The sequence below is a fragment of the Mus musculus genome, chromosome 3 (genome assembly GCF_000001635.26).
Source record: "Mus musculus strain C57BL/6J chromosome 3, GRCm38.p6 C57BL/6J".
Classification (NCBI taxonomy): Eukaryota; Metazoa; Chordata; class Mammalia; order Rodentia; family Muridae; genus Mus; species Mus musculus.
In genome coordinates, this window is record NC_000069.6 from 108,101,941 (window position 1) to 108,166,503 (window position 64,563).

At 44.0% G+C, this 64,563-nt stretch overlaps 2 protein-coding genes across 3 annotated transcripts; both read right to left on the reverse strand.

Moving 5' to 3' along the window:
* Nucleotides 1-5,334: 5,334 nt before the first annotated feature.
* On the reverse strand, nt 5,335-44,212 carry Gnai3 (guanine nucleotide binding protein (G protein), alpha inhibiting 3). Its single transcript, NM_010306.3, has 9 exons — nt 43,948-44,212; nt 21,855-21,897; nt 21,602-21,743; nt 16,361-16,518; nt 13,823-13,951; nt 10,533-10,662; nt 9,995-10,148; nt 7,463-7,672; nt 5,335-7,376 (listed from the first exon to the last, which is right to left on the reverse strand). The coding sequence occupies exons 1-8, from the start codon at nt 44,063-44,065 to the stop codon at nt 7,482-7,484; spliced, it is 1,065 nt and encodes a 354-aa protein (NP_034436.1). The 5' UTR covers nt 44,066-44,212; the 3' UTR covers nt 5,335-7,376; nt 7,463-7,481.
* A 2,168-nt stretch (nt 44,213-46,380) lies between these two features.
* On the reverse strand, nt 46,381-52,992 carry Gpr61 (G protein-coupled receptor 61). Of its 2 annotated transcripts, NM_001305461.1 has the most exons (3): nt 52,880-52,992; nt 47,812-50,003; nt 46,381-47,232 (listed from the first exon to the last, which is right to left on the reverse strand). In NM_001305461.1, exon 2 carries the CDS (start codon nt 49,401-49,403, stop codon nt 48,054-48,056), a length of 1,350 nt encoding a protein of 449 aa, NP_001292390.1. In that variant the 5' UTR covers nt 49,404-50,003; nt 52,880-52,992; the 3' UTR covers nt 46,381-47,232; nt 47,812-48,053. The 2 variants fall into 2 exon arrangements, with proteins under 2 accessions (NP_001292390.1, XP_017175048.1); XM_017319559.1 differs by having other exon boundaries at nt 47,155-50,003; nt 52,880-52,969.
* Between the last annotated feature and the right edge of the window lie 11,571 nt (nt 52,993-64,563).

The window sequence follows — 64,563 nt, forward strand, 5'->3', positions numbered from 1 at the left end:
CCAGCCAACCTCATGAGCTTGAAATGCACTGAAGAACCTGAGACCACTGAAATGGAATTCACTTACGTCTGAACACACACACACACACACACACACACACACACACACACACACACACGTACACACATGTGAGTGAGCAAGAGTGCCCACACCCACGTGCACACCAACTCGCCAGAATCACCACAGAATTGCTCTAGATATGGCCACTAACAACTTCAAAACAAAACAAAAACACAAAACCAAATAAATAAACCCCACCTGGACAAAGCATCTTTCAAAAGGGGGACTACAAAGACGTTGAATGGCGTGTCCCGGCCACCACCAATCTGCCCACTCTCACACCACGGCACATTGTGATTTGGAGTCTGTTGTAAATCATGAGCCCCTCCAGCAGGGTGAAGGCCATGGATCTCTTTTCAGATTAATATTGTTTGTTTTTTTCTGTTTTTATGAGATGAGGTCTCATTGTATTGTGAAAACTGTTCTTGAATTTGTGAGTTCATGAGTTCCATCTGCCCCAGTCTGATGAAGAGCCAGGACTACAGACATGTACCAACAACCATCTCAGAATGTGCTTTTTAAAAATGATTTTTATAGGTGTTTTGCCTGCGCGTCTGTCTGTGCATCACGTGTATGCCAGGTGCCCGCTGTGGTCAGAAGAGGGTATCAGACGCCTGGAGTTAGAGTTACACATAGTTGTGAGCCACCATGTGGGTGCTGGGAATAGAACCCAGGTCCTCTGGAAGAGCAGCCTGTGTTTCTAAACCACTGAGCCTGCACTCTGCTCCTTCAGAATGCTTTAAAATGTATCAAATAAAATTCAGAGTCACAAAGGAAACAAGCAAATGAAACAATTTTTATCTGTAGACTCTGGAGCTTAAGACACTGAGAAATAGCCAGCAGCACTGTCACCTGGCCTTAATTCCAGAACTGTGCTCAGGAGGCAGAGGCCAGCTCTAGGCCAGCCTGGGCAACAGAATGAGACCTCAAAAACCAGAAACCTGGGTATGATCATCTACTCAGGCCCCAAGTTTACCCCACTTGCTCGGCACAGGAGAACCCCCCTCCCGCGCTGTACTGGATCGCTTGCTTTTTTTTTTTTCCTCCCCCTTTAGCCACTAGCATTCACACAAAACTTGTCCTTCAGTGTAAGAGCCAAAGCAACTTGACTTCTGGCAGAACCATAAAATTCTCACCAAAATCAGAGCTGCATTTCAGTTCTCTCCTGCTTTCTGACCGACATTTCAATGTTTGACTGGTTTGCAAACTCACATATTCTACCTTGCATGCACATCTCACAAAATTATTTTCTTGGAAAACAGAGAACAGCAACTCCTTAAGGACCGTATCTCCAGCTGTTTTCCAATTGATGTTTGGATGTAGTTACACACATAAAATGTTTTCAAGTTAAAGAGCCCTTTTACAGAGCCTAACACCTTGGGCCCTGGTTACCCACACATCTGTATCTTAGAACAAAGTCAAAATGACTAAAACTCAGTCTGGGCTCACCTCGAAGGAAAGGGGGGAACATAGTTACTGTTGCCTTCCTACCCCAGCTTAATCTGCTATGCTGAGAATGGCCCTCCACACTCCACTGTCAGAGCTACAAAGTCAATTTGTACGTCTGCATAGGCAGCCTGTTTTGGCTTTTTGCTTGCTGTTTTGTTTTGGTTCAGTTTTGGTTTTTGGAGACAGGGTTTCTCTGTATAGCACTGGCTGTCCTGGAACTCACTCTGTAGACCAGGCTGGCCTCGAACTCAGAAATTCGCCTGCCTCTGCCTCCCAAGTGCTGGGATTAAAAGCGTGCACCACCACGCCCGGCTTTGCTTGCTTTTTTTTGAAACACTGTCTCATTGTGTAGACCATGCTGGCCTCAATATCACAGAAACACACAAGTCTCTGCCTCCCTATTAAAGGCTTAAAGGCATGCACAACCATACCAGGCTAAATGGCCTATTTTTATCTCAGCCATTTTGATTATATACATGGAAAGCTTTTTGTGTAGAAAACAAAAAGGCTTAAAACCAAATCTAAACCATAAATTCTGCTATCTTTTGCTTCTCCTGCATTATTAGAAATTTACATTAGTCATTACTACTAAAGGGAATATTCCTTATAAGCTGACAAAGTATTTTCACTAATAAGAATACCCAAGCTTATTTTCTTCTACTATGACCTTACTTCTTAGTATTCTAAATTCAAAAGGAATCCAACTAAGATAAGTAGGTTGCCTAACAAAATTTAGCAGTTGTAAAAGTATCAAAAAATTTGGTTGTTTGGTGGCATAACCTTGGGCTTGTCATAGACGGCAGTGAGGGACTGGCATGTATTTCCCTTCCACAGCATGGTTAAAGACTGCTGAATTACACATAAACCTGATGGGTAGTTTTTAAACACTATAATGGCATATCCAAACTATTTAAAACCATAAAAACATTACCATCCCAAACATCCAATCCCTGGAGCCCTGACACCCTCTGTGGACATCAGGTAAAAGTGGTGCATGTGCATATATGCAGGCAGAACACTCATACATAGAAAATAAAAAATGTCCTTTGTTAAAGGGTGATTGTACACATGTCTGCCAAGTGCCTTTTGCACAAACAATGGATGTGAGGACTGCTGGGTCAAAATACATTTCTACATCTTAGGTGCAGAGTATTTCATTCTTTTCAAGAGAGATTTGGACACTCAAACATTTATATCTACCTTGTTTGTTTATAGCGTTTATATATGTGGTGACAGGTTTAAATGTCTTATGACAAGCGACTTTATGTAATAATGGATGAGTATGCACTTGCAGGTCACAGGGTAGCAGAAGTGATAAATAGTTCCTGACACACTATTGCAGTGTATTGGCATTGGTTAAATTGACTTTTGTGATCTGGCTTGGGTGACTTACCTGTCCCCAGGCCCAACTCTGTTACCAGGCCCCAGAAGGAAGAGGGAATTGGAAGTTTCTGTTTAGGAGGTAGAGCTTCCAATTAAGAGAGGAAATCAATTTTGGGGATGGATGGGGTGACGGATGTACAACAGTAGGAATGTACTTGATGCTAGACAACTGGATACTTATTATAAAACCTGGTACTTCTTGCTATGTGTTCTGAGGGTAAAGGAATGATGCACAAAGCATCATTAGCCGTCCAGTTTAAGTGCAATATGAGCCAGGCAGTGGTGGCGCACGCCTTTAATCCCAGCACTTGGGAGGCAGAGGCAGTCGGATTTCTAAGTTTGAGGCCAGCCTGGTCTACAGAGTGAGTTCCAGGACAACCAGGACTACACAGAGAAACCCTGTCTCGAAAAACAAAACCAAAAACAAACAAACAAAAAGTAATATGAAAGACACACATACTTAACAGTTCCTACTTTGATCATAACACTGTCAGAATCAGCATTCCCTGCCACTCTCAAGGTATGACAATAGCATTCGAGCCTCACTCTCTACTTGGAGATAGGCCTCTGACCAGAGCGTGCTGGCAATGCTAGGAGGAGAAGGGGTCTGCCCAGCACATCCCCCAGCACAGATGCTAGCAGGGACTGTAAGCGCCAGGGCCTCTGGTGGTGACAACATGAAGTTTCTGTGAGATAAGATAGGCATACTGAGCTAGAGGAAGGGAGCAAGCATACCAGTGTGAATGGAAAATAAAGATGGCTGAAATATAAATCTAAGACCTTTACCCTGCTTCACAGGATAAACAAATTCAGGACCCACTCCAATTTAAGTCCTCAGGATGGGTATAGGGGTATAGGATGGGTATAGGAATGCACTTCTCCAGGATGTCTTTGTGAGTTTTAATTTAGTTCAGTTTAGCCGGAAGATCTACGTAAGTTAGCCATGTACCTGGGGTGTCATCTCGTATTTCTGAGATCTTAGCTGTGTCAGGCCCGGACATGGTATTTAAGGAAAAAAAAATGTGCTACCCTGACTTATTCTAAAGTATGTGGTCTTCCACCGCAAAAATAACTCAAAAACAATGTGAGTGAGTGAGTGAGTGAGTGAGAGAGAGAGAGAGAGAATGAATGTAAATGAATGAAGACCTTGACCACTCTGGAAATCAGTTTCTTAGCATCTAAAAAAAAAAAATCTTTATTTTCATTTCCTAATAGTTCATATAAAATCCAAGTTTCCACAGCAAGCCTGTAGATGTCCTGTCTTTTGTGCATACTGGGAACAATACAATAATGCATGATGGTCGTAGAGTCACATAAAGAGCTGTCTGATCGGGCTCAGGTCTCTGGTTTGGACTATGGAGTTGGAGGAAGAATACAACAGTTACCAGACAGCAGAGCTAATCTAAAATCACAGTTTCCTTACAGTCAGCAGAATATACGAACTCTAAGGTTCCCAGGTGCCGACACTCACCAACCAGAGTACTAGTTTAGACTAGTTTAGACTAGAGGACGCGGATCAACGTCCTTACCATCTGGAAGAGGGAAAGGAAGGTTTTTAACCAGAATGAGACTTTCTGTTTGCCTTCAATCCACCGAGGAACCTGCAACAAGTGCTAAACGAATGGCTAGAGATCTGAACACAAGAAGTCAGGCCAAAGAAGCGCTGCCTAACACCAAACAGCAGCAGGGGCCAGGGAAGGGGCAGGCGTTGAGGGAATTGATCAGAAAAGCCAGTAGCTATTTTTGGTTAAAGAGCCTAAAATATATGTATAGTGATCTATATGAGAACTTAAGACTTTTTAAAATTGGTCCACTGATTGTATGATTTCAGCGCCTTAAATTATCCAAGATGAAAATATTGTGACAAGATCCACTGACAAACACCTGTAATAGTTTCTGGAACTTCATGGCAGAAGGCTTGTAGTACAAGCTGATAAGGAAAGGGGAGTCCATTAGAAGAACTCCTATCTGTCCATACTTTCACTCAGAACAAAATGGAGCTGTCACCAACAAAGACTACTGTTGCCATTCTCCCAACTAAGGTCTAGTTATTGTTTTTTATTAACTAAACGTTAATTTTCTTAGCTGACTTCTGGGTGGTCCAAAGATCTGGCATCTCAATATGAATAATATCCATCATGAAACATCAGCATTTTCCAGAGAAAACACCTAACTTTTGGCTTCTTTAAGTATCAATCTTTTTGTCCCCCTCCAGGCTAATACGATGTTTAATCCCCCCACATTTTGATTTTGCCTAAGAAATGTTCTTCAAAATAAACATTAGTGATGTGAAAGTCTACCTAAAGAAAACCGTTTTAGACCTTACAGGTTAAAGGCCCACCAGGAAAGAAACATCGTCTTCAGACTTTGGGGGACTTCTAAAGGAAGGAACCTGGATGGTAAGGTAAGAATGATTTCATGTAAAAACAAGACAAATAAAAGTGGTGTGCAGAGACAAAGAAGTGAAGAACTTCTATTTTTAATTAACAGAAAGGTTTAAAAAATAGACAGATTCAAATGAAAATACAAAATGCATTCTGAAGTAAAATTAAATTTGGATTATCTAATATTTTAGATTATCAACACCATTTTATTAAACCCAAAGTATAGAAAAATTATGAAAACAATATTTCACCAGATGTTCTTATATTACAGAATACAACAAAGGAAAGATAAATTCAGAGTAAGACTTATTAGCCCCTACATTGTGGGAATTGAGTCAATCGCCGATTGAAATCAATACTTTTCTTTCTTTCAAGTGACATTTTCCTAGCCCTAACGAAATATTTGTAAGATAACAGTTATACTGTCTGCATAATAATGATTTTGCAAAACACGTAAGAATTAAAAATTGTAAAAGCTGCCAACAAAGGCACTGATCACCGTGGCTTGCTTCTGAAGCAGTTCTGACCATCAACCTTCTTTCAAACGAGTAGGAGGTAACATAGAGATGAATGGATCCGAGCCACAGCGACTGGACCTCAAAAGGCACTGATCAAACTACTGATCTGAAATGCTCCAAATGCATTGTTTGCTGTCCCTCAGTGTCCACTCAGTGTTTAATGACATTTGATATATACTGTACAAAAGGACTGTAGCTCTCAGCACAAGCAAACTGTACACATCCGAAAGCCGGATTGTGACTTTCCTCTTGTACACGGACTGCACATAAAGCCCTCAGTCCTGACTTGGTAATACTATTACATCAAGGAGCTAGACTTTCAAAGACACTTTTCTACCTAATAAATCCACTCTCAGACAGAGGTCAGGGGAAAAAAGAGACAGACAGGATCCCCAGAAAGAACTAGTTATGCACGGAGCAACCGTAGGCTCTTCACTCACCGTTTGTTTTAATACTGCTGCCAACTGTAACAGATTCAAATCTGTACACGACAAGGTGGAAAAAGTCCCCAAATGCAAGTTTTAGAAAAAGAATATAGTAAGGACTACTACTACAGTTAACATTGCTACAGTAAAAACGATGGCAAACAGGGATTTGGCACCACATTTACAAAGGAAAAGCATGCACTGTTAATACACTTTTAGATGTCTCCTAACAAAAAAGGCCACGAAGATGGAAAACAAGGGGCATCTTATTCAAAACCTCCCCATGACCGAGACAAACAGGCAAGATTCCATGTGGTCAACTTAGTAGACCTGTAGCAGCAAGCCACTGGTTCTCAATTTAGCATCTGCATCTCATTGACGGCTATCCTGCGTGTGTCCAAGAAGCAGTTTAACACACTACATCAGTATTCATCTAGTAATTTGGTAATCAGCACAAACAAGGTTAACCCCGACAAATACAACTTCCAACCGTAAGCGTAAAGCAATGAGAGCAGGAATCGTACTGTAGAACTCTCCAAGGTGAATGCTGTTTAGAAACCATTGTGGTACTTTAAACATGACAGTAACATAAATTTCATTCCGAAAAGCTCTATTAATATAGTCCCAATAACCAGGAAGAATTTTAATTATTGAAATATTACTCCCGACCATTCCAAGAGTTAAAAACAAACAGTTCCTACTAAGAGGAATAGTTTCAAGATGTCTGGTGACATTGTGTGCATAGTTAAGACTCAGTCCTCAGAAGTTTCTTTTGCAAACAAGGAAGAGTTTTTAAGTATTCTTCTCTTGATAAGAAAAACCTTAGAAATTAACTACTGGTCATTTGTCAAAAAGATGGGGGAAAGTGAGCTACATGTTTAAGTTCTGGAAGGCAGCACCTCAACTTCAATATGCCCTAAACATTAGATTACAGAGTCCAAGCGACGCCCTGACGATCCAGTCATACTTTACAGTTGTCCAATCCCAGGTCTGATTTGAACATCTCATGCCAATTAGACATTCCCTAATAGAGAAGACTGCTGGAGAGCGCTAGCTAAGATTCTGCGTGTTGCTGCCATTCCTTGGTCCTGTCATGCGTGCTGCTGACCCAAGAGACAGTAGATGACATCTGGTCTCAACACTCCTCCCTGTAATAGCTAAAAAAGAGAAGACATTGTTAATCAGAAAAACATTTACAAAGCTACCCCGCCCCCAGTGGTAACTAAACTGTCTCAAGTTTTACCTTTTACTATGCCATCCTCTCAATAAAGCCCACATTCCTTTAAGTTGTTTTTAATGATGACATCCGTAACAGCATCAAAAACAAACTGCACATTTTTGGTGTCTGTGGCACAGGTGAAGTGAGTGTAGACCTCCTTGGTATCTTTTCTTCGGTTCAGATCTTCAAACTGGCACTGAATGTAAGCAGCTGCCTCTTCGTATGTATTGGAACCTGAGGCAGACGACCAACATTGTCAAGTGTAACAGCTGCCTGCACCCAGCTAAGTTAGGCCATCAGCATTTACTTACGGAAAGCAACACCACACAACTGACTACAAACAGAATTCTGCCTCTATTTCTATTACCCTTAGGATTTTCTGCAGTCATTGGATTTTTCATAAGAAAGACTCACACGGACACTAAAACCAAACCATCATGCTCAAGGGATGAGGAAAACAAGTTTCACTTCCTCTGAGACCCTGACCTTGGAGTGACCCTGGACGAAGGGCTCCCAACAGGTAAAGCATTTATTTAAACATCATTCCAATCCTAGAGAGGCACCAGCAAAGGCAAACTAACAGATGGGGAACAAGTGGGACCCCAGTTATAGACTCTGACACCTCTCCTCACCCGGCACCGCCTTCAAACTCATGGCTTCCTACCTCGCCCTCCCAAGTGCTGGGATGCAGGCACGGTGCCCATCCACAGCCAGTAACACACTTTAAAGGATAAGTCTGTCTCAACAAGCAGCTGCTTTCTAAGGAGTAGGGGCACGAGGAGACCAACAGAAAGCCTTCTTTTTAATATATATAATTAACACTCAGTCGTCCACTTTCCACACGGTCTTAGAAACCGCCTGTAGCGTCAAGGACACTGTCAAAACAATGTACACTGTTTTCATAAACCAGAGCCTATTTTGGGTGAGATCAAGCATGGCAAGAAATATCAAGTAAGTACATAAAGAAGCCTGGGAGAAAGAAAGAACACATGAAATACAGAACTAAAGGAAGACTACTTTGTTAGGTGCCTAGAGCTCGCAACCCCCCTCCCATCTTGGTTTTTCAAGACAGGGTTTCTCTGTGTAGTCTTCACTCTCCACAAGGCTGGCATCTTATGGGAGTCAGTTCCCTCCTGTAATCCAAGTCCAGGAGCTGAACTCAGGTCATCAGGTTTGGAGGCACGCACCTTATCCGATGGGCCACCTCACTGTCCACTCCCCTTACTTTCTAAGAGATTCTGGTTCTTTTCTTTTGTATCCTTTATAAACCTTTATTTCTCTCCTGTTGGTAGCTAGTATTTGTCTCATTTTATCGTTTCTCGCCTCATTTTATAGTCATCTCTCTGGTAACTTCATTTATCTCCAATAAGTTAATTACTGCTGTTCTCAGGTTTATACATCTAAGCTAACCTTTCCCTAAGTCCCTAGTATAAGGATCACTACCAAACAGACACTTCTATCTGGTTATTCTACAGATACTTCTAAAACAACATTCCAAAATATAAATTCAGATCATAGCAAAGTATCCAACTGAGAGACTTGAGTGAAGACACCTTTGACTTTCTAATGTTTGCTGAACCTTTCACTGTATTCTCAAAAGAAAGCAGAGTCTCAGATAGTGAGAGCCCCCATCCACGGAAACAGCTCAGAGAGTCCCCTTCTCACTCTGGCCATCTGGTCACAGCTTTCATAATGGCACAGTTCTGCCATTGTTGTCTGTGATCCCTAATTTCAAATAGCCGACTGGCCCACAGCGTTTTACCTTCTTTAGCTATAACCAGAATCTTTCCCAGAGAAACTTGAATTGGAAGTCAAGCAAACCCAGTATGACCTCATTGTTTTAATGGAAGAGACACAGAAATGGTGGCAATGCCATCCTTCATCTTATAAACTGAATAGTAAAGGACATTAGTGGGGACAGAGAAGAATAGACATGGAGCCAAGGAAAGAGACAGAGATGAAGTGACCTCCTTTAGAGGTGCCTCCCTCGCACTGGCACTGACTTCACAGTCTGACTTTCACTCCTAGCCCCACCCATATCCTTGTCCTTGGCTTTTAAGATGCCATCCTGGCTCTCACTGAAAGGTTGTATCTGCATCCGAAGGCAGTCCTTACTGCCGTCCTCACTACACTGCTGCTAGACTGCTGTTCATACACCATGTGCCCAAGGCCACTTGTCACTAGCTCGACACAGGGCCAGCCTCTCCCTGCTAGTACGTTAAATTCCACAGCTGCCACATGCCCCTTCTCCATTTCTTACATGCAACTGTCTTCTCTAAATGCCTCTATTCTGCCTAATGACTTTCATTAAAAAGTTTGTTTTTATATCTCTTTGGACATATGCCAAAATTTCATGTTTGTATTTCATTTTCCTCCAAAGTGAGGACACTGATCTCTGAAGTCACACTCGAAACTTAATGGCGTTTCTTCAGATGCTTACTGCTGCGCCCACTGTGAGTGAGTGCATGAGTCCTGCATGAGTCCTGGGGCAGCTGATGGCAGCTGGGAAGCACTGACCTACGATGCACACCTCCAACAGCACCTCACGCCCTTTACCTGTGTATTCTGGATAACAGATTGTTAATGGACTCCTCTTTATTTTTTCCTCAAAAAGGTCTTTCTTATTAAGAAAGAGAATGATTGAAGTGTCTGTAAACCATTTGTTGTTACAAATGCTGTCAAACAATTTCATGCTTTCATGCATTCGGTTCTGAAAAACAAACATGGTTATGACAGATTAGCAGCAAGAATAAAAAGCAGATTAGTTCACATACCAAGAAGTTTTAAAACAACAAACTGAATTCATGGAAATAGAGTAGGTCCTAATGTGACTTGAAGCCTAGTCAGTCCTGATTTGCATAATTCTTGGGGTAAGGGGTTAAGAAGATGACAAGATGCAATCCTGTGCACACAATGTGGCTACCAAGAGCAAATGTGCAATGGAACAAGGATTTGGGAACTCTAGCCCCACTGACAAGAAAATACAGGGCATTAAGTTTTGGTTCCGTGAGCCAGCAGTGGCACCCGTCTTCCTTGAGTCACGCTCACTTCCTAGCTGTATCAGATGGACTTTCTACCCCAATCGTCAACATACCATTTCCTCATCCTCAGCCAGAACAAGGTCGTAATCACTGAGAGCCACACAAAAGATAATTGCTGTCACTCCCTCAAAACAGTGAATCCACTTTTTTCGTTCGGATCTTTGGCCACCTACATCAAACATTCTGAGTAAGGGGAAAAAAAAAAAAGCACAGATTTAGTAATGTCACACTTATAGTTATTTCTCTCGAGACTGTCGTGGTTAGAACCTCTCCATTATCACACACTCAAACCCCATTTGTAACAAAGACAAGAAGCAAATCAATGTGTCTAAACCATTGTCAGTGGTTAAAAGTATAGGCCACAGCTGAACCTCCCCCTTTCAACACAGGTGCCAAAGTCAGCAGAGTTAAGAACTAAAAAGGACTAAAGGAAGAAGAGCTCAACAGTAAGGCTTAAGATAACGGTAGCCATGACAACTGCTATTTGTTCCGTGTTTACCATGGTGCCAGGCATTACCCTAGACCATCTGGCACTCTAAGTCCTGTCTCTATATACTTTCCATAGTCCCACTCTGACTTTTAAACTGGTTTGTTCTGAATACCCACCTTGCATCTGAGCTCAAAGTTTATTTGCCTGTGTTAATGAAAAACATATGAAGAGAATTATGGGAAAAAATTAAATTTGATATCAGGCTTTAAGAATTTGAGATCTTGTGCTAGGTTTAGGAAGAATGACTATAATCTCAGCATTTAGGAGGCTGAGCTCGAAGAACAGCAAGTTCAAGACCAGCCTGCACTACACAGCAACTGTCTTAAAAGTAACTAAGTAACCAAGTATTCCCCAACACCACCAAAGCTTGCCTGGGCCTAATCATCATCATCATCATCATCAGCAGCAGCAGCAGCAGCAGCAGCAGCAGCACGGGGGTGGGGGTGGGGGTGGGGGTGGGGGTGCGGGGAGGGAAGCTGCTCACACCCTATGTTCTAATCTGGATTTGTTTTAGTCTCCTAATTGCTAAGTTTGTACCAACAGTGTCCATCCTTACTTCCTACATTGACAGGAACAGCTGTCCTACTTTGTCTTTTAGTCAATACCTGAGTCTAGATGGGGTCAGTACTCAAATGCTCACACTCTCTCAAGATCTATATCTGATAGCAATGATAAAGCTTTTTGCTACATTGCTCTAGTGAGTGAAATCTTCAGTAGCCTGGGGTCTAAATTTGCTGAGATTTTTTTCACCCCTACAGATGAGGAGAAGGAAAGTCCACGTGATTTCCCTGTAGACCAAGAGAAGGAAAGTCCACGTGACCTCCCGAATGACGTGAGCATGCATCCTCTTTCTTCCTGACCCAACCCTTCCTTTCGGGGATCTTGCTGTTCTTTGCAACCTTTGGTCTTGCATGACAGCTAAACAGATTGGCCTTAATCCAGGGTCATGTTGTAGGCTATAGAACGGCTAACATTTCACCATAAAAATCTTACAAAGACAGGCACATTAGTACACTAATAATTCCAGTTTACATCCCCATTTTCTATAACGTCCATAAGACAAAGAGATGCTATGAAGTCCCAAAGCTGGCTTTTAGTACCTAGTAACACAGTATTATTCACTAACATCAATATTGTATAAACATTTCCTCATAACTCAAAGCAATTACACAATGCCTTGCAATACTTCAGTAAATGTTTGAATAAATGGATAGTGGTTTTGCCTAGAGAAGGAAGAGAATGAAGAGGTGACAGTACTTCATACTAAGACATCTACATGCCAAAACAAAGTACTTGTGGCACTTTAATCTTGGCTACTGATCCTGGCATGGAAAGATAGTTACCTAGCTAAAGATCAACCTATGACATCAATGAAAAATGGTTTTGGTATTTAATTAGAACTGAATTACTAATTTTTTTTTTTTTTTTTTTTTTTTGGTGTTTTTGAGACAGGGTTTCTCTGTGTAGTCCTGGCTGTCCTGGAACTCACTTTGTAGACCAGGCTGGCCTCGAACTCAGAAATCCTCCTGCCTCTGCCTCCCGAGTGCTGGGATTAAAGGCGTGCGCCACCACGCCCGGCTGAATTACTAATTTTACAGTATACAGAGACACTTCCTTCCTATGGCTTCACAGGGTAATTCGTATAGCTTCTGCGGACTTTGTTAAGTAACTTCATCAGTATTTAAGATAAGCAGCCCATTTACCCGAAACCATTCATCAGGTTTCAAATCCACTTCTTTTTGTTGGTTTGTTTGTTTTGTTTTTTCGAAACAGGGTTTCTCTGTGTAGCCCTGGCTGTCCTGGAACTCACTCTGTAGACCAGGCTGGCCTCGAACTCAGAAATCTGCCTGCCTCTGCCTCCCAAGTGCTGGGATTAAAGGCATGCCCGGCACCAGGTACTTCTTAAACACTGAACACACACTAAAGGAGAAAAGGTTACTGCTAACCTCAAAGGTTACAAACACAGAAAAAAGGAACCAAAAACAGTTTTAGTAATTTTTAAAAGACTATTAACAAAAAGAAGTGCAGAGGCTTTTTCTTGGAATTGCTGGTGCTATGAGAAAATTCTCTGCAAACACTAGAATGTCCTTTACTGTCTACGTCATCATCACCTCTCTAAAACACCTCAATCCCAGGCCTATTTTGCCCTGCACTACAAACTTAATTGAGCATGATGCTGTGCATGTACAAACCCAAGGCCCCCAAGCTTAGCTCTGGCCCATTAACCTTAACGGGAAGGGGAGCCGTCTGAGAGGAGTGGTGCTGCTAAGAAATAGTCCTGTTTTACTGTCAGCACGTCAGCACGTCAGGATGAAGCCATCTATACGTTATTTTCTACCTATTTAGTACGCTCTGATCCTTCTAGCAATAGTCAATACCTATTTGGCAACTAACAAAAGCGTGCTGAAAATGTAAACAAACACAAAATGATAATTGTATAATGAATTCTAATGGTAGGTAAACTATTATTTAATTTTACATTTAATTTTCTCTAAATACTGATGCTATCTGGAGGAGAAAAATAAATAAATGTGTGGGGTGTAATCAGATAAAACATTGAGCTAATGGCTCTTAAATATTAAGTTTCTAAACCAAGGAACACTGCTTACAAAGATCTTACCCCCAGACAGAGAGGCTAACTAAGGGGAGTCAGTAAGCCAGGCATGTGGTATACACCTGCAACCCTAGCACTCAGCAGGCAGAGGTGGAAGATGCAAACTTGAGGCCACCCTGGTCTACACAGCAAGAACTAGGTCATCCAGGTTTACATCATGAGATCTTGACTCAAAAACAAAAGCAAAAAAACTTTTGGTTCTTTGTGCCAGACCCAGGCAAGAACAGGCTATGACGTACTTGAAGTAGAGTTCCTTGAAGGTGAAGTGGGTCTCCACAATGCCTGTAGTCTTCACTCTTGTCCGAAGAACATCTTGCTGAGTTGGAATGTAGTTGGTCTGGGATATTCTATCCAAATCATTTAGGTAGCTAAATAAAATGCATATTGGTTTTTACTTGGTAAAGTCAACCATGGACATGACAAATCAACAGACCAAACTAGCAGCTTGGCAAAAGTCAATTCTGTGACTGGCTAAGTACTGGCACATGTGAGGCCTAGGTTCAATCCCAAGTGCCAACAAACAACAAACAAAGGTACCCTGAAACTCACTGAAGGGCAGAAAAATATTAAATCTTCAGTATCATAGAATGAGTGAAAAAAGTGAATCAAGTATAGGGGAAATTAATAGGTTCTACACACAGTAACAAGAATGGTTTTAAATATACCGTAAAAGCAAATTTTAAAAACATGGCAATTGTATTATTGCTAAATCTAATATGAAGTGAGCTATGCACTATAGAGCAGAAAAAACAAAATCAAACTGGGATTGTGACAAAGACCTGTAACCCTGGACCCCATGAATTCCAGGTAAGTCTGGGCTACAGAGCAAGACCCATATGAAAATAAAATAACAAAAAGTTAAAAGTTCTTGGATACTTAAATTTATGTCAGCTGCATACATAACTATTTGACAGCTTCTTAAAGAATGATACTTGATATGAAAATGAGAAGAACTACATTCAGTGAGAATATAGGTGGATATGTGAGTATAGGCTTATAAACCCAGCACCCGAGGATGCAGAGGCAAGAGGCCACATGTTTGAGACAAATCAGGAAGATACAAAGTTTCAGGCCAGCCTGGGCTATGTAACAAGACCCCATTTCAAAAAAAGGGGGAAGAGAGTAGGGGAAAGACAAAGGCTAAATCTTCACTGATTCCAGACCAAAAAAAAAAAAAAAAAGAGCAGATGCACTACTTTAAGTGTGCCATTCAGATCATCTACAAACCAAATACCACCATTAACAGAGTTGAGCTTGGATGAACAGTGACAGAGGGACCCAACTTTATAAATAACATGTAGTTTGGCGAGTCAGAGCTTACTCAATGGATGACAGAAGAAACGATTAAAAATTTACCTCTGATAGCCACTGAATTGCTTAAACTACCAGTATACGCACATAAAGATAATCTTAGTTTTAAAAAGACAGCAAGAATCCTTTTATTGTTTGTCAAATTATAAGTAAGCTTTATAAATAGCATTTATATATACCATTTCTTGTAACAATTGTGACAGAATGAGAATGGGAAAATATAAGGCTAGAGAAAATACCTTAACAACCAAAAGTCCTTTATCTTGATTGGGGCGGGGGGCGGGGGGCGGGGTGTGGGGGGCAGGAGGTACAGATGTCAAGTACTCACCAGGTCCCCCAAAAGTAAACTTTAAAACTACAGCATGAATATATAAATGTGTCGGGGGGTCAAAATGGGATCAAATGTAGCAGTGAATAAAAGTACTAGTTACCAATTCTCTAAAACTAACACTCAAGTGAGCTTCCTTGATAAAGAAAGGCTTCATTCTATTGTATGATAATGTCCTCATCCCACAGAAGCCACCACCGCAGTCTGGCAGGAGAGGTGCACGGTGCTGGGTTTTGTGGTACAGGCTTGTCATCTCAGCTGTTCGGAAAGCTGAAGCAGAGTGGTCAGAAACTCAAGCCTGCCAGGGCTACGGAATGAGTTCAATGTCAGCATGAGCGAGATTGTGTCTCAAACAATCAAGAGGGCTGAGGAGGAAACTCAGTGGTAGAGCCTTTGCCCCACATGCACGAGGCTTTGGTTTAATCCCTAGTACAACACACATTCACAAAAGGTTAAGTGTAATGACTACTACCAGAAAACCTCACAGTACATCGAGTATAAAAGGACTGGCACACCCGTGGTGGTGCTGCACATCTCATCCTAGCATGTAAGGCAGCGCAGGGGGATCTCTGTGTGTTCTAGGCCAGCCAGAGTTACACAGTGAGATCCAGTCTCAAGTACAATAATAACCAAGGGGTGGGGCAGCTCTCTGTATGTGTGTGTGTGTGTGTGTGTGTGTGTGTGTGTGTGTGTGAGTGAGAGTGAGTGTGTGTAATGGGGTGTTACCCCTCTAGCTGGCTATCAGTGCTTTGTCCTATACGGAGGGCATCTAGATGTCTCAACTTTACTTGCTTATTATAAATAGATCTCTGAGATAACCTTAAAGTGAGACAACTGTAATACAGGATCCTACAAACTTTTGGACATTAGTACTTAAACATTTCCTTAAGGATAGGCAATGAACATTCTCTAGAGTCACCAAATTATTATTTATTTATTTGTTTGTTTGTTCGGGGGCAGGGTTTCTCTGTATAGTCCTGGCTGTCCTGGAACTCACTCTGTTGATCAGGCTGGCCTCAAACTCAGAAATCCGGCCACCTCTGCCTCCCAAGTTCTGGGGTTAAAGGTGTGTACCACCACTGCTCAGTTACCAACTTATTGTCTATCACAGTTTCAAAGGAAAAAAAAAATCACTTACTATGAAGCAGAATCATTGAGCTGATATTCCCTGGACCTGCTAAAGCATGCCTGTACCCCGCCATCTCGCCATAAACGTTTAATCACGCCTGCTAGTTCTGAAGTCATGACTCCTTCTTCAGCACTCCCAGCTAAAACAAATAACTGTCGGGCATCATCCTGAGAAAAACAGTTAAGACAGGGGCAGATGAATTCCCACTTCTTTACTAAATGAGTTTCATTTTTCACACAGTTATGTGCACGCGCAGAATCATAGTTTAGAAGAAGTGCTATAGAAACCTTTCCTGACAAGGTAGCATGAGAAAACTAGCAACTAAATCCCCAGCCCACCCTCCCACTACAATTCTAAATACAAATAGCTGAATAATGATCTGCCTTCCTCTTAATTCTCCATGTCATACCGCCATCCTCAGAAAAGGTCTCTTGATGGACTCGCAACCCTCTACCCTGATGACTTATGATTTATGACACTGGTGGGGTGGAGACTCTGCTCTGAGACAAGTATATGTAATAACGCTAAGGTAAGCCCTTACTGAGGACTGGGAGGATGGCTCAGGAGATAAACTGCATGCCGTGCCAGCATGAGGACCTGAGTTCAGATCCATGAACGAGCTGGATGCAATGGTGCAAGCCTGTTCCCTCGGTGCTGGGGAGCAGATAGAAGGATCCTGGACATCCCTGGCCTGCCAATCTGGCCAAGGACATGCTCCAGACTTGGAGAGATGCTCTCCAAACATCAGGAAAAAAATGGTAGAAGGAAACACCTGAAGCCAACCTCCACCTTCCACATGCTCATATGCCCCCCCCCCCATGTCTGAATTTTTATTCCATAGAAGTGCTGAAGGTGCATCTCAGTGGTAGAGCACTTACCTACTACTACATAGAAATGAAAAGTTTTGTACAAAAGAAGTAAGTCTAGCCATGGCACAGGGACTAAAACATGAATCGAGTTTGAGGCAAAGGCTGTTCTTCCTTCCCCTTCATTGGAGACAGCAGAAATGGAAGAGGAGATGAAGGCACGTAAGAAGGAGAAAGCCTAGTAACAAGAACTGACCCCTTAGGGAAAATATTTCCCCCAAAGCAACAAGCACAATGTTCTGTTGCGACAGGAGAAAGAGGTGCTGGAGGGGGAACAGCAAGAGTGACAGGATCAGAAGGGCATGACTCTCAGGCAGGAACTGTGGTAGTTTTCTTTATTTTATCCACGTGCAGTATTTAAACCTGAAGACAGCAGGGCAGTGGAGGCACACACCTTTGATCTCAGCACTCAGGAGGGCAGAGGCAGGTAGATCTCTTGAGTTCAAGGCCAGCCTGGTCTATAGAATGAGTCCTGGACAGCCAGGGCTACACAGAGAAGTCCTGTCTCAAAACAACAACAAAACTAAATACTGAGCTCAAAGATTTCACTATATGAATCTAATATCTACCTAAAAATTAAAATAACTATACAGATGAAGTTTTTTTAATTAGATAATATGCCGGGCAGTGGTGGCACAAGCCTTTAATCCCAGCACTTGAGAGGCAGAGGCAGGCGGATTTCTGAGGCCAGCCTGGTCTACAAAGTGAGTTCCAGGACAGCCAGGGCTATACAGAGAAACCCTGTCTCAAAAAACAAAAACAACCCCCCTCGAAAACCCCAAAAAACAAAAACAACAACAAAAAATCACATAATACATAAGTAAAAAGTGAAGGGAGAAGAGAATTTATATCTTAAGTAGTCATTAAGACAATGACCACTAGCAAGCAAAGGCACTGTGGAACACAGATGCAGTACCACCTACCTCCCACCCACAAAAATCACCACGCTGCATTCAAATTAACTTTGCCAAACTCTGGCATCAATCAAGGTTCTGTCCAAACTTTCTAGTAACACTGTGGCTCGTCTTGTATCAAACTCCATGCGTGATCTGTATTTCCTCTCCCTCTTGTTTCTTTTTCATTGGTGTGGGAGGAGTGAGTGTTGTATGTATGTGTGTATATATGCACACTCAGGTGTGTAACACAAGAGAGCCAGAGAAAGATGTCTGACGTCTTCTAACACTCTTTGCCTAATTCCCTTGAGACACGGTCTCTCACTGAACCCAAGGCTTGTCATTTATCTGGACTGTGTAGCCAATAAGCTCCCAGGATTTGTCGTCTCTGTCTCCTAGTACTGAGGCTACAGCTGCATACCTGATTCTCCTTTAATGAGGGTACTTAGGGTTTTAACTCAGTCCTCATGCTTATGTAACAAGCGCTCTTAGCCATAAGCCACTTTCCCAGCCCCTCTTCTCATCACCACCACCACCACCACCACCACCACCACCACCACCACCACCACCACCACCACCACCGCTGTCATCGTCTTTTTAAATAAAAAAGCGAATGATTAAGAAATGGTTAAGCATTAAACAAACTGCCCAAACCACTAAATGACAAATAAGATATTTTCCACATATTGTATACTGCTTTATCTAACATTTAAAACTACACAGATCCTGAAATTTGACCTATACTTAAGTAGGTGTACAAAAAATTATTTGTTTCTTTTTTTTAATACCACGTTACTCAAATTTTAGAAACTTGAAAGTCCAGGGATTATTAGCACACACTGATGGCGCTCTGAGTAGAGGCTTTAGAGTAACGCTTCCCTTCCTACTTCACTGCTCATAGCCTCGTCCTCATAATAAACCTCCTCTGCAGACTGAGAGCCACAACACACTTCATACTTCTACACTTAATGAAAGAAAACTGTCTCCTACTCGGCTCTACTCTTTTCATTCTCTTAGCAACCATTTAAAACTAGAGGAACAGAATGATAAATACAAATATAAACCCTTACCTAGGAGGGAAAAAAGGAGTTTAAAACTTTACACGTTCCTTCTCAGAGTAGGCTGTGGAGATGCTGTAAAGCTAGGTGACTCAGGAGCCCTGAGAGGGACTGAGAATGTCAGGGCCATCAGGTGACAGGAGGACTGATGATAATAGCTGTGTCTGTGCGTGAACATGAGCATGTGTGTGGAGCAAAGGACGGTCTCAGGCACTGTTGCTAAGGAGCCATCTGCCCTTTGGTTTGTTTGTTTGTTTGTGTGAGACAGGGTCTCTCTTTGGCCTGTGGCTCAATGATTCAGCTGTCCAGAAAGCCCCAAGGATCCTGTCTCTGTGTCCCCAGCACTAGAGAACACATGCACACCATGAGCACCTGGCCTTTTAGTGAGTTCTAGAGAACAAACTCGTGTTGTTACGCCAAGCCAGTGCTCCTGACTGCTCTAAGTCTCAGAACCTGATGACATCTGAAGGAAGGAAATGAGTTGGGAGAGGAACGGTCGGGAAACAGAGGTGAATGGAGGATGGGGACAAAGTAAGGGGCAAAAGAAAAACATGTGAGAAACCAAGGAATAAGTAACAGGAGAAAAAGTCAACAGAGAGAAGAAAAATGAATAAACACAGTATAATTAACCAATTATAAAATACAACCAATATTATAGAGAAGTAGTTAGGTGACATGAAGGAAAAAAAAAACATAGAATTCTAGTTCAAAGAAGAAGTCGGGCTGGTGAGATGGCTCAGTGGGTAAGAGCACCCGACTGCTCTTCCGAAGGTCCAGAGTTCAAATCCCAGCAATCACATGGTGGCTCACAACCATCCGTAAGACACTTCTGGAGTGTCTGAAGACAGCTATAATGTACTTACATATAATAAATAAATAAATCTTTAAAAATAAAAGAAGAAAAAGAAGAAGTCAGCATGACTCAAATGGGAAGAAGCTAAGATTTGACTAAAAATTAGATTTTACTTGAACTAACAAATTTCCCTAAGGAAAAAAAAACTAGCCTGTGCGGCAAGACTACCATGAATCCAAGTCCAGCCTGGACTCCAGGTAAGACAGTCTCTAAACATCAGAAACGGGGTATGAGGCAATGGCTCAGTCAAGAGCACGTTCCGCTCTTTCAGAGGACAGAGTTTGATTTTTCAGCACCCACACGAAGTAGTGTCAAACTCCCTGTAATTCCAGCTCTGGAAAATCAAACTCCTCTGGCCTTCAAGGGGATCCACACACATGCAATATGCACATGTGGACACACACATACACATAATTAAAAACAAAATTTAAAAAAGAGAAAAAGAAAAAAAGGGGCAGGAAACAGCCTGCGGGCTAAATGTTGTCCACGGACTCACCCTGCACAGCTGAGGCCGAGTACCATTCCCAGGAGGAAGAAGAGGCCCTGAACTCTGTTACAAGACAGTAAAAGTCGCTCACATATCTTCCTAGTCTTCTTTTCTTACTATTCTTTTCTCCCACAACCCTTAACTAGTTCCTGATCTCTTATTTCACCTCCAAGATATATTCTACTCAACAAGTCAAAGCCACAGCAGCTCTCTGAATATTTTCCTTTTCACTTCCCACTTATCAACCCTAACTTGCAGCTGATAAACTGAGCAGCTCATAGCCGTCCCTAGGCTGCTCACAAGCACACAGGTTTTGTCTTTCCAGGCAAAGCCCTCTCCATCCCAACCCCCTCCACTTCCATTTATTTCCCAGGGCACTTAAGAACTGCACCACGGAACATGGCTGACATCCTTTGATGGACTCTATACTTCTCTAGCATGTTCTTGAAATTGAGTTGGTAACAACATAAGAAGATCTCCTGTCTTCATTTGGTCCTTTCTCCACTGGCTTCAAACATCCTACTTCACAAACTGCCCAAAGTGTACTAAATATTATTAACTGACTTTTGAATTCTGATATATATAAAGCATTAAAGAGTTATATTAGAATAAGTAACAACCCAATTCTAATTGAACCCTGAATTCAATGAAAGACAGTGATAAGATATTTTTGAACACCCAAAATCACCTCTAAAATTGGGATGCTAGTGTTTATGTCCTTACAGAATTTATTTGGGGAATTTTTTTCCCTTTGACCCCCTACAGCTCTGAAAGCAAGACTAAATATACAACATATACATCCTGTCTTTTAGAGTAACATTTAGCATCATCAACTACTATAAAATATATGTCAATGGTGTGGCAAAGGAAGCAACTGAACACAGCCATCACACAGCCCAGCTACAGAATCCCATTTCCAGGACTCTGCATGCGTCGGTAACTTACTGTCTCCTGAGTCAGACCTAACACTTCAAAAACAGACACACGGTATTTTGTACCATTTTATCTTCTTGTTCCCTAAAACATGACACAAATTTGGCTTAACTGTGCCTACTGAAGAGCAGCAAGTGAAGAGGAAATGAGAAATACTTACTGCTCTGGCAGATTCCCCAAAATCAATCTTCAACCGTCCCATGGCTCGTATGATTGCAATGATGGACTGAATAGTATTGCTGTAGACAACTACTTTATACTGTTTACATTCGTCCTCTGAATAGCCGTCCTCATGAATGATTCTTCAAAAAGGAGAAAACCGCAAGTCAATACCATGAATGGAAAATGAAAGCATTATAAACTTTTTATGAAGAGAAGGAAATTCAGTCTTAAAAGGCCCTGTGTGAACTTACTTCATCTGTTTCACGATGGTACTTTTACCAGATTCTCCAGCGCCTAAAAAAAAAACAAAACAAAACAAAAAAACAGATTTTGAATTTCTTTGTAATCAAACAGATATGGAGTAAGTAATGCAACTAGGAAGTCTAGCTTAGGGGATATAGATCCAAATGGGAATTTTGGTGAGCTTTCATGTCTATTAGGAAAACTGGTTTTCAATTAGAGCATTTTGCTGTTGTTTAATGTTGATACCATTTGTGCAAAACAGACATTACTCAAGGATAGCAACACAAATATTTTTAGTAACATCATAAAACATGATATACTCAAGGAACACAGGCAACAAATAGGCCTATGGCCTACTCATAGTTAGTAATTCTGTAACCTGCCATGGACCTGAAGAATATTCCATAAGCAACCCTCCTAGTCACAGAGCTAGAGAAGTTCCAAGTATCAGCAGAACTCACGTTGCCTTTACCTTTCATGAGTCAGCTCTTCTAGGGGGAGGGGGGAGGATTTACACAGCCTCCTTTGATGACTGAAATCACTCTTAAACTAAAGATCAAAGGTCAAATAAACTTTCAGATCTTGATAGTCTGCCTGCTAGGTCTTTCCTGATTAGTAATTCTTCCATTTTCCAAAATGCCTCTTGTAACATTACCACTCTCCCCAGCATCAAATGCTACTTCTGACTCATAAATGACAGTCCTGCTCCTCCTTTTTAGAGAAAGTGGAAGGCAATCAGAGAGCACTACTCCACTTCTCATAACCAAATCTACTAGTCTACCTGTATGTATCTCCATTAACATTCTCTATGTCATCAATGTCTCAATGCCCTTATCGCTCTGACTATATACTTAACTTCATTGCAGCTCGACTTGTAGCTGTTGCAATTTCTAGTGTCACCAAAGTATCACTATTTTTTCTTCTTACTGGGATGTCTTAGCACACAGGCTGTTGTTTTACCATCTTTACACAACTCACCAGTACCATTCTTTGACATCCCCTTACACATTCACTTTCTTCTATCTGCTATTCCACCTTCCCTGTGCCTCCCTTTTTAGAAGATCTATTGTGTTTATGGGGTTGGGGGAAGAGTGACAACTCACATGAACAGGTGTGGAGGTCAGAGGGCAACTTACAGGAGTTGGTTTTCTCCTTCCACATGAAGGTCCCAGGGATCAACTGAGGTTTCAGACTAAAAAGCAAGCAACTCTACCTACTGAGCTATCTTTGCTGCCCCTCTCTGTGTTCCTTTATGGCAAAATTTCCCTAGCCTGTCATCCATCCTTACAATCTCTAATTAAGAACCTCCAGCTCATCGCCACCACTCACTGAAACCATTTCTAAACAGCTCAGTGGTTATTTCTAGGCCTTCCCCTGCCTTTCAAGACAGCTTTTTTCAAAGTTGATCTTTGTCTTTTTCTCTACCTATACTTATGTAAGTTTATTTATTTATATATATGAGTGCTCTGTCTCCCTGAATGTATGCATGACAGAAAAGGGCATCAGAATCCATTACAGACGGTTATGAGCCACCAAGTGGTTGCTGGGAATTGAACTCAGGATCTCTGGAAGCACAACTCAGTTAACCACTGAGCCACCTCTCCAGACCCTATGCTTTTTTCTAACTTGCCTAACTTGATGCTTTAAGGCACTATTCATGAGTAAACGTTAAAGAGCAATGAGTAACGAGTAGCAGGGCATTCTAGGTATCTTGGTAATATGAACTCATTCAACCCTCACACCTCTGTAAGGTGGGCCCCATTACCCTCATTTTATAATGAGATAAATCAAGCAAAAAGGTCAAGTAATTTGTCCAGTTATACAGCAGTGGCAAAATTGAAATTTCCACTCTTTCACTTCAAAGCTGGCATGTACTAGATTCCAAAACTTAGCTCACCAACCTTGCTTTCCAGGGCTGACTTCAAACTCATTTCCTACCGTCTGTAGCACAGCAGATGTCCCAGAAGCACCACAAACTTAATGCCCAACACAATGAATGATGGGTTCTCATTCCCACTTCCACCTCAAACAAACCTGCTCTTCCCTCAGTCTCTCATCTCAGTAAATGGGACTAACATTTACCTAACCTCCTAAGGTCAAAACTAGCAAGTGACATAAGAGGGAGAAAGAGATGGAATGGGGACGCCAGCATTAATACATGTTAAAGACTAGTAAAGTTTAGTTTTAAAAATACAGATATAATCTTAACAGCTTGGTCCTTGTACACTGGAAACCACAGTTTACCTAATACACGCAAAACTTACATAATTCTTTTTTTTTTTTTTTTTTTTTTTGGTTTTTCGAGACAGGGTTTCTCTGTATAGCCCTGGCTGTCCTGGAACTCACTTTGTAGACCAGGCTGGCCTCGAACTCAGAAATCTGCCTGCCTCTGCCTCCCGAGTGCTGGGATTAAAGGCATGTGCCACCACGCCCGGCTCCATAATTCTTTTTTTAGATAGAGTCTAGCTATGTAATCTTAGAAGTCTGAGAAGTCTATGTACACTAGGCTGGCCTTGAACTTATAAGGATCCTCTTCTTTCTGCTACCCAATAGGCCAATAGCTAGAATCACACCTGTACAACACGCCTGCCTAGACCATGTTACAACACTGACTGGAGTTTCCACCTGGCCTCCATTTACACCCAAATTATAATGTGTGGCTAATAATGTCCAATACACTCTGGTCCCTGCCTACCTCCTCAGCCTCATTTCTTGCTGGTCTCTACCCTAGCCTCAGTGTTCTTGTCAGACCAGCTTTTTTCTGTTTCCTCTAACGTGCAAAACTGGTTCTTGCTGGGCTGGACTCTGACTCACAGTCTCATGCTGGCTGACTGAAATAACGTCTGCTAAGAAGGTTTTCTTCTTCACTCACCTTTCTGCCTCTCAGAGCATCCCTGATGAAGTTACCTGAGCACTTCCCACCCTACACTGTTCACTCTCTTACAGCACAAATCTTCACGGCACTCACTCACTTTCTGTCTCTTCACTGAAACAAAAGCTCTACCAAGCTGTTCTTCTCTGTATTCCTGGAGTCCTCAACTGGACCCAACATCACTTAGTCAAATAATTAATCATATAGCTACTGAACACACGTGCATTTAATAAGCATGATAACACACTAAATATTTCTCAACTTTATCAACAAAAACTAGTTAAAGTAACATCTGAATATAAAAATTGAAGATAACTACATTCTTGCAGAATCAAGAAGTGTATCTATATCTTTATCTCTGTTCTTACTGCAGAGTTGGTAACTGGGCAGACTACACAGTTAATGTTCAAGTAGCTCAGGGTCTTCTAAGACTGTCAAAAATATTAATTTCATTACTCATACCTAGAAAAGCATTTTAATTTAGGGGAAGAAAACAAATGAATGCTGACTTTTTTTTAAATTGTTAAATTCAAAATTCCCAAACCATTCTATATGAGCAACAGTGTAATGAAGTACTGGATGCTCTCCTTTAAATATTGAAAATGGTATTCCTACTGCTCATGTCAGACTGTTTTTTAAAAATTATAAATAAATCTCTTAAGTCACAAATTTCTACCCATCTCATTTAATTCTACTCTTTGAAAACATTTCATATCACTCACACACACACACACACACACACACACCCTACCTCTATTCTATTCTATCTCTCTTATATTTCTCAAAGATTCCCTAAATAATATCATTCTGGGAGCTGGGAATACAGCTCAGTGGTAGAACACTTGCCTAGCCTGTGCAAGGCCCTGGTTCCACCCTCTATTTTGTAAAAAGAAGAAAAAGAAAATGTCTGTCTGCCCTCCCTTTTCTTTTCTCTTCTCTTTTCTTTTCTTTTTCTTTCTTTCTTTTTTTTTTTTTTTTTTGTTTTGTTTTTGTTTTTTCGAGACAGGGTTTCTCTGTAGAGCCCTGGCTGTCCTCGAACTCAGAAATTCGCCTGCCTCTGCCTGTGCTGGGACTAATGGTATGCGCCACCACGCCCGGCTGCCCTCCCTTTTCTATTACTCTGTACTTCACCCCTAGCCTTTATTAGGCACTCAGTCCATCTCATAAAGGAAGGCACCTCTTATTGCCACAGGATTTGTTTTCAGCGTGTGTTATAGATAAAAAGTGAATCACATTTTATATCAAAGGCCTTGGCCCATTCAATTTTCAGACTCTCATGAAAAGTGCCACCACCATTTTACCCATCTTCCAAGTACATTCTGAGATCTAAGAGTCATTTGGATTTGAAATCCATTCATTATTCTAGATATCTTAGTTGTGATAAAACATCATGACTAAAATCAACCTAAGAAGGAAGGGCTTTATTTCATCTTACAACTCTCGGTCACACTCCATCACTGAGGAATGATGGGACAGGAATTCAAACAGGGCAGAAACCTGGAGGCAGGAGCTGATGCAGACAGAGGCCTGGAGGATATGGTTTACTGGCTTGCTCATCCTGCTTTCTAATAGAACCCAGGACCACCAGCCCAGGGGTGGGAAAATCCACAGCATCCCCATGACCACTAATTAAGAAAATGTCCTGCAGGCTTGCCTACAGCTGGATCTTATGGAGGTTTTTTTCTTAATTGAGAGTCCCTTTTCCCAATGACTCCAGCTTGTGTGAAGCAGGCATAAAACTAGCAAGCATGGTAAACTGACCAAGCTGGAACATAGTTTTCTCTCTCCTCAAATATTTCTCAAATTACGTAACCTCTTCACCCCTTCCCACATCTGGCTGAGCCTACACTGCTCCTTTTATGTTACTGCTGTAATTTTCTTAAACTACCACTCCAAGGCTCCTGCTCCTTTACCACTTCCAAAAAGCACCACTGTACAAACCATCAGCTTATGACTCAAAGTCTTCAAGCCTTCTCCACCTCTTTCCCCGTGAGGTCTGGGCTCCAATCTTACCTCTGAGATCTATCACTCAAGCAGCAGCTCTCTCCCAGAACACGTGGCTCTTAGGGTTTGCCCTCCCTTTCTCTCCAACTACATAGTTGGATTCTGAACTTCCTAACTTCACCTACATCTTTTTTTCCTACATTACTTCAAAAAGCAGTAAGTTAAAAGGAACATTTCCTTGCTTATCTTCAATCTACCAAGGATAATAGGCTATAAGAACTGGAACAGCTAGAGCCTACAGCGGAGGGAACGCGGCTCGGAGTAGGAGGAACTGAAGATGAGCCTGCAGACTGTAAGGATGGCAAGCCTGGGGAGGGGAGGCCGTAAGGGGGAAAGGTTGGCAAGGTCACCACCTGCTTTCTCTTTTTCCTTTCCTCTAACTAAAGTCAGTCCAAAGGAGGTCTTAAGTTTACTATGCTTTTTTTCTACTTGTATGCCATGAAGCAAGATGGATTTCCACAATATAAAACAGGGTCAGTAGAGTATGTTTTGGACAGTCCCCAGTCTGCAGTAATGCTTAGTGACTGTTACCCAGCTACTGAGTGTCAAGATATCCTCACTGCTGAGAACACTACCCAGTGATGTTAGGGCTTCAAAGGATTTTATTTCCTAAAACCATTTTGATATCAACGTTGGTGCAATGGCAATTGTTTTCAGAAGTTGTTTCAAAGCAATAAAACTCTAGATGGATCTGGATTCACACACATTTAAAACAAAACAAAACAAAACAAAACAAAAAGACACTTGTAAACCTAAAACTGCAGCAAACGGCGTCAGTGCGTCCATTAGTCATTCTCTCCACCCTACCCTAAGGAACAAAAACCTCTCTCCTGGTGTATCTGAGGCCCCTCCTGCTATCTCTGCTCTCACACTGTTGTCACCCATCCTGGCTTCAGAGCTTCCCCTCCAAGTGTCCCCACAGGTCTATCCCAGGTAGGCAGACATTCCAGAGGCACCAGAGACCCCCTTTCCTCTTAATTACTTGCTTCTATAGAGATATCTTGACATTTCTAGTAACTCCTGTGCAGCTGAGTCCTAAAATGACACCACGAATAACCTAGCAATACCAGACCAGGGCTCTCTTTACAGACCTATTGGTACATATATGAGCAAAGACAGTCCCCTGCCCCAAACACCAAAATGAAAGTTTGACCAACAAATAAATTTGATTTCTTTAGCTTAATTTTCCAGCTGTTAAAACCATCCTGTAATAAACTCAACGTTACAGTAAATGTCAGTGCTGCTATGACATGCTATATGACCTTGGGTAAGTCACCTGACTATAACTATGGCCTCCTTATCTATAAAACACCAAGAGCTTTGGCTTAGATATGCTCTACCGTTACACACGAAGCCAACTAACTTCTTATTCTAATACAGGACTCTAATGAAACCACAAATCCACATCATCCTAACAACTAAACAATTCAAAATAGCTACCGTAATACAGGTCTATGGTCAGGACAGTGGAAGGCACCAATGTTGGTTAGCTTTGTGTGTCTGGCATGCCAACTCCTCCATTCCTTGTTGGAAGTACCCTATCTACTAGAACATTCAGGTTTACATTGCTACTGTTAGGATGGAATGGGGGACGGTGGCAGCACAGAAAGGAGATGGAAGTAGAGAGGTGAATTACAAATCCCGATAACTAAAGATCAAAAGAACATAACCCATGCTGCTTCCAATAGGGATACCTATGGCTTCCATAGATTCTCTCACTATGAGGGTCCTGGAAATCAAACTCAGGTTATCAGGTTGGCAACAAGCACCATCCTGTTGGCCCTGTGATTCATTTGTTTAAAATTTATGCATGTGACTATACATTTGTCCGGGGTTTGTTACATGTACATGCACATAGGTGCCTGTAAGGCCCCTTAGAGCTATGGTTACCGGTGGCTGTGAGTCACTTAACATGAGTGCGAGAAGCAGACTCTGGCCCTCTATAAGAAGCAGTAAAGAGAGCTGGGGGATGGGGTGCACCCCTTTAATCCCAGCAGGTGGATCTCTGCAAGTTCTAGGACACCCTGGTCTACAGAGTGAGTTCCAGGACAGCCAAGTCTACACAGAGAAATCCTGTCTTGAAACATGAGCAAGTAATCTCTCAGGCCACCCACCCTCCACTCCCCAACCTCACCTCATGATTTCTTTTTCAGTAACATGTAGCTAAAAGTAAAAATTTAGATCGAGTTGAAAACATTTCACATAAAATGTTTTTCTACACACTATACTTATTACAAAATCCAGTTGGTGGTTTCATTCATTCTCATTCTCTCTCTCTCTCTCTCTCTCTCTCTCTCTCTCTCTCTCTCTCTCTCTCTCTCTCAGACAGGATATAGCTCAGACTTCAATTGATTATCCTCCTATCTCAGGGGCTCAAGTGCTGGAATAGCTTCCTAACTTATCCAAAGGTTAGAAGACGGGGCTGGAAAGACTGCTCAGTGGTTATGAGCACTTGCTGCCCCGGAGAGAGCCCATATTTGGTTCCCAACACCTTTATCGAGGGGATCATAGGCATCTGTAACTCCAGTTCCAAGGGATCCAATGTCCACTTCTGGCCTCCAAAGGTGCCTGTACATCTACATAGCCTCAAAGACACACACTTAAAATAATCTTTTCTCAGAAGAGAGTTAGAGGATGGCTCAGCGAGTAAAGGCACTGACCACAAAGCTGCATCCTCAGCTCAATCTCCAGGACCCACGTGATGGAGAGATCGCCAGCTACTTCTATATGAGCACTGGAGTGCACGCACACACATTAGTTAATATGTGACTAAAAACTGGGCTTGGAGAGATGGCTCAATGCTTAAGAGCACAGGCTGCTCTTCCAGAGAACCCAGGTTCAACTAGCAGCACCCACATAATCCAATCCCAGAGGATCTGACACCCTCTTCTGGCCTTTGGGCTTTGTATGAACATGGTACACCTACGCAGGCAAAACATCCACACACATAAAATAAACTAACTACAAGCTAAGAAAGAAATAAGCAAAAGATCGGATGAATTACAGAAGGAAAAATGTCTCTGCACAAGCAAAACTTGTTCTTCATGTCCATGTAATAAATGTGTCATCCTGCATGCCTGGACCTCCTGGACACTGAGGCGTCACAATCAGTTCAGCTCAGGAAGGAGCCAGGAGAGGAAAGAGTTTTCTTGTGAAATTAGAAAGTTTCCTTGGTCTAAAGCATAGAAATAGTTCTTCACCCAGCCTACTTGCCCTCTAAGCAAGCTAAGCCTCTGTGTGTATGAACACCCCAACCCTACTGAAGGCACTCTTTAGTCCTCACTGAGTCCTTCTTGGTTTCTCCCAGGCACAGCACTCACTGTCTGGTGACCAGGAAAGGCTCCTCCCTGTCAGCTAATGTCTGAAATGAGCTCAGATTGCTCCTCTCACCACTCTTGTCAGCAGCTCTGGCCTGGCCTGCTGCTCTAAAGCACATGTGTGAGTGAGTGACTACCTTCCTCGGTCCTCATCTGGTTTGCCATAATCTGTTAACTGGTTTTCTTGGTTTGATTAGCATAGTTACAAAGCCCTTTTCAGTGTATCCTGAAAACCTTCCATGCTTGTATACTTCTCTCTTAAAATCATCCTACTCAGGTTTAGCCTGGCCCTATAAGACAGTTAAACACTGAACACTAGTGCTTGGTCAAATTCTTCTAAGTGTTTGAGTTTGTGATTGTTCGGAACTGTACCAGCCCTAAACTCAGACATAAAGTCCTGGGAAGTACAAACAGTGCCTTCTCTCTGTGGCCCACTCCTCCAACCCCAGAGCACAGTCTAGGGCAGAGGAGGCACTTAGCAATTAGCTGTGGGTGAGTGACTTAAGCGGCTATGATATTCAGCAGTTGCCCAATCCCATTTTGTAAATGCTACTTGCAATGGCTGGAATTTCAGTGTGGGCAGTTAAGAGAGAAATGCCCACTCCCCTGCTATCTTTACTTGGGTGGACACCCACTCCTGACTCTGCTCTCAGCTCTCAGCTCTCAGCCTAGGACCACATGACAGGAAGTTTGGACTCAGTGCTTGCCTCACTTCCTCTAACCCTCTCTCCTGGCTCTTCTGGCACACAGCTATTGTGTTCTAATGAATAAACTGCTATCAATCTTCTGTCCATCCATTGCAGCACATGAGGATGTGAAACAGTGAGCAGTCACAAGTATCTGTCCAGTGGATGAATAAGCAAGTGTAAAACAAGGCAGTGAATTTGTAATTAAGGCAGAGAACATGGGCGTCTGCTTTTTGAAAAAGTGACCAATCACCAAAAAGGCTTAAAGGGTATTGTGAGAAAGTTTTTAATAAAACATTATTGGGCATCCAATTTTTGAACAAAGTCTCAAAAGTACATATTGGAAAAGACAGCCTTTCCAACAAATGCTTAGAAAACTGGACATTCACAGTTAGAAAACTGCAAGTACATCCCACCCTCTCATCCTTGATAAAAACCAGTTAGAAATGAGTCAAAGCCTTAATGTAAGACCTGAATCGTCCAGACAGCCATACAAAAGCGTAAAGACAGTGCTTCAACGCACTGACACACAGACTTCAGAAGTCCAATAGCTCAGGGGTGTAAAAATGAAAATGGGAGAATATTGGCCCCCTGTATACCTAACAGGATAATATGTACAATCTTTAAAGAACTCACAAAATTAAAAGCCCTAAAACTGATTTGTGAATATGCAAATAAACATGGAAATTAATTGAACAAGCAGTTCTCAAAAAGAGAAATACAAAATAGTCAATAAATATATATAAAAAAGTGTCTCTTTAGCCATCACGAACATGCAAATTGATACTACATTGAGATTCCCAGCTCACTAAAGTCAGAATGGCTATCATCAAGAAACAAACAACGACAAAAAGCTAGTAAGGATGTGGGAAGGAGGAACCCTTCTAGAATGCAGGTGAGAATGTAAACTGGCATGACTACTATGGAAATCAGCGTGGCAGCTTCTCAAACAACTAAGAATAGAAGGACCACGGTCCAGCCACACCACTCTTGTGTACATAACCAAAGGGACTTAAGTCAGCACGTCACAGAAACACCTATGTATCAGTGTTTACCATCCACAGAACCAGCAGAATGCCCTTCAATAGATGACTGGATAAAGAAAACTGTATAAATTGTGTAGAAATACACAATGGAGTTTTATTCAGCCATAAAGAATATGAAAATAAGCAAGAAAATGAATGGAACTAGGGATCACCATGTTGAATGCAGTAAGTCTGACTTGGAAGGGCAAACGTTTTCGGTCATAAGAAAACTCTAGCTTTACACACACACACACACACACACACACACACACACACACACACGTATGTATGTATGTATGTATGTATGTATGTATGTATATTGACATGAAACGAGAAAGGGACCATGAGAAAAGGGTCTGAAGAGGGGAGGGGAGACAAGATAGCAAGAGAGGAAAGAAAACAGCATAGAAAACATTTTCTCTCATACTTGGAGTCTAGACGTATATATTTATATATTTCATATGTGAGTCCTGCTTTCACACTGCATATGTGTGTATTTGTGCAGGCGTATATACATGTATATGCAAATGTAGGCTACTGCTCACGAAAAAGTGGGAATTCTCAGAAGGGGATTTAGTGATAAGCAGATATTCTCAAATTTGTATGTGTGTGTGTGGTTTACAAAACCCATAAAACAGAACACTACTCAAAGCTCATCTGGTAAAGCACTTGCCTAGCACATGCAAGGGCTTGGCCAAACAATAAGTAAATACAATAAACGGGACTGGGGAGAAGCTGAGTTAGTTAGTGCTTGCCTAGCAGGCAAAGTCTTGAGTTCAATCACTGGTACTGTATAAACTGAGTATGGCTACACACATTTATGCTTGATTGATAGGTCAAGGATCAGGAGCTCAAGGTCATCTTCAGCTACATAGAAAACTCAAGACTAGCCTGGGATACACACAAATCCACACAGACAAAAAATAGATTTTTTTAAAAAACAGAAAGATCAATCAGCTTACACCAATAAATCACCGAAGGAAGACACTGGTTTGGTTACCAAAAAAAAAAAAAAAAAGGTGGGGGGGTGCCGAATTATTGTGCCAAGGCAGGCAGCAGATCTCTGAGTTCAAGGTCAGCCTGGTATACAGAGTACGCTTCTGGACAGCCAAACCACAGAAAAACCCTGTCTCAAAAAAAATCAGGAAAAAAAAAAAAAGGGAAGCTCCCTCAGCTCCCCAGAGATTACCACACGGTATCCCGTTGACTATGCGTGAGCAGAATGCCGCTGATGCGCAGCGACTGCAGACTGCAGCTTCATTCCTCGCCTCTGCAGAGCATAAGAACCCTTGGGAGCAGTCACTCGTGAGCCAGGAACCAGACTGTGCTCTGACTGCCTCCGAGTTCTAATTTTGGCCTATGGTGAGTAAGTTTCCTTTTTCTTTGAAAGCAAAGCAACAAAACCCCATTTTGATGCTAAATTATATGGTATTTATGCCGTGGCTTAAAACTATTTTTCATTTGGAATAAAAAGAAAACAGAAATGCCACCAACAACTGTAATGTCAGCAGTCGAAAGGTCTCATTTTAATTCATAAAATAATTCTTTATTATAGTGGGAAATGTTCTTCAAAGCTAATAGCAATGCTAAATGCATCCATTATAACCCATATATTTTAAAATGTTAAAATCATATCCCAACTCAAATCTTCAAATGATGGCAGCACAGAGCAGGTCTGCATGCTTATTTAATCAAATGTAAACAGCACGCTTTAGCGTCATTTACAGTGAACATTGAAACATGAGTAAGGGCCTACAAAATACCAGTACTTGATCTCAATTTCCTTTAAATGCTCAGCAAAACTCAAAGGAATCTGGGTTCCCTACATGCATTCACAACTCTATTTAATTTTTTGCAACAGTACTAATCGTGGTGGCTTCTCCAGAAAAAAAGTTGGTAACAATGCAAGTCTCTAGAATCTAGAAACATGCACACTTGTGAGTATAATAAAGTATAGCTTAAGATAGCTACTAAAATTTTCAATAAAGGACCAGCAAGATAGCTCAGGAGGTAAAGAACACCTACTGTACACACCCGATGGTCTGAGCGTGATCTGTGGAACCCAGGTAAGAGGAGAACCAACTCCTGAAGTTGCCCTCTCCTCCACAGGTGCACTATGCCACCTGCATTCAAATTCTCCGTTACTCACGCCAACACTATAATAAATTTGAAATGTTTCTAATGTCTCAAATACGGGTTGGAGAGATAGATGGTCCAGCATTACAGAGCACTTGCCGCTCTTGCAGGTGAGAGTTTGGTTCTCACCATCCATGTCAGGCAGTGGAGAACACCTGCAACGGCCTGCACGTGGGTGCAATGCCCAATGGACACACATATGCTCAATATTGAAAAAATAAATCTTAAAAATGTTTCAAATAAAGCAAGATGTGGTGGTACACAGCTGTGATCCCAGCACTGCAAAGGCAAAGCCAGGAAGATCATCTCCTGAATCCTTTCCTACACCAATTGTCCAGTCAGATCTCCCTGCTGTCGTGCTCTGAGCCTCTGTGAACACTTCTCAGAGCTGGCAGGCAGCTCAATGGTAGAAACCTTCCCCAGTATGCATTCCATCTCCAGAACCACAAACCTCATCAAAAGGAGTTTCCATTTCTTTGTCTCAAGTGATATGTTCCTTTCAAAACTGATTCCTATCATCAATCACATTCCACATAAGTGGCCACTGGGAAGCTGAGCAGGAGGACCACAAGTTCAAGGCCACCCTGGCTATATAAACTGTCTCAAAAATTCTAAGGTGTAAGGGGGAAGGAGAAAACCTTTGTCTATGAAAGACAGTCAGAAATGCATAAATAATACATGAGCATACTGCTAGAGTACAATATTGGAAACCAGAAAGCTCATAAAACCTTAATTAAATACAACGCAGCATCCTAGATTGATCCTAGACACTAAAAAGAACCTTAATGGAAAAACTGATAAAATTTAAAAGTTAAATGAACATTTATATAGCAGCATTAATTTCTTGAGATGACAAATGTAACATTCTTTAGAAAACTAGCAGAAGAGTCAAGTTAATCCAAAATAAAAAGCTTATTAAAATATTTTATCCTAAATTTTTTCATTTACTTATTCTATGCATATGCACGTTTGTCTGATTGCACATCTGTGTACTGTAGTGTGTCTGTCTAGTACTCAGAGAATTCACAAGAAGGCGTCAGATTCCCTGAACTGTAGCTACAGATGTTATTAGCTGCCATGTGGGTGCTGGGAATCAAACCTAGGTCCTCTGGAAGAGAAGCTCTTAACTGCTAAGCCATCTCCCCAGTCCAACGTCATAAATACCCTTTAAACAGAGAAGAATTTTGCTGTCTCACTTATTATTGTTCTAATTATTTTGAGACAACTCTGTTATGTGGCTCTGGCTGTCCTAGAACTTACTATGTGTAGACCAGGCCTAGGTCTGGAACTCCCAGAGATCTGCCTGCCTTTGCCTCCAGAGTGCTGGGGTTATAGGCATATGCCACCATGCCCTCCTTTTTGCCAGTGATTTTTAAATACTCTTAATCTAATGATTCCAAAGTCATATTGGTAAGCCTAGTCATATAATATACTCACTTGTTTTTAAAAATAAATATACGAGCTGGTGAGATGGCTCAGCGATTAAGAGAGCTGACTGCTCTTCCAGAGGTCATGAGTTCAAATCCCAGCAACCACATGGTGGCTCACAACCATCCATAATGAGAAACAAACAAAGAAAAACCCTATAGGTTGGAGTGAGCTGGGTCAGAGAAAGAGGGAGAAAGAAAAGGGGAAACAAACAAACAAACAAACTGGGAAAGTTGAAGACATGGCTTAATAAAAGCCTTTGCTATAAAATTCTGATGACCTTAGTTCAGATCTCGAATCCGCACAAAAGCTGGATGTTCCATCAGACATGCATCTTACTCCTGCATTCCTATAAGGAGAATAATTGGAAGCCTGCAGGCCAACAAGCCTGGAATGTGTAGCACAATGGCAGGACAGCAGCTCTTGTTTCAACCATGGTAGAAAGCAAGCCTCGGCTCCTGAAGCAGTTCATCACATGTGCACCTTAGCACATGTAAGGGCCACACACTGCCCCTGACACCAGCACACGACTGAAACAAATCAAAGTGCAGCACAGGGTAGCACCGCCACGGTTCCCTAGATTTAGGAGGATACTATTTAAATTTTAAAATCAAACTGAAAAACAGATTATTTTGTAGTTGTTATTTGGCCCACTGTAAACAGCCTACACAACCGCTAGAGGATGATTAATTACAAGGTGACAGCAATCAAGCTACCTTGCTAATTTAAATCGTCACGATTTAAATGCTCCCTATGCACGGCCAGTGTAGTGTTAACAACAAACCAGATGAATAAAAGATGTGAGCACAGCTAAACATGCAAATAGACTTGTAGCAAAACATGGAGGATTCATACGCGTATGTAGGAAAATAATGTCAAGGGCCCAAGAGATGGCTCAGGCTCTTGCTGCCAAGCCGGATGATCTGAGTTCCAGCTCTGGCACCCACAGTGGAGAAGGAGAAAACCAACTCCCACAAGACTGCCACATGTGTGCTGTGGTGTGCACACCCATCCACACCCACACTCATACCCCACACAAAATAAGTCAACCAGTCAAAAAGAAAGGGGTAGTCAGAAAGCTACACGCCTCCCCCTCCCTCTGAGACAGGGCTTTTCTTTGTAATCTTGGCTGACCAAGAATTCACAAGACCAAGCTGGCCTTGAACTCAAGAGATCTACCTCCCGGTGCCTCCCAAGTGTTGAGATGGGACTACAGTGTTCACCAGAGAACTGCTTTTAAGTTAACAATTATTTTCTAAGATGTAAAATACTACCTTCCTTCAAAAATCTTTTATATGAATATTAAAACTGTCCACTTGAAAATAGGACTTAGTAATAAAATGTTCATAGTGATGTATCAATATCGAAAACATGAAACTATCTCAAGTAATTCCTACAAGCTTTTTTAACCTTATGTTCAATGTGGAAGTCAAAGGAAGTTCAGGTCTAAAACCCAGTTCCTCCTAAAGTTTCTAAGCTCTAACCAAGGTTCATGTACATCCAACTGTGGACTTTCAAGTGTCCCCCTCCTTTGCTTAGTTCACATCAAGTATATTAATTTCTGCTACAGCCAAAGGACAAAAGAAGATCCAGTCACAAGGCGCACTATGTCCAACTAGAACAACTGAACCCTGTTCCCAGCAGTGTTATTCAGTTCAAACAGTTTAAATTACAGCAACGATATTGCTGATCACTAATCAGGTAACAGGATAACCTGGGTAGATAAAAGCTTAAAGATAACACCAACTTTCGAGAGCCTACAAAAGAGCTATTCTAAAACGAAGACCACACAGAAAATCAAACACTGAAATAACTTTATTTTCTCTGTGCCCCAGTGAACCTTTGCACCATAGGTGTTTATGATGCATATCTTTAGTTGTTAAATAAAGCCCCATGATGTTCAACTAATTTCAACCAAACTAAGAAAAATAACACAAAACAGTCCTCTTTATAACTTGTTAGATTATATATACAATTTACAATCAAGGGACTCCCAAGACCCAGTTCAAATGCCTCACAGTTCCAAGGAGGGAGACTGATGCTTAGAGAGTAGAGCCACTCTCCCTCCTCAGGCTCCACCTCTTTATGATATGGTGTCTCTAGGTCTGACCTGAGTTACCAGTTCTGAGAGATCTAAGATACTCGTGTATTAAATTCTGCTGACTAGAAAACATTTTAAAATTCATAATCAGGGCAAATTTAGTGCCCATGGCTCTAGACAGTTCACAGTGTGAGACCCCATCTTAAATTGGTCTTTTCTATTAGTACATTAACTCCTGAGTATTTGAAGCATCTCTCTCACTTCCCTTGAAGCTAGACTTGAGAAAAAAAACTATCCCAAACGAGACAGAAAAGGACAACACAGAACGCTAACTTATCTATACACTTAAATTTACATTACCAAATGTTTTTACTTCCCCCTTAACAAATCCTGTAAGCAAAGTTTAAGTAATAAACGAGTCTGTTGTAGCTCTTTCCTTAGTTTTGGGTGGCCCCACCCTGAGTACTTTTTGTTAAAAGGTAGACAGAAATCAGGAGTGATGGAGTACAGCCCCAGGGGGGGAAAAAAGCAGGTTGTTTGTTTTTTCTGTTTAATTTAAATGAAAGGTAATTAAGCCCTGGTGACATTGACTGTTCTGTGTTAGATGTGCTGAGACCTGGACACGCCACCTCCAGGTGAATTTACACCTATCTGCCAACTACACAAAATGACAGCTTAACACTGAGAATGATCAGACTCAAGTGAGGGAGAAACTGAAGCGGTGATGTGCTTGGTTCTCCAGTGTTTCCACCTCATCCCACTACGCCCAACTCAGATGACAGGAATGTCTAGTAGGTAAGGACACTGTCGGTCCTTAGTCACTATTTCTCCAGCCAGGCCTTTTTACTAGAGAACCTGGCATACCTTGACACTTGAAAGGGTCCGCCTTATAGAACTTGGGATACGCCATCAACTTATCACACACCCACCACAAACAACTGGATTATGGTAGGTACCTGGCAAGGTTAGACCAACCTGATGCTTTTCCAGGAATCTGGATAACAAGACTTAAGTACCAGGTATGTTAGTATGTGAGCCAGAAAATGTGCAAGGTAAGCCAAAGTTGAAGGCTGGTGTGTGGTGGGAAACAAGGAGTATTACAAGGAGCATAGAAAGATGATATGAAGATGTGACTTAGCTTTGCTAGTGATCTGCTGCTCTAGGAGTGAGGAGGGCACTGCAATTCACGAGCATGCAACCTGCTCACAGTTCACTGCTTGCCTAGCCTTGGATGCCAACTGCCTGGGAAGCTGCTTCGTTAGCACATTGTCTATAAACCTCTCCTTTACTTGCACCAGTGTGACCATTTCCTGTTCCTTATGGACCCGTAGATGATGTCCTACAACAGAAGATATAGAGAAAGCCCTAGTCCTAAAGGACCATCCATACAGTTAGAAGCAAGAGGGGTGTGTGTGTGTGTGTGTGTGTGTGTGTGTGTGTATTCAGTAAGGGTGACATAAAAACAGGACGAGGTTTCAAAACGAGGTTCAGAATACCAGTAAGAACAGAACATCAGTTTCACTAATCTCTGAAACTGATCTCGACATCAAAAAACATTCTCAACAGAAACCACTGTCCCCAAACTAAAGACCATTTTATAACGGTCCAAGTGTAATCAGCTGAAATTAAAGATGTATCCTTGATTCAGAAGTCAGGTGCCTTGTAAATCTTCAAAGCACTGGGCACCCACTTCCTATTTATCATTGTCTACAACTGCAACAGAGAAAGTCATGGCAGGATATGGAAAGATGAGATATTTTCATGTTGCAAAAGTGATGAACACACTCACATAAAAGGCTCAGAGAGGGGCTGGCTAACGGCTCAGCAGTTCAGAGCATCTGTGCTCTTGCAGAGGACTCAGCACCCACACGTGGTTTATACCCATCCTTACCTCCAATTCCAGGGAGTCCGAAACCCTCTTCTGACCTCTGTGGGCATAAGGCCCACATGCAGTTCACCTACAAATTTGCAGATAAAACACTTGCACATAAAAATATGAATCTAAACATTTTTGTTATTTATTTATTTGTTCTTTTTCAACACAGGGTTCCTCTGTGTAGCCCTGGCTGTCCTAGGACTCATCCTACAGGCCAGGCTGACCTCAGACTCACAGAGATCCACTGGCCTCTGCTTCTTGAATTTTTGAGATGAAAAGTATGCACTATCACCACCTGGCTTCTAAAAAATGTTTTTAAGGTATAAAAAAATAAGGTTATTAAAAAGAATCTTTTATTTTCAATGTTTATTCCTACTTGTTATTCCAGTTTCTTTCTTTTCTCCAAGTATGACAGATAAATTCTTACTAGAAATTTAGGTCCTACAAACCTTATCCTAAAGAGGTAGCAAAAACCACAACTACCACCCTGCATAGGGATCAAAGGAGACGCTTATTTTCATTAACCACATTCCACTAGTAACTTACAAGTTAAATATGAATAACCAATTGTATAATATAAAATTAAAATGCAATATTCCAATTCTTTGTATAGAACTTAGGTTTTGCCATAAAACACAAATTATCAGCACAGAATTAATCACTAAAGATCTTTGCATATTAACATGAATAATGTCAGGTGTCTGAAACACCCCTCAAAAATAGAAACTAAAATGATATGCCTCACAAACACTCTGACAGACAGGTTGCCATTTACTGATTGTTATCTTCTAGACACTACCCTAAGCATTCTACATAAGTTATGTCACCTTATATTATGAAACAGGAAGAATCTCCCTACTTACATATGTGAATATAATCCATATGGCTAAGTGACTTGGTCTGGTTTTCACAACCAGTAGGTGGAGGTGGGAATGTAATGTGGTTTTGTCTGAATCCAAAAGCAGTGTTATTATAGATTACACTAGCACCTCCCAACATCTGTGACATCATAACACATATTGGAGAGGATTTTAGTAGAAGAAATTTTTCTTTACAAGATTATGCCATGAAAATGAAATGTAAGGTGGGCGTGGTGGTGCACGCCTTTAATCCCAGCACTTGGGAGTCAGAGGCAGGCGGATTTCTGAGTTCTAAGCCCAGCCTGATCTACAAAGTGAGCTCCAAGACAGCCAGGACTATACAGAGAAACCCTGTCTCGAAAAACCAAATAAAATAAAATAAAATATTACAGGTTATTAAACATTCAACTGGTATAATCCTTGTAAATAATCGTTCTCTTCAAATTATCAAACTGAAAAAGTTTGCAGAGAAAATCACACCAATCACACCAAAACTGTCCAAATACTACTTCAGGGGCTGTTAAGTCTGAAGCTATGCAACCATTTCAGACCTAGGTATGGTGCCGCACGCTTATGATCATATATGCTGGAAGGCTGAGGCAGGTTGAGAGCTACAGGTTAACTGAGCTACATACACAATAAGCCCCTGTCTCAAAACAAGACTTGAAATTTGAACATACAATTCCAAGTAGCACACCTACATATCACCCTATACATACTAGTTAGGGATATTTATGACACAGTAGCAAACTGTTAAACAGCAATTTGACACAAGAAGATCTTCCCAATAATATCTAGAGGAAATTCCAACCAAGGGAGGAATTATAATACTGAAGTCTTCCTTAGAAATTAAGCCTATACTACCTTATTCATTCGAATGTCTATGGCCATTTTAATCCATAATGCTGACTTTTACCAATAATAATCAGTGACTATTCACTGGATATGTTCTGCTTTATATTATTACCACATTTAACCCTCCCAGCCATTCTGAAGGCGCTCTACTTTCTATACCTCAGAGAAACTGAGGCAAATGGGAATGACTGTCCTAAGTTGCAGCTAGTAAACACGAATGAGAATTTGAAGCCTTCTGACTTCGAAGCCCATGCTGCATATCACATGAAATTACAGCCACATAAGAAAGAAAAGACACGAACCAGCAGAGACAAGAGAGGTAGATTTCGATGTAAACTAAATTGGATAGTGTCATAGTGCTGAAGGAAGATGGCTTACATGTACCAAGGAAAACTCTCTGCAGCCAAAAAAGGGGAAGAATGGGAGAACTGGAATATCATATAGGGTTTTTATATACCACATAGGTAAATTCTACTTAAAGAAATATCATGAAATATCATTTTTAGAATTATTAATTTTATGTGTCTGGATGTTCAATCTGCATGTACGTTTATGTACAGATGGTTGTGAGCCGTGTGGGTACTGAGAACCTAATGCAGGCCCCATGTAAGAACAGCAAGTGCTTGTGACTGTTAGACATGTCTCTAGTCCCATGAGAGATCGTTTTAACTTCACATATGCATCATGACACAGCTCAGGTAAGACCAGCTGTTTCCGCAACTACTTCATCTTACTGGTTTAATTTGCTCAAAATACCGTCATAAAAAATCCTGAGAGTGGGAAAAAAGTTTCATGGTGTGGTACATACCTACAATCTCAGCTACAGAATCTCATGAATTTTGAGGCCAATATTGTCTCAAAACAAAAAACCTTTTTTAAAAAAGCTAGTAAATATTAAAAACAAATCAGTATTTTGACTTTTACTTAAACTTTTCAAATTCTGTAAGCTATCCTGCATTTAATTTTAATTTTTTTTTTTTTAATTAAAGGAACTAAAGACCCTGAGTAAAGATTTTTCCAGGTACTTGGATAGTTCTGCTTACCCAAGTTTTTCCAGTGGTCAATATAGATCAAATCCCAGAATATGAGAATGCATCTTTGATTTCACATTTGATTCTTACAAAAAATGTTAATGTCACTGGTGTGCTGATAGATGCTGCAATCCCAGCAATTGGGAAGCCAGCTGCAGGAGGATGGAGAACAGAAGGCCGGACTAGGCTGCAGAATGACACTGTCTGAAAACAGCAATTAGGCTAGGGGAGAACACTGACAAGGGTTGTGTTTTACACCAGACTCTGAAAGGCCCCCAGGAACTAACATTCAGCATGAACTTGTCTTTAAAAAAAAAAAACAAAAACAAAAAAAACACTGATTGGTTAACAGTAAATACTTAAGTCCCTGCTAAGTACCAGAAACCACGTTCATCCACAAAAGATACCTATTATCGGCCATCACTGGAAAGAGAGGCCCATTGGACTTGCAAACTTTATATGCCCAAGTAGAGGGGAATGCCAGGGCCAAAAAGTGGGAGTGGGTGGGTAGGGGAGTGGGGTGGAGGGTATGGGGGACTTTTGGGATAGCATTGGAAATGTAAATGAGGAAAATACCTAATAAAAATATTTTTAAAAAGATACCTATTATACAGGCACTGGCAGTCCAGAGCTATGCTATGAATTCTTATCCTTTGGAAGCTCAAACTCCACTGCATAACGTTTTCTTTATATTCAAGCTGCCGCTCAGAGCTTCCAAAATATATAAGCAAGCAGCCAGCCCATCTTAAAGCACGAAGTCAGCCTAAGATTATGGCAGTGGTGTCCGTCCTCTGGAGCTCTACAAAGTGAAATTAGTGCTCTAAAGTGACCTTTCGGGACGGTATTTATCTAAAAAGCTCTGCTGCTTCCAGAACCTGTGACTTATTCGTAATGATTCTCATCTAACAGATTCCTCAAAGATATAAATAATGAATACAGCTGGATTTACTGGTAAGCTAATGCGAGAGAAGTTTATATGATTTACTGGGCCTATCAAAGTTTAAAACGAAATTATCCTGACTGAAACATGTCTGACTAGAGATAAAAAAGCCCACTTGAGTATAAGACAACACGGTGTTTGTAGTCTGAAAGCCAATACATACTTTTATTTTGAAAAACCCAATTAAAAAAAAAAATCAACCCCTCCCAAATAGATCACAATCTCTACAATAAATCTGCCCCAGTCCATATGTTATCCTCTACTATTCCCGACACACATGGTCCCACTGTCCTCTACCCCAAACCTCAAAAATGGCATTCTTTCAATTTCCTCAGCTCACACCATCCCTAGCCCTTTAATTTAAAAAAGGAATCACGGAAGCTCAAGAGAATTTAAAAAAAAAAAAGAGAGAGAGAGAGATTTTAAAAAAAAGTTGAAAAAAGTATTAGTGGCCTCTGCACCCAAGGTCTTTTCTTTTATACCTAAGAACCTGTCATTTATTTCAACCGCCTCCTGGGTGTTCCTGGACAACCCACCTCACTAACAGCACAAAAAGACTTGCGAGCAAGTTCTTTATGTGACCCTCTCTGTACTAGCTTCGCTATTTAATCATTCAATCCTTCCAGCTTTATCCTGACATCAAGTATCAAACTCACACAAACCCTAGACAGGCCCCACCAGACACCATACACTATCCTCCTCAACACGTTCCAGCCCAGTGTGAACCCTCCCTAATTTCGGTCCCTCCCTTTAAGAGCCGTGCCCGGATTCCCAGCACAGTCTCGGGGCTCCAAACTCCCCAACTCTACTAAGTACCATCCCAGCCGGGTTACACCCTCTCCAACCTGAAATCCCCACGCCTTCCGGGGCCTCAGTCGCCAAGCCCAGTACCCGCCCCATTGCTGGGCATCCCCTCCTTGTCCCTTTGGGGTCCTCTCTGCCGGCCTTGGCCAGACCCCGATCAGCTCCGGCTGCTCCCGGGGCCGGGCTCTCCGGCTCCAGCGCTCCAGCTCCGCCCCCAGCCCCTCACCGAGCAGCAGCAGCTTCACTTCTTTGGCCGCTTTCTCCCCGTCCTCCCGCAAGTTGCGGTCGATCATCTTGCTCCGCTCCACCGCCGCCTTGTCCTCGGCGCTCAACGTGCAGCCCATGGCGGCGGCGGGAGAGGGGACCGGGCCCGGGCTCACTCACACACACCGCGGGAATCGCCACACACCGGCGGAGACGGGTCTTCTGCTGGGCGGTGGCCTTCTCCGTCAGCTCCCCTAGCTCCCGGAAGAACCGGATGTGTGCTGTTTACGACACTTCCGGCGACGCCCAGCGGCCGTTACTACTTAGAGCGCTGTGCCAGTGGGAGGCGGAGGTGGTACGGAGAGCGGAAGTTCCCTGGTACCTGACTGTCCCCGTGGAGTGATGGCGAGCCTTCGCTCCGCACCTCCCAGCCTTAATACCCTTTTACTTCTCCGGCTCCTGGACTTGGATTCCAAGTGTAGAAAAAGCGGGACTTCCAGCACGTGGTGTGCTCTGGAGGTTTGGCGGTGAGGATCAGATTCTCAAATGAGAGCTCACAGTCCTCTGGGAATTGCTGTTGGGAAAAGCCTCCCTCTCCAGAAAACAAACAAACAAAAAAACCTTTTTTCCTTTTCATCTGTGATTTGGAGCCCAGGTCTCTGTCCAGAGCCGCGTGTTGGGCACTTCAGCCAAAGTTCCCTCCGTCTGATCCTTGAGCTGCCCAGCCTGGATGTTCACCCATTCCTCTGGCTACACCCATTATGCCAAGTATATATTAGTCCTTCTGCTACAACGTATGGATTTCTGTGAGCTGTACATATGCCTGGCACTCCTATGTTGGCAAAGGATCACTCGACCGCATCAAGTAATAGAGAGTGAAAAATAGGTAGTAAGTATTAGAATATGAAACTAGGTGTAATTCATTTATAATATTTCCACGCTTCCCTTTCTTCCAGGTAAACCTGAGGACTTAGTTCCATACCCAGAAATAAACGAGCTAATCTCTAATCTAACAAGAGTTCCTCTGTGATAGCCACAGAAAGGGGGAAGTTTGGTAAAAGTTGTCTTTCTACTATCTCCTGAATATTGGCTCTGTGAAGAATATCCTAAAGTCCCTACTAAATAGACCCACAATGACTCAACACCCGTTTTAAGAAGGGGCATTTTTTTACAGCCATTGAAACATTTCCCTGGAATTTAAAACATTTCTCTAGTAGGAGGTAACTTAAGCTACAAATTCCCAAGAGAAAGGTCTATAGTGAAAATTAATTAATTAGAACCATCTAATTAGATTAACCTCGTCCACGTCACCCATAATGCTTGTCAATTCCAAGTCTGGAAAGTCTCCCACTCATTTCCAAAAGAAACTGCTTTTCCTTTCTGATCACTTCTAGGGGGGAAAGGGTCAAGAGGAAAGGGGGAAACACAACATTATTGAGTACCTTTTTGCCAGGTAGGCACTTCCATGTCTCATCTCTTAATCCTCACAACAACCCTGTGAGGTAGGTAATATTAATCCCCATTGTCGCCAATGAGAAAATGGGCTCAGAGGAATTCAGTCGCTTTCCCACGTCCACACAGTAAGTACATCTGTCTAGTTTCAACTTCACGCCCTCTTTCTACCAGACCTCTCTAGAAGGTATAGCTGGGAGACCCCTGACAACAGAGCATCTAAGGTTTTTGGATGGCAGTCACCTCGATACCAAGATGTTGGCAAAACTGGCAGGATGGATCATCTCACCCTGTTGCTTCCTCGGCTTGTAAGGGAGATTGTGTCCAGGAACCGCCTCCAGGAGGTAAGGATTGGATATTGAACTTTACCAGTCCGTCTCAGTGACTAGAAAATTCCTGGACAGTGGCCATAGCAAAAGTTGTGGAGAAAGTTCTCTTCACAATACTAGGAAAGTTTTACTTCCTTTATGATCTGTTCCTACAGCCAGGGAAAACATGGCAGCTTGCTAGTTAATGGCAATAAGATCTCAGTGTCGGCTTATTTCAATATGACTTAGAAATATCCTTGCTCTTAAAACTTCCTTTTAATGTGAAGCAAGGGTTGAAGGGCAAAGTTAAAAAAGGAAAACTTAACAAAATGGCTGCCAAGCAATATTTAACTCTCTCTCTCTCTCTCTCTCTCTCTCTCTCTCTCTCTCTCTCTCACATCCCTCTCTCACCCTACATGTCTACGTTTCCTGTCTGCTGGGCTCACACTGCCACCTACTGGCAGTCTCTGGGTCCTACTAGCTGATTGGTGGAGTAATAGTATGTGAAAGTTTTCCCTATGATGTACTAGGAAGGAGACCTCTCAGCATGAGCTTTATCTCAAAAGAAAGGGAAGGGCTCTAAAGTTGGAAGGACTCCCATTTGCCGTGTGTTACTTTCTAAAGGATTTCCTCAGTGTAATAGGCTCCAGACTAGAAGAACACCAATGATAGGAAGACAGAAACCTGTAAATGTACCTAAGCCAAAGAGGGAAAAAGCTGTTTGCCCAGTTTTATTTAGTAGATTATTTTCTTCCCTAGAGAGTTTTGCTTACACTCCCCACACTTTCCGCATCTGCATGGAGTCTCTTATGCATCAACTTCAATATATTCTCAAAAGTCAGAACCATAGATATAATTTTTCCTTACTGTATAACTTTATCAGACCTAAATGCTCTACAAAAATACAAATATCTGGTCGAGTTAGCCTGTGAAGTCCTTGAAGGCAGAGGTGGCACATCATATGTGTATGCCCCGGGGGATGTTGGTGTTCAGCTATTCATGCATTGAATAGAACCGAAGGAGTCAGTGTTGATATTAATATAACTTTTTATCATAAAATTTATTGGTTGTTCAAAGGGGAAACTACTCCACCCCAACCCACTTTCCCCCTTTCATGTTGAGTGAGCCAGAAATTTGTTCAGCTATAGCCCACATCCCCCTCTGGTTCTACCTTGACCCTTTAGTATTCAGTTGAGGGAAATGGAATGAACAGGACCCAGAGGGGAAACCTGTCCAGCTTGCAATTAATCCCTTTCCGCTGAAAATACCATTGCTGATACTAACCAACACAGCCCCTATAGTCTTAATCAATAAGCAGCAAGGCCCAATTCTCTGCTCTCTCTCCAACCTAGGGCTGCAGGTAGGAGACAGATTTAAGTCTTTGTCACAGAAGCTAATTTTGAGAGCAATGATGGGGAACAGGGAGACATTTCATGGACAATGGAAACCCCACCCTTCCCTTGCCCGACCTGAGTCTCTTGTACCCGAATGTCCAGGGGGCTGGAAGTGGGTCACTGCCATGAGGAGATAGATCGGGGAGGCCAGTCCTGGAAAGAAAAGATTGGCAGTATTATTGATCAGAGTAATTTACCTGGCCTTTCTGTATCCAGCCACGTTACCAATTCAAAGGCTAACACCCACCCTCAGCTCTCTGACCCCCGAGTCATTCCTAGTTACTCAAAAGACAAGGAGGGAAAGGGCATCCTGCCTCCTGCTCATCTCTGCTGAGGTCAGGACCCACACTTGATTTCATATGTGCAGGAAAGAGAATAGGAGAGAGTTGCAGAGTTGTTCTGTCTTCTCCTCCACTACCCTGATTGCAATTTTTCCTTGCTGCTGGCCAAATCCAATTCACCCCTACAGGTCTTCTCACTCTAGACATTAACTTTAGGAAGGGATCTGTTAACTCATGAAACACTTGCCGAGATGGCAAATGAGAAGATGTGGGCCGCTTTCTTACCTTGTCTCAGAGTAAGCATTAGTCTGGACTACTACTCTGGAAAGAGGTCAACCTCAACAGTCCCCAGATTAACTGTTCCTAGCCTGCTGCTCCACCGCCTACCCTTAGGAAGTTTCCCTGTCTCCCGAGGCCTGAAGAGTACACTGGAAGAAAGGCTTTCCCTCACCTTTGTCACCCTTTTCTCTCATCAACGTCTCACCATACCCAGGTTCCCTCCCCCAATAGTCAAAGATCCCAGCCAAGTCCAAGGCTTTTTGCCACATGTCCATCCTGTCGATTCTGGGCCTGACCCAGGAAACACCAAGCAAAAGCTAAGTCCAGAGACCCTAGCCCAGACCCCAGCCAGCCGCAAAAGCAGTCCTTGAAATCATAAACCAGTCCCAAGCTTTATTTCCCTCCTGGTGTCCGTCATGACTCCAGCCTTGGTGAGGGGGCGGGACGGAGGTAGCTGTCGGACATGATGATGTCGCTGGTGAGTTGCTGCTCCAGGAACTCTGAGGTCTCCTCAGCAATCTGGCCTGGGATTCGAAAGTCAACAACAGGGGGTGGCTCCCGCTTAGGACTGGGTAGGGGCCGAGAAACCCAGTTCTCAGAGGTCCCCTGGAGGAACTGCAGGAAATTCTCCTCAATGGAGCCCTCACGACTAGGCAGCCTCAGCTCCTCCTCTGGAGCTGCCTTGAAGAAGCAGACAAACTGTTTGCTAAGCTCGCCCCGGATCTGACGGTTGAGACATCCGTAGAAAAAGGGGTTGGAAGTGAAGCAAAAGTAGCCAATCCAGGTTACCACGTTCTCCACCTGTCCTGCTGAAATGGGCTGTGCGCTCAGGGCAACATAGAGATGGAAAGAGAAGTAGGGCAACCAACAAAGCAAGAACTGTCCCCCTACAGCCAGGAGGACCACTGCTGCCTTCCCACCCCCAAACGTCCGGTGTGGGGTGGTCTGGTGAGCCCCGGAGCTGGTAACCATAGTAGAGCGGCTACTGAGAGACTCAGAGCGTTGCCGGGGCGTCTCCATCCACGTGGGCAGCGGCCCGTGTTGCATGGCAGCCACGCGAGCCACTCGAAACATGCTGCAGTAGACCACAAAGATCAGGATCAAGGGCAGCAAGAAGTACAGAACAGCAAAGACCACCACAAAAAGCTGGCAGTAGGCACTATGGCTCCATTGGAGAGAACAGCCGGGGTTAACACTGGGAGCTCCTTCCTCCCAGTAGACCCTTCCCAACACTGGCACAGAAGCCATGGCTAGGGCCTTTACCCACACGCCCACCAGCACGGAGGCCACCAGCCCTAGTGTCATGCGCACCTCGTAGCGCATTGGGTGGACCACATAATAGTAGCGCTCCACATTAATGGCAGACACCGAAAGGATGGCCAGGCTGACAAAGCAAACGCTCAGGAACAGGTAGAGGCGGCAGGCCACCTCCCCAAAGAGGGCGTGGTCAAAGAGGGCAGAGCTGGAGAGCATGGCAAGCGGCATGAGGGTCAGGGCAGCCAGCAGGTCCACCAGACAAAGATGGAAGACAAAAACAAATTTTCGGAGGGCGGGTGTCTTGGCAATAACAGCCATCACAGCAGCATTGCCAGCCACAGCAGTGAGATCCAACAGGAGCATGAAGAAGAGGGCCACAGATTCTGAAGCCACGTCCCGTAATCCCAACTCTGGGACCCCGCTGGCAGTAGAGGGACCTGGGGTTTGAAGGGCCCTTCCCAAAGTGGACGAGTTTCCTGATGACTGGGGGATGGGTGAGGACTCCATGGGGCCGAAAGAGGACACCCAGGGCACTTCCTGTTACAGGCCCATCCCCCATCCTACTCCACAACCCTGGGATGTAAGCCCAGGTCCAGGCTTCCCAATTTTGTTGGGGGGCCTTCTGGAGCCTGTAAGGCAGGCTCTAATCACTAGCCTTCCAAGCTGGGTTCCTATGTAGACAGAGTGCCAGGCCAGGCTGCTCCAAACTCAGTAGGTCATGTCCAGTTTCTGTCAGAAGGTAGCCCCGGGGTCAGTCCCGGTGATGGGAAGCACTGTGTAGGATCCTCACATACTCTGCAGTGGCCTTCCGAGTGACCTCTGGCACCTCTTTTCTCACTTTCTTTTTTAGTTCTCCATGTTCGTTCTTTCCTAGTTCTCCTTGTTCTTCTTCCCTTCTGAGGGCAATTCTAAATCCTCCTGTCTCCCCTCTCCAGGGTCCTGCTTTGCTCTAGGACAGTGCTCTGGCTTTAGGGTTGATTTTGTGAAATTTCTGATTTTCTCATCAGAATGGGAAGTAGAAGGAGCATGAGATTCAGCTTCTAGTTCCAGGTCTGGGTATTACTCACTCTGCAACTCTTCCGGACTCCAGTTTCCTCATGAAGGCATCTGTACAAGAAAGGAAGAACACCTATTTTGTAACTGTTGGTAGGTGCTGGTCTGTGACTAGTACCAATCATGCACAACGATGGTCACACTGCACTCCACACGTGCCAGACCCTGGCCTGTGCACCCCGAGTCCGTCAGCTCATCCTCATCCTCACGCAATTCTAGGAGACAGATGATATGATCTCCATGTCTCCACAGACAGACCTGCACCCTAGGGAAATCAAGGAGCACGCCCAGGGTCATACAGTTCAGTGTAGGTGAACCCCAGGGACGGTCCTTTTCCCTACTATGTCGTTCTATGCAGGAGAGTAGCCTCCATATCAACTAGAATCTAGTAGGCTTTCAGGAAATCACTGTTGAACAGACCCTACTAATGTCTCCCACCGTCACCTGGAAAGGTCAACTATACCTTAGTCCCTACTGACATCATCACTCCCCAAACAAAGAGCTGCCATGTTGGGACTGATGAGCAGCTGCAGAGAAGACAATGCCCAGCTGCGAGCCCCGCCAGCTCATTGGCTCCTGAATTCCCAAGGCCAGAGGACACATGCTGCTTAAAGCTGTCCTTCTCTACCTACTTTTTAGCTTCTCTGGTCTGCTGTGTCCTGGCTGGTAGAGGAACAGCAGCTCCTAACCTCCCATTCCCTAGCTTCCCATGTGGCTGGTCACTGCAACTCACCAAGGATTGCTTACCCCAAAGCCCTCTTGGTTCTGACCTCTTCCCATGGTCACAGAACAAAGGGTGAAGGTAAATAAATACCCATGTGAGAGGGTGAAGGTGTTGTGGGGTAGAGTAGAGGACTGCCATTATAGAACTAGGTACACATAAAATAGGGAAAACCAAACTTAATCAGCACCTCCCATATCTTCTGATGAAATGGCAGGCCCCATCTGAGTTATGTGTCATCGCATTAAGTTTGCATTTAATTAAAATAGATTGTCCCCAGTGTAATCAACTTACTTTCATATATACATGAAATATATATGTGCTATATATTATCTATATATTATATATAGTATACATAATATATTATTATATATTAATATATATAAATATATATTCCCTCCATACAGTGTGCCGAGTTACACAGCTTAGAGACAAGCCACAGTGCCAAGTCTGATGGCTGTTCTGTAGACAAGTTAAAAGTTTTCTGGACCACACTTTCTGCATCTATGAAATGGGAGGGTTGGACCAGAAGACCATCAAGCTGCCTATGTATATCATTTTACTACTCTGTGAGCTGGGATGGGGAGCACCTGGTGGTGGCTCCACTTTAAAAACTCTGTTCTCTATAACTTCAGTGACGAGAACCACATAGCCTGCCAGAGCCCCACTCCTCTCAGAGTTATCTTGCATTCACCATAGGTTTGCGGTGTTACCACAAAGCTTGCACTAATCCAACTTCTAACATGCGAAACATACATTAGGTGTTCAGTGCAATTCTTGTGAGTTGAATTAGACTCAAATTGACTAATTGAATCCTGGCCACAGAGTACAAACTCCTGAAATATTCAGTCAGTCATCTGTGTGCCAGCCAGGGGATTCTCTTCTGAGGAGGATAGCCCAGGCTCCTGAATTTTCGGCTTCCCTAACTTTGGACAACTGCCTAGAGACTTGCCTCTCTCCAGGGAGATGTCAGATTCTCATAAGACAGTCTACCAGGGAAAATAAAATGTTTAAAAGAAATCCTACTCTTTACATCTTTACCCTTTACTCCCAGTCCCCCCCCCCCCTTACATCCATTCTACCTGGGAGTGGGGCCTAAAAGATGTGGTACTCAAAGAAGGAAGAGTCCATCATGTGCGGATGGATAGCAGGAGTCCAATCCAGCAATACCTAGATACAATCCCTGACTGAGAAAAGCAGACATGGTTTTCTTGTGGACACATGGACACGGAAGGGTGCTATGCAGCCATGATGGAGCCTTAGGCTGGCAGACACTGGGCATCTTTCTTTCTTATAGTTCCTTCCCCAGCACCCCCACCCCACCCCAGTCTTGTCAAAAATTCTACAGTGACTTCAAATTCCATGGTTTCCAATGTACCTCGTAACAGACACACCAACAGAGTTGGCTACTTAGTACTCTCTCATTGATGGAGGGTTATGGAAGGGAGGGCCATGGTGTAATGGCTTCATGGGGGAAACCCAAGGAGTCTGACTCCACTCTTAGCTCATGTCATCATGCCTCAATAGATGCTCACATCCTCCCACTGCTTCCTTCAATGCCACCTCCTCATCTTCAAGACCTGCAAGCACCTGAAGGCTTTGCCACTACAGCGTCTGAGGTCTGGCCTCTGGCAGGGCCATGGTCAAGGGAGAGGTATCCTCACTTCAGGATGTAGGATGTGCACACGTGCCTAGCCAAGGCCACATAGGTATTGCTGGGATTCACATGAACCTGTTTCTCATATCCAGAGCTTCTATGCCAAGGATCAGAGTCTGGCCTGCCTTCAGGCAAGAACACGGGCCTCTTAGGCCAAGGGAGATTTCCAGGGACCTTCAACACCTCTTCCTAGCAGAGCTGCCCACGCCCAGGACTTAGATACCCAGCATCCTGGAATGCCGAAAGGCCTATCCAGGGATGTGGGGACCTATCTCTATGAGACTGAGCGAGGCAGACAGAGAATGCTGTCTGTTGCAGGATGTAGTTTCTCTGGCCAGCAGATAATGATCAATATCCCATTTCTTGGATTTGGAGATGCCCACATGCCAATACTACCTTTGGGACACCGGAGAGCCCATCCTGTGACAGAACTGCCCACCACAGGACAGGGTGGGCTGCCCCTTGGAATGCCACCCTTCTATAAGCTGAGACAGCAGTTACCACCAGGCCCTGGGTCTGCCCCACATCCCTGGCCTAGTCGGCAACTCCTACCTTTGCTGAGCAGCTCCCAGCGCCTATGTGATAGCTCTTCTCAGCTGATGCCTCTCCAAGGCTGCTGAAGCCTGAACCACTGCAGTGAGCGGAGAGAGGCAGCCAGCAGAGCAGGATGCTCTGAGAGCTTCTGGGTCCTAGTGGCCTCCTGCTATCTGCCAGCCCCTTTGAGCCACTTCTGGAGCATACAGCTGGGCCTTGGGGTTCCCAGACAATAGTGTCCAGAAAGCCCAGTTCCTCATACTTCTTTCAGGATTCTGGCTGTATCTCAAAGCTTCCAGGAGCCAGCTGACAGCAAGGAGGCAGGGGAAACCCTCCCAGTTAGCCTGGTTAAAGAAAAAGCCCTGGGCACTTAATAGCTGAGTTACCTTGGGCAAGTCATTTCCATTTGACCTTTGTTTCTTATATGTTCAATGGGATTACAGGGTAGATGACCCCCACCAAGATTTCTAGCAGCTTTATTGTTTATTGCCTGGTTCTGTATGATACCAGAACCAAGGTACTTCTGTAGTAGTCAGGTCAGTGCACAGCCAGAACTTCCAAGATTAGACCTGGGAAAAGCTGAGGTTCCAGAAGCCGATCCATGATTTGGCCCCCTTAAGAAAGCAACACATTTGTATAGCAGTCAGCTTAATGGGTAGCAGTGGGATCTGAAGAGGAGTCAAAGGCCCTGTCTTGACCTGGCACTTGTTGCTGCCCAAAGTGCATCACTATTATTTGCTTAAACTGTATGTTTATTTGGAATGAAGCTCTGGGGACTTATGGAGACAGGGGTATCTAATATCCCTGAACGACCTTCCACACAGCCACACCTCTGCTCCCTGAAATCAGAGTAGAAGCCAGATTCTCTGGAAGGCTCAGGTTGGCCTGCATTTGTAGGGCTAGACAGAGCTGGGAACATCACTCCGAATGTCACCACCATATGACAAACCTTTAGAAGGGAGAGAAGGGGTCTGGCCTCCTGCTGGCTATGAAAAGCGTTGTCAGTTACTGATACCAAGGATAGGATCCTAAAACAGCAGCTTAAAAATTTCCACACACCACGAACTCTATTTTCTCTCTTTTAAGTTTGTTTTATGTGTATGGGTGTTTTGCCTGCATGTATGTATGTGTATTGCCTGTGTGCTGGCCACAGAGGTCAGAAGAGGATGTTAGGTCCCTGAAACTGGAGTTATGGATGGAAGTGAGTTACCATATGGGTGCTGGGAACCAAACCTGAGTCCTCTGCAAGAAACACAAATGCTGAGCTGACTCTCCAGCTCCAAGGTAGCCATATCCCTCCCTCCCTCCCTCCCTCCCTCCCTCCCTCCCTCCCTCCCTCCCTCCCTCCCTCTCTCCCTCCCTCCCTCCCTCCCCTTCTCCCTCCCTCCCTTCCTTCTTTCCTTCTTCCTTTTTTTAAGGTTTTTCAAGACAGGGTTTCTCTTTGTAACCATGGCTGTATCCATGATCTCATTCTGTAGGCCAGGCTAGCCTCCAACTTACAGAGATCTGCCTGCCTCTCTCTCAAGTGCTGGAATTAAAGGCATGAGCTACTACTACCTTGCTGGTACCTGTATTCTTGAGGTCAAGACATTGCTCAAAGTCCATAGCCCCACATAGCAGAGCCATGAGCCTGAACTGAGAATGTGGATCAGATCCGGAGCTGACACCACGCCTTGTGGGGGACTGACCTGCATAGCCAACAACTCCTTCTGGCTCCAAAAGGGAATTCTAGAATTGTTTACTAGATCCAGACAAAGAGCCATAAAACCAGTGACTTGCCCAGAGAACTCAGAATAGGCTGGCTTCTTTAGGCCCCAAGCCAACAACCATGAGAACTGATTAGCCTACAGCTGGTGACTGACTCCAGCAGTCACCATCTCTGAATTCTTAATGAGCGGCAGACATGACATACATCTTCCATCCTCACATCAGCGTTTAAAGCATCATCTCTAGGGAAAAGAGGGCACAAGGTGACGTGACCTTCTCCAGATCAAATACAGCCAGAGCCAATATGAAAACCTCATTCAGTTTGAATATAAGGTGTTTTGAATATAGGATCTTTCCTGGTCCCATGCCTTTCTGGGGCCCTGATGTGGCACTCAGGACAATAGCACAGATTGATATAGGACATAGAACCCCTTCCAGGGATTCAGAGAGAGAGAGAGCAGACACCATTGTTCTAACAAAACTACAGACAGAAAGCACTAGACTGGGTTCAGCTTTGGGTGTGCTCGCCGGTCGAAAGGAAGACTCAGCTTCTGAGGTCGATGTGCATTAGTTTTTCCATATATGCAAAAGTCAAAATTCCTCACTCCCCAGCGTGATACAAAGTCTCTAGAACAGATAGAGCCTGCTTCCTAGGGAGCTAGGACAGCTATCATAGCTGGCCAATAAGCTGGAGTGGGGCCAAAGGCAAGGTCATGAGCCCTCTACTAAAAAACTATTGGGAAAAGGGTATGAGGGAGATTGCGGGTTCTAGCTCATCTTCTCAGGTTCTGGAAGCTGTCTTGGCTCAGGGAAGAGAGAAAGGGACCTGTGGGCAGGGGAGGGGGCTGTGTGCTTAAGGCTAGAACAGTGCTGGTGACAGCAAAGGGGCTGCTATTGCTTCTGTTCAGCGCGAATTCAGAGTAGCTGTCAATATTACACCCCAACTATAATCCATGTGCTTATATAGGGTGTTGTTTGTTTGTTTATATGAGTAATATAAGGTGTAGCTAGCTGTCTTCATACATACCAGAAGAGGGCATCAGATCCCATTACAGATGGTTGTGAGCCACCATGTGGCTGCCAAGAATTGAACTCAGGACCTCTGAAAGAGCAGTCAGTGCTCTTAACTGCTGTGCCATCTCACCAGCCCTGTTTGTTTGTTATTTTGTGAGGTTTTTGTTTTTGTTTTTGTTTTTTGAGAAAATATTCGCAGTGTGTGTGTGATCTTCCTGCCTCAGCCTTCTAGATGTTGAGGTTACGGGTCAGAGCCACCGCAGCCAGATCAATTCCTCCAGCACAATGGGGGATGTGAGAAAACCAAGGAAGAGACGCTGGATGTGACCTCTCAGATCCCACCAACAACCCTTGGTCCAGTGTTAACAGGATGGGGGGAGGAGGACACCCCCCCCCAGCACCATGCCTCTCCTTGGTCCAGTGTGCCACAGAACTGGGGAAAGATCCCCTTTCTCAAAGGGCTATGTCTCTCTTTAGGGTCAGGTGGAGTGCTGAGAACAGGTTGCTCTGCCCTAAACTCCTCAAGAGCCCCACCCCATCTTTGCCCACCCCCCCCCCATAGGCTTTTTCCATCCCATCCATCCTTTCTGCCCAAGATGAAGAAGCTTAGCAGGATTCTCTTCCCTCTTTGAGTGGCTTTCTGGATGTCATCTCCCACCTCCCTGAAGCACCTCCTCTATGTAGTGGTATCCCTGTCTTCCTTCCCTGCCCCTCTGCTTTCTGTCAGAGCCCAGGAAAGAACTTGATCAATCTGTGCAGGCTGAGAGTAGCTTCACGTGCTCTCTCTCTGAGGAATACTAACAATTGAACAGGAAACAAAGGGAAGGAGCAGAATGTTAAGACTACAGCAAGAACCAGGAATGTCCCTGACATCTCATTATTATATACCGAGGGCCCATTAAGCTGCCTGCTTCCCATCTGGCCTCCCCCCAGCACACCAGAACTGTGTCCTTTCTGTGCCCATCTCCATCCACTGGCTGGACCCCCAACCATTCCACCCCACACAGACTCCCAAACAGCAGGCTCTTCAGCTGGGGCCTCTCCACTGTGACTCAGGCCCTAGCTGTCCAGATTACGGGAGCATCAGTACGGGGGCACCTGCTCCTCAAGCATCCACCTCCCCTGTCCCCATCTGAGTGGGCTGGGCTGAGGGGCTGGAAGAAAGACAGAGGTGAGAGCCTTTCATTCCTTTCCTGCCCCCCCCCCAAGTCTGGCCCACACCCCCTGCCAGGAGCTGAGATCCAACAGTATATTCAGCCTGCAGCTGCCACTGGTCATGTGAGCCTATTGCTAGGTTACAGGGACCCAAAAATAAATCCTTCCCAACCAGATTAGAAACTGGGGGCCTCGGATGAACCAGGCTCGAAAGAGCGGCAGGAGCATCCACAGTGAATGAGCAGGTCTGGCCATGCTGACTGCTTCCTACCCAGTAGTCAGTCTCAGCCCTGGACCCCCGAAGAAAACACGCAGACAGCGTCAGGTTCCCTCACAACACAACACACAGGTTTATAGGCTGAGTGGTCATCTCAGTGGCAATCAGGAACAGCTCAAGCCACGCTTCTCTATCAGGAGCTTCCATCCACCACCCTCATTGGCCTCCCCGCCCCCACCCCACCCCCAGCCTCACCCCATGCCAGAGCTCAGTGCGAGCATCACTGACCATTTGCCTGGGACCTGGGGGAAAAGATGTACCAGTTGTTCTTCCCCAGCCAGGAAACAGGCACAATGCTGGGCCTTCCGGACAGGCACTTTCCTCACCCTGTCTTCTGGGTCAGTGTTGATATCTCCAAAAGCAGAACGGAGGCTCGGAGGGAGAGGTTAAGTGGCTTTCCCCAAGCAGCATAGTTGAGTTACTTGGATTCAGCATCACTCCGATGGGGAATGGGGATGGAAGAGGACAGGAAAAACAGTAGAGGAAAGGGGAGGGGGCCATCCAAAACTCCTCCCTGGGGCCTCTCCAGTTGCCCCTGCTTGCTATGAATCAGGGTGTTGCCTCCACGTCTACCTCCTCCAAGCTAGACGACAGCTTATCCAGGACACACATCACACACAAGCCCCACCTGAGCCCCCTGCCCCTATGGTCACGAGCTCTGTCCTTTGGTGGAGACTAGCTCTGCTGTTGAGGCCTGGAGAGCAAACTGACAGAGTTGAAAGAGTCCTGGACGTCCAGCTCCAATCTTACAGGTGAATAGGCCCAGAGAGGAACATATTTGCCGCAGGCTGCACACATACACATGCACACATGTATGAATGCACACATGCATGCACACATTAGTTGGCCATGGATGGAGTGTAGTCCCTGAGGCAGAGCATCCAACAATTCATATGTACATAAAGCACGTGCGTTTGTGCATGTGTGCATTCATGCATGTGCACATGTGTGTGTATGCATGTGTATGTGTGCATGTGAGTGTATGCATGTGTATGTGTGTATGCATGTGTATGTGTGCATGTGTGTGTATGCGCACATGTGTGTATGCACGTGTATGTGTGTGTATGCAAGTGTATGTGTGCATGTGAGTGTATGCATGTGTGTGCATGCCTGTGTATGTGTGCATGTGAGTGTATGCATGTGTATGTGTGCATGTGAGTGTATGCATGTATGTGTGTGCATGTCAGTGTATGATGTGTCTGCATGCCTGTGTATGTGTGCATGTGAGTGTATGCATGTGTATGTGTGTATGCATGTGTATGTGTGCATGTGAGTGTATGCATGTGTATGTGTGTGCATGTGAGTGTATGCATGTGTATGTGTGCGTGTCTATGCGTGTCTCTCATGCATATGCTCATGCTACGTGTATGTGTGGTCACTCACATGCCACACTGCACATGCGGACATGAGAAGACCATTTGTGGAGTTGGTTCTCTCCTTCCACCTTTGTATGGGTTCCAGGGATCAAACTGAAGATGTCAGGTTTGTGTGGCAAGAGTTTACCCACTAAGCCATCTGACTCCCCATTTTGTTTTGATTTTTTTAAACACATTTATTTTCTTTGTGTTTGTATATGTGAGAAAGGGGGAGAGAAAGAGGGAGAGAAAGAGGGAGAGTTAGATAGTGGGGGGCAGGGGGTGGAGGACAACCTTTGATTGGCCTGAGTCCAATCCCACTTTGTTTCTCACGTATTTGGTGTTTGTTGTGGTTTGGTGGATTTGAGACTGGTCTCTCCCCTGGAACTGGTACGTGCTGTGGAGTTGGCTGGACAGTAAGCCACAGGGATCTACCTTTTCCACCTTCCACTCCTGAGATCAGGCACATGAAGCAAGCCTGTATGCTTTTGTTTGTTTCTGGTTTTTGAGACAGTGATCCACTATTTAGCTCTAGCTGCCCTAGAATTCACTGTGTAGACCAGGCTGGCCTTGAACTCACAGAGATCCTCCTGCCTCTGCCTCCCAAGTGTTATGATTAAATATATGCACCATCATACCTAGCTTATCCTTGCTTTTTTTTTTTAGTGAAATTCTATGAATCAGACTCACTCCTTCACACACAGCAAGCTTCTTACTACCTAAGCTGTCTCCATCCTCAATTCACACATAATAATTGTATGTTTTCACAAGGCACAATTGTATGCAATGTGTTGCTGGATCAGAGTAATTAACATCACTTCACACTTGTATCACTTATTTCTTTTACATATTTTTACTTTATGTATATAAGTGGGATATTTTGTTGTTGTTGGGGGGCGGGATTGTCTGTTTTTTCAAGACATGGTTTCTCTGTGTAGCCCTGGCTGTCCTGGAACTCACTCTGTAGACCAGGCTGGCCTCGAACTCAGAGAACAGCCTGCCACTGCTTCCTGAGTGCTGGGATTAAAGGCATGCGCCACCACTGTCTGGATGTATATGGGTGCTTTGCCTGTGTTTATGCTTGTGTAGCACATGAATGCCTGGTACCTAGGGAGGTCAGAAGTAAGTATCTGACCCCCTGGAACTAAAGTAAAGGATGGTTGTGAGCTACGGGTCCTTATGTAGCTCAGGCTGATTTTGAACTCCTATTCCTTGTAGTTCAGCTTCCTAAGAACCAGGATTGCAGCCTTACATCTCCATGCTCAATTCTGTGGGTTATTCTTGGAAGAGTCCATTAGTTTCCGACCACAGTGGCCATGCTGTGCTGTAGGAGATTAGAAACTCCTTCTGGGAGTGATGCTGACTGTAAGTGATGGAAGGAAGCTGAGGAGGAGTTGGTGGTTCAGGAGAAAGGCACAGGCTTAGCAAATCATGGAGAACGCTGAGTGCAAAAACATATCAGGGGGGCTGGAGAGATGGCTCAGTGGTTTCTGCTCTTCCAGCAGTCCTGAGTTCAATTCCCAGCAACTACATGGTGGCTCATAACCATCTATGCTGGACTCTGATGTCCTCTTCTGGCATGCAGGTGTATATGCAGATAGAGCACTCATATGCATAATACATACATATATATGTACACACACATATCAAGTCTGGGCAATGATGGTACATACCTTTAGTCCCAGCACTCTGGAGGCAGAGGCAGGTGAATTTCTGTGAGTTTGGAGCCAGCCAGGTCCACAGAGCAAGTTCCACAACACCAGGGCTACAAAGAGAAATCCTGTCTCAAAAAACCAAAAACAAAACAAAAAAACCCAGAACCTTTGCATGCTGCCTCATTCGCTGCCTTGAGTTCACATGAGCATTGACTCTGTTATGTAGATCTTGATTCCTTGGGGTCCTCCATCCTCTCTCGTTCTTACATTCTTTCTGCTCCCAGGATTCCCTGAGTCCCGAGGGAAGAGATTTGATGGAGACTTCTGTTGCGGGCTGAGTATTTCAAGGTACCTCACTCTCTGTATATTGTCTGGCTGTGTGTCTCTGAATTTGTTCCTATAACCTTCTCTGATGATGGCTAAGTAAGGCACTGATCTATGAGCAGAGCAAAATGTCACTGGGAGTTGTTTGCTACATTCTTTTAATAGAGCAGTAGCACTTGGCTTTACCTTAGGCCCCTAAGCTATCTAGTCTCAGGTTCTTGGTTCCCCCAAACAGTGTCAGGTGTGGGTTGGCTATCTCCAATTGATAATTACTTGCAAATGAAAATTTAATTTCCTCTAAGGGAGTCTCCCTGGGGGAACAAACTACTCTGGCTGTGTGTCCAGCAGTACTGGCCAGCAGAGAACAAATTCAGCGGCAGCTTTGGTGGTCCCTTGTTCCATAATGTAATGTCAGAGATTTTTGTTTCTTAAACTTCTCCGTCTCTCTGTCTCTTCCTCTCACTCTACAGGTCCTTTGCGTATCTTCTGTGGCTACCAGTTTGGTGTTTTTAAGGGATTCCTGAGTGTGTAAGTGGGTCTCCACATCTGTATCTATTTTTTATGAGTTTTCTTGGACTCATTCCTTTAGTTTGTTTGTTTTGTCCTATTCTGATGTGTTTGATTATATTGTATTATATTATATTGTATTATATATATATAGTACATAGTGTTTTCTAATGAGAGACAGAAAGGGGATAGAACCAGATGAAGGGATGTGGGGATGAACTGGGAGGAGTAGAGGGAAGGGAAACTGTAATCAGGATGAATTGTATTAAAAACAAACGTATTTTCAATAAAGGAAAAAAATATCAGGAACCCTGAATGGATATACACCCTTGTAATCTTAGCACTCAAGAGGCTGAGGCAGGAGGATCATGAATTCAAGGTTAGCTTATGCTACATTTGAGACTGTCTCAAAGAAAGGAAAGATCTGAGACAATGGCTCGGGTTAAAGCGCTTATGGTGCAGGCAAGAGGATGTGAGCCTGATCCCCAGAATTCACGTAAAGATAGCAATAGTGATAGCAGGTGCATGCAACTCTAGTACAGGGAGGCAGAGACAGGGTCCCCAGGGCTTTTTGGAGCAGCTAGTCTAGCCTAAAGGGTAAGTTCTTATGAGAGACCCTGTCTCAAAAGAGATGTAAGGCGTTTCCAAAGATGACACCCACACTTGCTCTGTGGCCTCCACATGGGTGCACAGACATATGCACATGCCCTAGTCATCATGACCACTCACACACAGATACAGGGACATGCACACAAACACACACACACACAGAGAGAGAGAGAGAGAGAGAGAGAGAGAGAGAGAAAGAGAGAGAGAGAGGCAGAGAAGGAAGGAAGAAGGAAGGAAGGAAGGAAGGAAGGAAGGAAGGAAGGAAGATGAAGAAAAGAAATTATCAAGATGTCCATCTTGAGTCGTTCACTTGACAGGAAAATAATTTGCATGTAGGAAAGAAGGGAGAATAGAAGGGAGAATAGACAGGCAGCTCTATGGGGTTGCAGGGGTCTTGTGAGCCTGGCTGAGGGGTCACACTTGGACATCAACACAGCAAAATGTTGTGGTCAGGGAAACCAGGGTCTATCCCCAGTGATCTTTGAGAGTCAACAGTTAAATATGACTGAACCTACAAGTTCCAGAGAAAAGGGAGCTAAACTAAACACTTTGGCTTTTCCTTGTGTTTTGAGACCAGAGAGAGGAGCATAAAGTGTGTATGTCATGAAGGAGCTAGGATGTAGGACCGATGGAAAAGGAAGGCCAGAGGGAACACAGAGAACCGGCCAGGCCAGAGGGGAGCAGACACGGAGATCAATGCTCCTCTGATTTCCAGTGGAGTCTTTAGAACTTAGGCCAGGTAACTGTGTGCAGGCTGCGTGTCTGATCTTTGGGGAGGAAATGAAAAGGGACAGAGGAGCAGTTTGGATACCAGAAACCCCCCCATTTAGGTTCCTGACGTCCTAAAACGCTGCCCAGGCTGACCCATGGGGGTGTGGCACCCAAGGCCAGCTTCCGATGCCCAACTGAAGACCAACTTTAGCCTTGGCCTATGAACAAAGAGCTGGGCTGATTTCCCCTCTGGAAAGAACCAAACCAGCCCTGGGTGTCATCTTGGAGCCACTTCTGCTCTATGTCTCTGGGGGAAAACTGTTCAAGTGTCTTGTGGTTAGCCCAACCCAACCAGGCCCAAGTGTGCACAAGGGAAAGCTAATTCTTTCCTCTCCAAGCTGGCCACCACCTCATGGTCTTTCTCCTTAGCAACTCTTCGTTCGTCCTAGTTCTCTCCCTGTACTTCTGGAATACCCACGATCAGAAAGAACCATGCCTTACTTGGCTCTCATGCCCATCTGACCACACTCCGAGACCGTTAACTCTGATCGGCTCCTTTGGGATTGAGAGATGTCTTGTGAGTGCCCCCTCAGAGTGCGTGATAAAGAGTGCTATGTAGAATCTGTCTTTCTTACAGTTTGGCTTTTAGGAATAATCTAGAGAGCGTCTACAGCTTCATACTGAGGCAGGGGGACCCTGGATAAGAAGGCTCAAGATGGGAAAAGAGAACCAACCAATCTGAGAGGTTTCAGGGCCCTCCGCCTGCACTGGTACATTTTAGCCACAGGAGGGCAGTGTTGGCCACAGAGCTCTGAAGAGTTACTGCAGTGTCTTGCTACACAGCTTCTCTTTGCCAACCCCACACCTGCTTTCTTTATCCTGGGGGCTTGTGGTCTCTTGGGCACCTTTCCACATGGCTGCAGTCTCGGCTGTGAAGGGTGGGCAGGAGGGACAGATCTCCCAAGAGAAAAGGCTGTGGCGGGTTTGATGAACTGATGTCCCCGCAGCTCCCCTGTGTGGACAGGTTAGCTTCCGTAAGCCTCGGCTTCTGATGAATAGTTGAATCGAGACTGCTGGCCGGGGAATGTCGTTTCCTGTGTGCATTTTGATCTGAGCCAACAGCTATGGTCTTTGGGTAGCTCCTGGCGGGCTCCATCTGTGGCCCTGACGCTTCAAAGGCTCACTGCCTGGGCAGGTGGGATAGAAGATGAACGAAACTGGACACTTTGGTCTCTCCAAATGGGTCTCTTCTTGGAATCACAGCCAGACAGAAAGAGTGCCCAGGAGTCGGGGATGGCCCAAGAAAGGGATAAACATAATCAATTGGGTCTGATCGGTTTGTGTTTGAAGTTTCAAATGGTGCTAGGGCTGGCTGGCAATGTATACTCTTCAACCCAGGCTACCCCTAAAAACCACGGGGCCATATTGACTTGCTCTGAATTAGAGGCTGCAGAAATCCCAGGCCCCTCCCTCCAGAGCCTTCTTGGGGATCCTAAAATACCCCCTCCTCTTCTTCTGACTTTGCTCTCAGCTCCCCCAGTACTTAGAGAGCACAGCTCACTGGCCTGTTCAGCCCTCAAGGCAGCCCCGCCCACACACCCCTGCTCTTGCCTTGTGCCCTTCTGACCCCAACCATTCTCTTCCTGGTCCTGAAATTACACACCAGGCCCCTGGAGAGTCTCTGTGGCACCTCAGCTTCCCTAGTGGGGCATCTGATCCCACGCTTGGGGGCTGACCCTCCGAGCACAGAGCACAAGGCGTGGCCTGGTTCTTTTCCCTAAGCTTCCCGTTCTTTGGACTGACTGCCCCATTTTCTCGCCTTTTCTGCCTTTCTTATTTGGCTCTTTTGTTTCCCTCCTTCCTCCCTCCTCCTCTCTGGCTCCAGGCTTTGGGTCAGCTCTCCACTCTCCTCCTGTCTCTGCTTGAATGTACACCTTTTACTTCCTCCCCTGCACTGAGCACACTGAAGCGCTGGTCCCTGCCTCCCTGGATGAGGGAAGGAATAGCAGAGGGAGGCTGGGCCAGCGGCCAGACTTGCCTTTAGCCTCTGGCTTGGGTATCTGGGACCTGTGTCTGGGAGAGTCCTCGACAGAGCCTCAGGCCTATGGAGCTGGCGGGGACCAGGGTTGAAGACCACTGCACCAAGTGACTGCAAGCAGAGAATAGGATATGACAGCAAGCAAGGGGAAGCCATCTCTCTCTCTCTCTTTCTCTCTCTCTCTCTCTCTCTCTCTCTCACACACACACACACACACACGAGAGAGAGAGAGAGAGAGAGAGAGAGAAGGGGAGGGAGGGAGGGAGGGAGAGAGAGAGAGAGAGAGAGAGAGAGAGAGAGAGAGAGAGAGAGAGAGAGAGATTCTGTAGCCTCTACTTCTGCCTCCCTAG

Excerpts from the sequence above, each read along its gene's own strand:
- Gnai3 (NM_010306.3), bottom strand. The coding sequence starts at position 44,065 with ATGGGCTGCACGTTGAGCGCCGAGGACAAGGCGGCGGTGGAGCGGAGC. Across the intron at positions 21,898-43,947 it reads AGTGAAGCTGCTGCTGCTCG|GCGCTGGAGAATCTGGTAAA; the intron begins GTGAGGGGCTGG and ends TTTTTTTTTTAG. Across the intron at positions 10,149-10,532 it reads TGGCTGAGGATGAGGAAATG|AACCGAATGCATGAAAGCAT; the intron begins GTATGTTGACGA and ends TTTGTTTTTCAG.
- Gpr61 (NM_001305461.1), bottom strand. The coding sequence starts at position 49,403 with ATGGAGTCCTCACCCATCCCCCAGTCATCAGGAAACTCGTCCACTTTG.